The 71,326-nt window shown below is 42.8% G+C and overlaps 2 protein-coding genes, 1 long non-coding RNA gene and 1 pseudogene across 10 annotated transcripts in view; 1 reads left to right on the top strand and 3 right to left on the bottom strand.

Moving 5' to 3' along the window:
* Nucleotides 1–14,150: 14,150 nt before the first annotated feature.
* On the bottom strand, nt 14,151–23,178 carry LOC112811802 (uncharacterized). The gene is made up of 3 exons (XR_003205140.2): nt 23,040–23,178; nt 14,862–15,011; nt 14,151–14,600 (listed from the first exon to the last, which is right to left on the bottom strand). It is a non-coding gene; the product is annotated as an uncharacterized lncRNA (long non-coding RNA).
* Nucleotides 23,179–25,394: 2,216 nt separating this feature from the next.
* On the bottom strand, nt 25,395–26,140 carry LOC112812311 (non-histone chromosomal protein HMG-14 pseudogene; annotated as a pseudogene).
* A 4,814-nt stretch (nt 26,141–30,954) lies between these two features.
* On the bottom strand, nt 30,955–45,624 carry TNFRSF9 (TNF receptor superfamily member 9). 3 transcript variants are annotated; one of them, XM_025856586.2, is made up of 8 exons: nt 45,522–45,624; nt 44,614–44,797; nt 43,765–43,872; nt 43,219–43,356; nt 42,712–42,778; nt 40,653–40,783; nt 40,008–40,142; nt 30,955–32,875 (listed from the first exon to the last, which is right to left on the bottom strand). In XM_025856586.2, exons 2-8 carry the CDS (start codon nt 44,735–44,737, stop codon nt 32,787–32,789), a joined length of 792 nt encoding a protein of 263 aa, XP_025712371.1. In that variant the 5' UTR covers nt 44,738–44,797; nt 45,522–45,624; the 3' UTR covers nt 30,955–32,786. The 3 variants fall into 3 exon arrangements, with proteins under 3 accessions (XP_025712371.1, XP_025712373.1, XP_025712372.1); XM_025856588.2 differs by having other exon boundaries at nt 40,695–40,783; XM_025856587.2 differs by having other exon boundaries at nt 45,559–45,617.
* A 15,101-nt stretch (nt 45,625–60,725) lies between these two features.
* Nucleotides 60,726–71,326, top strand: part of PARK7 (Parkinsonism associated deglycase) — a 16,621-nt gene continuing 6,020 nt past the window's right edge. Inside the window, exons 1-6 of one of the 6 annotated variants that reach the window (XM_025856446.2) lie at nt 60,726–60,859; nt 61,792–61,908; nt 63,634–63,735; nt 65,666–65,725; nt 66,555–66,624; nt 70,031–70,117. In XM_025856446.2, the coding sequence (XP_025712231.1) occupies nt 61,819–61,908; nt 63,634–63,735; nt 65,666–65,725; nt 66,555–66,624; nt 70,031–70,117 (409 nt within the window). In that variant the 5' untranslated portion in view covers nt 60,726–60,859; nt 61,792–61,818. Of the gene's footprint in view, nt 60,873–61,791; nt 61,909–63,633; nt 63,736–65,665; nt 65,726–66,554; nt 66,625–70,030; nt 70,118–71,326 lie in introns of all 6 variants that reach the window. The other 5 variants (XM_025856442.2, XM_025856445.2, XM_025856444.2 and 2 more) reach the window with 5 other exon arrangements.

The following is a 71,326-nucleotide window of genomic DNA, read 5'->3' as shown; positions in this document are numbered from 1 at the left end:
CACCATCTCACTCACCTGGCTCCACCCGTGCTGTCCTGGGAGGCCTCCCCCAGTCTTGCCCACAGCCCACCTAGCTCCGCCCCACCTGTCAGGAAACAGAGGTGATGCTATGCTTGGATAACTCAATCATCCCTATCCAGAAAGTAGGACAAATCTTGTGAGGCTAAAGCTTTGATGGAAGAGAAGCCGCCATCTCTCATGTCAGCCAGGATAGGGGGTGTTGGATCATTTTTGTGGTTCGCATGAGCTCTTGTTTTTGTCTGAGCAGACCTGCTTGCCAGCGCTGTTGTTTTGTCTTGGTCCATCATGGACACAGGTGACCTTGTCTGATGGTGTTCCATGAAATCAGTGTCCAGCAGGACCAGCTGTGAGAGCCAGGCCAGCCCCACTGCCAGAAGTGCTTCCTTCTTACCATCCGTCCATGTGCTTAGTTCTCAAATACATAATACAGTACGCTTTCTCCATGACGGACGCTCAGTGATTTACAAGCACAAATTCATTTGCCTTAGGATCCTCCCTCACCTCCTGTGCTCCCTGCCTGCTCTGGCTTTTCTCCACAGCCTCTGGCATGCTGTGGGTTTATGTGGTGTCTGTACGCTCCATGAGGGCAGGGCCTTCTGCTATATTCTCATTGCCTGCAACATAGGTGCTCCAAAAATATTTGCTGATGCTTTTATTTTTTGATTTTTTATTTTTAAAGATTTTATTTATTTTTTTGATGGAGAGAGAGCACACGTAGGCAAGAGGCAGGCAGAGGGAGAGAAAGAGAGAAGCAGACTCACTGCTGAGCAGGGAGCCCGATCCCAGGACCCTGGGATCATGACCTGAACTGAAGGCAGACGCTTAACTGACTGAGCCGCCCAGGTGCCCCTGATGCTGACTTTTAATGAAAGAATGTGTTGTCTATATGATACATACATGCCTGGCCAAATCACACCTAGTCTTTTCTAGTAGAATTTCCCAGTGTACTGACTCCCAGGGCCACTGTTCTAAAAGACAATTAGCAGTGGTCTCATCCACCCATCCTCTGTCCACCATCCTCTGTCCACCCATCCAGTCACCCATCCATCCATCTGCCTACCCACCATCCATCCATCCATCCACTTACAGTTTTTATTGGTTTGTACATAAGTCTCATTCAGAAAGTGAACATACTTGGAAAGTTTCTAAAAGATAAGTTTTCTTGTTTTTCCTTGTCTGTGGGTCTATAGGGCTGCTTTGTCAGGTGCTTCGCTAACACCTGGGTGAGGCCCAAGGGTCTGGGAGGCAACACTTGCGGCCTGAGCACGAGGTCCCTCGGCCCTGGAAGTGCAGGAGACAGCCTGGCATAGGGTCACCAGGGGGTGGGGGGTGGGGGGGAGTGCAGGTGGGGAAGAGGACTTGGGATCCTCACAGGGCTCCGCCTCCCGCACCTGCTGTCCGGAGCGGAGGCAGGTCCTGGGCGCGGCTAGGGGCGTGGCGAACCGTGTAGGCGGGGCCTGGAGGGAGTGATGGGGCGGAGCTGGGGCTGGGCAGGGTCGGGCAAAGGGTGACGTGCCTGGCGTGGCGTGGCGTGGCGTGGCGTGGCGTGTCGAGGCGAGGGGGCGTGGCACAGGTGTCGGGGGCGTGGCCAATGTTGGTGAGGGACGGGGCCTTGGTAGGCGAGGTGGAGCGGAGCTGGGCAGCCTGTGGTCAAGACTGGACGAGGCCTCCCAGGACAGGGGGGGTGGAGCCAGGTGAGTGAGATGGTGAAGTCCAGAGGGATGTGGCCAGGAGGGGCAAGGAGGGGCTTAAGGCGCTGAGCCCCCCGGAGGTGGGAGGGATTTGGAGTCCCGGGCTGAGGGCTGAGGGGGAGCCCCTGGGAGATGGTTGTTGGGACTTGGATTGTTGTGCTTGAAACACACACTGTTTCTTGCTGCATCCCTAAAATCAAGCGATCTGGGCTCGCGGGCCCATCGGGAGTCACCTGCACCGCACCTGTTCCGAGTTATAAGGCATCCCAGGTGTCCAGGTGTAAGTCTTCGTTGGGACCTGCGCGCTACCAGTGCTCCTGGACAACGACGCGGGGAAGGTCTGACACAAAGTCTTTCCTGCCCTGGCCGAGTCTGGGGAATCTCAGAGGCTTTCAGGCGTCTGGCCCTTTCCTGCCGTCCGGACGGCTTGCTCCAAACCCATCTCGGCCTAGGCTGCAGGAACAAATGACATTTTGCCCCAAGCGACGCAAATGATGAATATCTACTGACACAAAGAAACAATTTTACCATTTCCAGATAGCCCTATTCAGCTCAGACAGGGATGCTTAAGATAGTATTCAAGCTAGTGTTAATTTTAAATAAACATAAAAGAAATTATTTTTAATGTTAATCCATAGGACACAAACCCATGCTAGATCAGTCAAGACAGATACAGATTTCAGGCTGTGAACTGTCCTGTCACTAACTAGAATACTCCAAACAAAAGGAATTGGTTCTAATAGGGTTTCCCTATATCATATTTTAAACAATTCCACACCTTTGTCATAAACTTTTTTAAAGAAATTAAATCGGTATTATTTAGAAAGCTAATTCTGAGGCCCATTTCTCGATTTTATAATGGAAGTTAAGCATTGTCATAATTGTACTCTATGACTCTTACTAATTGAAAGTAAATGAAAATGTATGAATTTCACAGTCAGAGTTACAGGGGGATATATTTTTGCCTTATTAAGGAATTTTTATACTTGATATTTAGTTGGATGTTTGCACATTATTAAAATTTTTGAGTCATCACCTGGGAATAAAAAATTATTTTGAGAAATTGCTAAAGAAAACGGTATGGTTTTGCTTTTTGGTAAAGGGCACTGTTATCTTGTACTGTAAAAACACATAGTACTTACAGAACATTCCCTTCTACAAAATGCTGAAAAAATATTTGTTCTTAATGTTTTGTACCATTCGATGGACTTATGTCTTCACACACAATTGGCCCTTGCAGCAAGCCAATTCATGGTCGCCCCTGCTGGGAAGACTTACATACACAGTACTTCCCAGAACAAATGCACATTGGTCTAATCTACAGCTTCTGAAACAAATGACTAACAATAGTGTGGCGATCAAAGAACAAAACTAAAATATACTTTGATGTGATTGCCATTGCCTGCTGAAGATGGAGTTGCCTAACAGTATGGAAGCCATTACTGACCTTGACCTACATTTTACTCTGTATTTTTATTTCAAGCACAGGGAAGGAATGTAGCAATTTCAGTAGCTCTCTTGGAATAAAAGAAAAACGAGGAGAAAAACCCAAAGATGGGAACATTCTGGAGGAAGAAAGTGATTATGCATGTAATACGAGGAAGCGTGATATTGCCTTATTGAGCTCGTCAATATTTTTCTTCTGAAGGGAAATATCCTCTGACTTAAAAGGAAAAATCCATTGACAATTGTTGGCCATATTATTATTTTTATAACATGATACAGCACATTTATTTCCCTTCTTTATTCTATTTTATCGGACCAAAACAACAACAAAAATGGGTTTCCTCTAGTGTCCTTGATTTAGAGCCCTGGTTTGCAATCCCACTATGTTTTGAACTGCACTGGTAGCTCAGATTGGACTCAGATGAGGAGTGTGGATTCCATTGTCTTTTTTTTTTAATTTTTAATTTAAGTTATCATGCAGTAAAATGTACACTTTTTGCCAGTTCTGTGAATTTTGACAAGTTGATAATTATGTAACCGCCAGCACAATCTAGAGACAGAATAGTTCCATTCAACCCCCAAATTTCCCTCATGCTGACCCTTTGCGGCCTGTAGCTTCCTCCTACCCACATCCCTGACAATGCCTCCTTCATCCCTAAAGCTTTGTCTTTGAGGGAATATAATATAAATGGAATCATCATACAGTTCCTAGCCTTTTGAGACTCGCTTCCTTCACTTAGCATAATGCATTTGAAATTCATCTGAATCAACATTTCAGTTCTTTTTATTACTTTATAGTCCATGTAATGGTGTGCCGTGATTTATCCATCCACCAGTTGAAGGGCAGTCTCTGGAAATTATGAGTAATGCTACTATACACACCGGCATACAGATTCTGTATCACTCTAAATTTTTTTCACTTGGGAGTAGCATTGTGAATTTTCGTGCTATTAGAAATGGTCCTGTCTGTGTAATCCCTATTTTTAATTGTTCACTGCTGGTATATAAAAATACACTTGATTTTTGTATACTACTTCATATCCTGTGACCTGGCTAAATTTACTTGTTAGTTCTAGAAACTATCTTGTAGAATCCTTCTAAGCATTGTTTTAGCTGGAATCCACAAGCTTTGATATCTTAAATCTTTTCATTCAGTTAAAAAAATTTTCTGATTTTTCTTGTGACTTCTGTGGCTCATAGATTATTTAGAAGTATGCTTTTTAATTTCAAAATGTTTTGGTGTTTCCTAGATATCTTACTGTAATTGATCAGTTTAATTTCATTATGACCAGAAAATGTACTTTGCAAAATTTTTTTTATTTCAAGTTTGTTAATGTTTGTTTTATGACTCAAAATATGGCCTATTTTGATGAATGTCCCATGTGCATTTGAAAAGAATGTGTATTCTATTGTTTTGGATGGAATGTTTTCTTTCTTTTTTTTTTTAGGGTTTTATTTATGTATGTATGTATGTATGTATGTATGTATGTATGTATGTATGTATGTATTTGAGAGAGAGAGTTAGAGAGCAGCAGAGGGAGAGGGAGAAGCAGGCTCCCTGATTTGGGGCTCAATCCCAGCACCCTGAGATCATGACCTGAGCCAAAGGCAGACGCTTAACTGATGGAGCCACTCAGGCACTCCAGATGGAATGTTTTCTAAATCTCAATTAGATCAAGTTGATTTACAGTGTTCAAGTCGTATATTTTGCTGATTTTCTGCATTAGAAATTATTGATTATTGAGAGAAGACTGTCGAAATCTCCGGGAATAATTATGAACTTTCTTTTTCATTCAGTCATGATTTGCTCCATGGATTTTGAAGCTCTTTTGTTGTACATGCATATTTAGGAATGGTGTGTCTTCTTGGTGAATTGGTCCTTTTACTATTATTAAAGTTCTTTTTGATCCTTTTTCATCATTTCTTTTTCTGAAATCTACTTTGTCTATATTAATATAGCTGCTCCATTTTTTGACTAGTATTTTCATAGTATATCTTCTTTTATCCTTCTGCTTTTAATCTAAGTCATTATATTTCTTTAAATACAGCATATATTTGGGTCTTGTGTTTTCAATCCTATCTGAAAATCTCTCTTTTAGTTGGCGTAATGTAGACCATTTACATTTAGTGTACTTATTGATATGGTTGGCTCATGACCTGAGCTGAAACCAAGTTGGACGCTTAACCAACTGAACCACCCACGTGACCCCAACCTCTCTCTTATATTATAGTTGTCCCTGTGTATTTCACCTATATTCACTGAAAATTCTACCAGACAATGCTATAATTTTTTTCTTTCAGCAGTATCCATATTTTAGAGAAATTAAGAAAATAGTCTAGTATATTTAGTCAGATATATACCCCTTCTATTGTTCTTCCTTCATTCCTAAAGGAATTCCCGCAGTACCAAGTTGCCCTGTGATATCACTTCCCTTCAGCCTGCAGAACCTCCTTTAGTATTTGTTTTTGAGCAAGTGCGCTGGCAACAAATTCTCTGTCTTCCTTCATCTGAGAATGTCTTTGTTTTGCTGTCATTCCTAAAGAATATCTGCACTGAGTACAGAATGTTGTTCTGCTGTCTTTTGTCTTCTGTAGGTTCAGGTGAGGAATCCACAGTCATTCCAATCATTCCCTGTACGAGGTGTCACTTTTCTCTGGCTGCTTTCAAGATCTTTCCTTTATCTTTGGTTTTCACCAGTTTATTATGCTGTATCTCAGCCTGTGTTCTTTGAGTTTATTCTGTTTGATGGGTCACAGAACTTCTTGGACCTGTAGATTTATATCTTTCATCAAATTTGTGCCGTTTTCAGTCATTATTTCTTCCAGTATTTTTCCATACCAGTCTCTTTCTCTTCCCTTTCTGGACCTCCAGTAACACAAATATTAGATGTTTTGATGTTGTTCCAGAGGTCCCTGAAGCTCTGTTCAGTTGTTTGTAATTAATCTTTCTCTCTGTTTTTCAAATTATTTCCTTTGATTTATCTTCGAGTTTACTGACTCCTTCCTCTGTCATCTCCATTCTGTTTTCTTCCAGACATTGTATTTTTCAGTTCTAAAGTTTACATTTATTTTTTTAAAGATTTTATTTATTTATTTGAGAGAGAGTGGGAGAGAGCAGGAGAGCAGGGGTGAGGGGGCAGAGGCAGAGGGAGAAGCAGGCCCCCTGCTGAGCCAGGAGCCTGATGGAGGGCTCAATCCCAGGTCTCTGGGATCATGACCTGAGCCAAAGGCAGACAGTAACGAACTGATCCATCCAGGCACCCCTAAAGTTTATATTTCTTTATATGGTTTTTATTTTTCTGCTGAGACCTTCTATCTTTCCATTCATTTGAAGTGTATTTACCTTTACCGCATGGAGCATAGTTATAATACCCACATTAAAGCCTCTGTTAATTCCAATACTGGGGTCAACTCAGAGTTGGTGTCTGTTGATTTTCTTTTCTCTTGAGAATTGGTTACATATTCCTGGCTCTTCGTATGCCAAATAGGGTTGGACATTTTGATGATGGTGTTATGAGACTCTGTGTCCTGCTAAAATCCTCTGGAGAACACTGACTTGTTGTTTAGCAGGCAGTTACCTGGCTAGGTTACTACCACAAATTCTATTTTGCCTTCTGTGAATGAATGGTGGTTCCAATATCACTTAAGTTTTTAAAATCTTTGCTGTGTTCCTTGGTGTCTGTTTCATGCATGTAGCACTTAGAGGTTAGCCGGGGTGCAAGCAGCTGTTTATGTTTGTAGTTCAGTTCTCAAAGTCTTTGCTGTGTTGCTCTGGGTCTCTCCTGCACATGCACAGCCCTAGGGCAAGCTGAGGATTCGTGCCCATTTGTACATGGAATTAAGAGATCCCCTTCACCAGCCCTCTCCACTCTGTAATTCCCTAAAGACTCTTTGGCTCCCAGGGGCCCCTTTCTCAGTCCTGTGGCCAGAAATCCAGACTTTCTCTTTGAGTTTTCACTATGCTCTCTGCTACTTTGTAGATCTGAAATGGGGTTGCTCTCAGTCCTTTTTCCTTATTCTCTGGAAAAACAAACAAACAAACAAACAACAACAACAAAAACCAGAGCTGCACAGGTTTTTTTAAAGATTTTATTTATTTATTTGACAGAGAGAGAGACAGCCATAGAGGGAACACCACCAGGGGGAGTGGGAGAGGGAGAAGCAGACTTCCTGCTGAGCAGGGAGCCCAAATGCGGGGCTCCACCCCAGGACCCTGAGATCATGACCTGAGCTGAAGGCAGATGCTTAACGACTGAGCTACCCAGGTGCCCCTGAGCCTGTAGATTTCTAAGTGTGAGTAGGTCTTACAGTTCAATCAAAGAATGCCTCCCCTTTACCTATGTCTGCATTTTTGTGCACAACATTTTATTTAAGATGTGCAAAATTTGTTTATGAAAATGACTCGGTTGTGCTTTACTCTCTTTCATCCTCTTTTTTACCGCTTAATAGTATGGCACATTATATATAATTATATATAATCTAAGAGACATTACTTATTCAAATGTTATTTCTTTCTAAGAATCCTAACTGTTGGAACTGGTTTTGTTTGGATTGAGAATATAGAATTCAATATAGAATTGGGGCAGAAGGGCAGACTCTGGGGTCTGATGACTCTTGTGGATGAGTGGGTGGGTGGTCCCACTCACCAGCTGGGTACCAGACAATTTCTCAATCTCTCCGTGCAACAGTTTCCTCATTTGCCAAAGGGGAATTGCAGTCAATCTTCTCATTTCGAGGATTAAAAGAGATGGTGTGAAAACATGCTTAGCATGTTGTATGGTGGTGTCAGTTCTCGCTGTTGGTCCTCTAGGTGTGGCGATCACACCATCATCACTGTTTACTGACAGGCAGTGCTCCCAGTGTGCTGGATGCTGGCACTAATGTGGGGAATAAGACACAGTCCCTGCCGCACATCCCGACGGGAAAGACAGACACACAAACAGATCTTCATAATACAGGGTAGTGAATACAGTAAGAGAGATGCGCACCTGGGAGTTCCAGGCAGCAGTGGGCTCCTAGGGAGCCTTTTTTTTTTTTTTTTTTTTTTTGTTGAGTATATTTTTGGATATGGTGGATTCCTGACCTCGGATATAAAGGATGAAGAGGAGTTAGTTTCCTACTAAGGGAAATTGAAGAGGAAAGTAGGGACCAGCCTGAGAGCAGCATGATTAAAGGTGAGATCAAGCATAATATGTTCACAGAAGCTACTTGAGAGAAACTCCAGAAAAAGGAATTCATATTTTTAATGAAGTCAAAGGTGGAAGGCCAGTTTCATCAAGAACTCTCTTTTCTTTGACCGAGTAGGGACCCAGGATTTCTAGCACATGTTACTGTTTTGACATTAAGAAGAACAAATAACAAAAGCAGGTTTTGTGGTGAAGCTTCCACAGAACCCTTAAATTTTTTTTGTGGGTGGGTGGGGAACAAAATAATTCTTTATTGTTCCCTTGTGAATTAGGACAGTTTTAAAACATGTCCACAAATTCTTTTGTACTTTTCCCATTGATAAGTGGAGTGTATGTCACCTTCCCTCGAATGTGCCCTGGCCCTGTATATTAATCTTCTATGGCAGAGTAGCAAGTTATCCTAACGCTTAGCAGCTTAACACTGCAGATATTTATTATCTAAGTCTCTGAGCACAGAAATCTGGGAATGGCTTAAGTGGGTAGTTCTGGTTCAGGGTCTCAGGTTACAGTCGAGATATCAGCTGAAGGCTTGATCCGGGCTACAGGCTAAATGTCCATGTTCCCCCAAAACTCGTGTTGAAAGCTAATCTCCAAAGTGATGGTATTTGGAGGTGCAACCTGGAGGTGATTAGGTCGTGAGGGTAGAGCCCCTATGAACGGGATTAGTGCCTTTATAAAAGAGATCCCAGAGACCTCTCTCACCCTTCTGCCAGATGGGGACACAGCAAGAAGACAGCCATCTATGAAGAAACCAGTTAATGTTCACCAGGCACCATATCTGTCAACACCTTGATCTTGGACTTCCCAGCCTCCAGAACTGTGGGAAATCAGTGTTTGTTGTTTAAGCCCCCCAGTGCATGGTATTTTTGTTATAGCAGCCCAAACAAACTAAGACAATCCACATCCAAGATATCCAGCTCACATGACTCTTGGCAGGACCTCCCCCTTGGGTGGTTTGAGGGCGGTCATGACTTGGCAGCTGGCTTCAAGAACAGGGTGGGGGTGGGCGTGGAAGGAAGGAGCTGCAGTGCCTTTTATTACCTAGTCTTGGAGGTCATATACCATCACTGCCACATTGTATTCATGATATATGAGTCACTAAGTATAGAGTAGGAGAATTAGGTGCACCCTTGAAAGGGAGAATCAAAGAATTTGTGGACATTTTTTAAAACTCCCACACCGTGTGGGAAGTGGTACTGTGTGATTTCTGAGGTTAGGTCATAAAAGGTGATGCAGCTTCTTCACTGCTCACTGTTCACTGAGACACTCACCTTTGGAGCTGTGAGTCACTGTGCGGGAAGTTGACCACCCTGAAGTCACAGTGTCATGAGGAATCCCAGGGCACATGGGAGGCCATGTGTAGGTGTTCTGGCTGACAGCCCAGCTGGGCTCCCACTGACAACGAGCATCAACTGCCGGACCTGTGAGTGAAGAAGACTCTGGATGAGCTCAGCTTCCAAATAACCTGTCACTTCCAGCCATGGAATCTCCTAGCTAAAGGCCCAAGCTTGGTGGAGCAGAGATAAATCTTCCCAGTCTGAATTTCTGACCCACACAATCCATGATCATATTAAAATGACTGTCTTATGCTATTGTATTTTGGGGCTGTTTGTTACACAACATTAGAACTAGAACATGGGTGAATTTTCAGTTCATACAGACTCAGCCTCTGATGAGTGCCTAGGGGTTCCTTTTCCTATAGATGCTCTCCAGCTCTTTATCTGCTCCTTTGGCACAATTTTTTTGTCCTTTTGGATATATCTAGTTATCTGTGATAACTTCTACAATCCCTATAAAGGGAATCTCAGAAAACCTAAGTTGATATTCCGCAGGCTCAGAATGAATATTGCTGTCAGACTCAAGTTTTATTAGATTTGGAAGTAGTTAAAAACTATTTAAGCACACTCATCATCAGGGAACTGCAAATCAAAACCACAATGAGATATCACCTCACACCTGTCAGAAGGGCTAAAATCAAAAACACAAGAAACAACAGGTGTTGGTGAGGATGTGGAGAAAGGGGAACCTTCATGAACTATTGGTGGGAATGCAAACTGGTGCAGCCACTGTGGAAAACAGTGTGGAGGTTCCTCAAAAGGTTAAAAAAAGAACTACCATATGGTCCAGTAATTGCACTGCTGGATAATTCACCCAAAGAGTATGAGAACACTAATTCAAAAGGATACATGCACCCTTATGTTTACTGCATCATTATTTATAATAACCAAATTATGGAAGTAATCTAAGTGTCCATCAATAGATGAATGGGTAAAGAAGATATCTATATAGATATCTATATCAATCTATCTATCTATCTCTCATCTATCTATCTAACCAACGGAATATTACTCAGCCATTAAAAGAATGAAATCTTGCCATTTGCAACAACATGGGTGGAGCTAGAGAGTATTATGCTAAGTGAAATAAGTCAGTCAGAGAAAGACAAATACCATATGATTTCACTCGTGTGGAATTTAGGAAACAAAACAAAGAAGAAAAAAAGAGACAAACAAAGAAACAGACTCTTAACTACAGAGAACACACTGATGATCACCAGAGGGGAGGTGGGTGGGGGTGGTGGTGAGACAGGGGATGGGGACGAAGGAGGGCACTTATCGTGAGGAGCACCGGGTAATGCAGGGAAGGGTTGAATCACTACATTGTACGCCTGAAGCTAATATAACACTGTGTGTTAACTACACCGGAATTTAAAATAACAAAATAAATAAATAAAAACAAAACTACTTAAAATAGTTTTCCTTTCTTTCCATTAACAAACCCACACACCATCTCCAGGAGTCTCCCAGCCCACATGTAACGATTGGTTTAAGGAAACCAGTCTGTAGCCCCAGTGGACTGGTCCCACCATGAACACAGCACTAAAGCACCTTCCAAGAGAGAGAAGCAGTAGTCTCTGCTTTCCTAAAGATACAGAGAAATCAATAGTCCTTGTAGAGTTAAATGTCTCATTGAAAGGCAGGGCTTCGGGATGAGCTGAGCGCGGGGGCGGGTCCTACCAGGGGGAAGAGAGACCTACAGCTCACAAAGGAGCTATTAGCAGATGGGAAACTCACTGCGGTCTTGGCATTAACCCTAGAGCAGAACTTCTCTCACCCTCCAGCCCTGCTCTCCCTGAGCTTCCATCCTTAAGCCCTGTGTAGCCAGCACCATTATACACGGACTCTCCTAGGACTTTTTTTTTTAATTGTCAGGGGGAAAAAATGGCAAAAATGAGTTCAAATTTGACCGTTCTTGTGGGCTGTCAGGCTGTATTTCTTTCTCTCTCTGTTGTCCCGGTCCTTTACTGCCAAGTAGCATGTGGGAGGATTTTGTCAGCGTGACACAAATCATCAGAACTTTGCCCAGTTCTTAAGAGGTTCCATTATGGCACGCAGTGGCTGGACTAGCCTTTTCCATTAGGGCCTCTCCCTGCAGACTGCACCCCTGAGCGGGCCTCTCTCCCGCATCGCAGGGTGTCTGGATCCAGAGGAGCTCCTATGGTACCCGTGGCCTCGGGCACATTTGTGTGATCCGGAGGCAAAGGCAGAGATCAAGGAAGCAGAAGGATGAATTAATTCCTTCTTTCCTTCTTTCCTTCTTTCCTTCTTCCTTCCTTTCTTCCTTCCTTCCTTCCTTCCTTAAGTTACTAGTTTTTTCTTAAACATTTTTATTCATTTATTTGAGAGAGAGAAAGCATGAGCAGGGGAAGGGGCAGAGGGAGAGGAAGAAGCAGACTCCCCGCTGAGCAGGGAGCCCAACGTGGGGCTTGACCCCAGGACCCCGGGACCATGACCTGAGCCGAAGGCAGACGCTTAACGACTGAGCCACCCAGGAGCCCCTAAAAATAAAATTAAAAAAAAATAAAAATAGAGCCTCTCTCCCAGGCTTTCCCCACTACTGCACTTGATTAACAGTGCAAGAAAAATGCCAACAAAACAAACCGCAAGACAATCTTTTTTAGAAAGTTCTCTGAAAATCTCTCCCACATCCTTTTTGATCTCAGCTTCTTTGCATACCGCCTTTCACTCTCTGGCCTTGACTGACTCCGGCCAACTAGAATCAGGTTTTCCTCTCCCTCAAAGCCTTTTCAAGTAGACATCTGAATGTCCACCCTCCTCCCAACGGCCATGCAGGCAGAGGGTTCTTCTGTCCTCAAGACCAAATTTGGGACTATGGCTCACAAATCTTTAAGAAGTAGATCCTGTTTGATGTGGTAATACCACTTCAAAGAATTCATCCCAAGGAGATTATCAGAAAATTTGCAAATATGTACTTGCCAAGATGTTTCTAGCAGCATGCAAATGATGAGGTCTATTGGCTATTGACCTAGAAAGATGCTCACAACATAGTGTCAAAAAAAAAAAAAATCACATTATGGGGGCACCTAGATAGCTCAGTCAGTTAAGCGTCCAATTCTTGGTTTCGGTTCAGGTCATGATCTCAGAGTCGTAGATTGAGCCCGGTGTCAGGCTTGTGCTCAGTGGGGAGTCTGCTTGAGATTCTCTCTCTCTCTCTCTCTCTCTCTCTCTCTCTCGTTCCCCCTGCCCCTCCCCCTGCACTCTCTCACACTGAAATAAATTAATAAATCTTTTTTTAAATCATATTACGTATACCTTAAAAAGTTACACATAGGGGCACCTGGGTGGCTTAGTTGGTTAAGCATCTGCCTTCAGCTCAGGTCATAATCTCGGGGTCCTGGGATCGAGCCCCATGTTGGGCTCCCTGCACAATGGGGAGCCTGCTTCTCCCTCTCCCTCTGCCCCTCCCCACTGCTCGTGCTCTCTTTCTTTCTCTGCTCTCTCTCAAATAAATAAATAAAATCTTTTTTAAAAAATTACACATATACCTACCTCAGTGCAAAGCTTGTGGAATTAGCCTGCTGGCCTTCCTGCCAGGTGCCAAAGGATGAGCTGCAGTTGGGAGGCACACGTTGATCTGAAACTATTAACAAAGGAAAGACCAGAGCGTGCAGGGACTCCTCAGGACCATAGGAACACTCCCCGAGAATGGATTTGAATTGTAGAGTTCACGTCCCTTTAGTCTTACCCTTTGAGAATGTTAAAATTATGTGTTTGGTGAATGAACATTGAACCTAGCTCTCACAGTGCCCTGAACCCCGTACAAACATGAACTCATTCATCCTCCTGACAGCCCCCGAGCCCTCCAGGATGAGGTCACAGCCAGAGCGAGGTGAAGGACGGGGCTCATTCTCCCAGCAAGGATGGAGCACAGTTGGGCCTCAGAAACTTTTTCTTGACCCGCCGCTCTGCTGGCCCCTGAAACGCCAGGTCTAGGAATGATGACGGCCAGGCTGATGGGAAACAGCTCATTTAGAGAACAACACAGAGAATGTGGGAAATTGGATGTTTGGTGCCATTTTGCTGAATCTTCTGTGTGAGTCCAGAAATGGGTGTCTAGGGACCATGTGTCTGATTTTGCTCCCGTGAGATGTCCAGTGACCAGTGCCTCCAATTTTTCCTTCTGGGCGACCCATGGTACTGGCAAAGCCCTACTTACCTGTGAGGCAAGAAAGCACGTGGGAGAACCTCACGTCTGGGAACTGGTCTCAGGAGCAGGAAGCTGACCCCACGGGAGAAGTGGCCATTTAAGAGTAAAATCAGCTATGATACAGGTGAAATCCTATTTCAGTGGACACCAGCAGCTTGCCTAAGGTCTTCTGTTCTTAAAAACTATTGATTTTGGGGTGCCTGGGTGGCTCAGTTGGTGAAGCGTCTGCCTTCAGCTCAGGTCATGATCTCAGGGTCCTGGGATTGAACCCCGCATCGGGCTCCCTGTTCAGCGGGGAGTCTGCTTCTCTCTCTCCCTCTGCCACTCCCTCTGCTTGTGCTCTCTCCCCTGCCCTCTCTGTCAAATAAATAAGTAAAATATTTAAAAAACTATTGATTTTATCAGATAGTGGGGCTATGGTTGAGATTTATGAATCTTGACTTTCTATTTAAACTTCTTCATGATAATGTGTTACAACAAGATTTGACCTGCAGCAAATTAATAAAAGAATACTTAGCTAACATTTGCATTTTTAAAAAATTCTGTGAGCATTGCAGAGCAAATAGGTCTGCAAGCAAGAAGCGAAGATGTGGCTTACAGATTAACAATTACCTTTGTTCTTTTTTTCTCCCTCTCCCTCCTTACTTCAACAATTATCTTTGTTCTGACAACCTTTCCAAAACCAGTTCTCTAAAACCTTTCAATAATTCTGAAATTCGTTTAGGAAGATGTTCAAATAGCCAGAAAGCTGAAAGACACAAAAATGCGGGAAAGTAATGTTTCCAAGTTCCACCTTCAACAACCAATGTATGAAAAAACCTTAATTCCTCTCTCCAAACCTTCGTCACATCTACAAAAGTATATCCTAACTTTTATTTCTTCCTCATTCCAAAAAAGGAGGTGTATGTTTGGATGCAAATCTTCTTCTTTCAGTAAGTGGTATCCCACTCTGCTGCCTTCCTTAGGATAAGGTGAGTAATGAAACTCCCTGGCCCTTCTATAGGTGTACCTTGCTGGAACATCCTCTCCTTCTCTATAGGCGACTTGTACGCGGGGCACCTGCTCTGTGCCAGGTGCTGCTTGGGCGACGGGCTCCCTCCACCATGAGCTGCTCAGAGGGCTCAAAGGTGCAGATGGAATCCAGCCAGTCTGGATCCTTCTGTGAAAAGAAAAGCAAGAGAAGGGAAGGAAGGCATGGATTATGTGTGTTTGATCAATAACTGACACAGGTAAGGATGAAATGAAAGAAAAACATTCTCTTTAAAATGAATCACGCAGCCCAATGCTCCAAAGAGCTAAGCTGGTGGTGTGCATCGTAGCTGGAGGCCACCCTGTGAGGGGCAGCCTCCCTTCCTGGTCCTCAGACACACCTGGGAGAGCGCAGACAGTGCTCCCGCACCTGCTCCTGGAGTCTCAGTGGTCAGACCTCCCAGGCCAACCTTCTGTGCTCGGCAGCACTGGCAGCCCGGGGCAGGAAAGAGGACCCTCCCCTCGGCTTCCCTATCATGATTTGCTCCTCGCCCTGTGCCTCTCAGCCCCAGGAAGTTGTCTGAGGCAATGACCTCATAGCCCTCGAATCCATGCCACATGCAGGTTGCGATCCGGTGGTGAAATTTACCGTTAATGGATCCAGATGCTTCTATGGGGTCTGTGCCACATTCACTGGGGGAAAACAATCACAAAAAGCAGAAACAAAGTCAACAGAATATGTGGGAAGGTTACAGGAAGAAGGGGTTTTCAGATCACTGAGAAATAGAGGGAAAGAAAATATGCCACTCTTCAGACGAGGAAATTGTTTTAAATCTTTTACTGACTTTTTTGGCCTCCTGGGTTTGTAAATATCAATATAAATGTCCAGATGTGTAACTTCTGTCCTCTTCATCACCTTTGTGAAGAAAGAAAATGCACCATCCAGTGCATCAGTTCAAATTGGCCCTACCTAGAAGGTCTGACCGGACTATGGTCCTCTTATTGCCATCCCCTTTGCTCTTAGGGAAGACAGTGGCTACAAGATGGGTGATCAGCACAAGAAATTCACAGCATAGATGCTCGTGGCAAAGGGGAGGTGAGGAACAACACAGAGCTGTTTTAGAATCAATAATTTGTCAGTTATTCATTTAAAGATAACTAACATTTGAAAAACAGTCTTTCATACTCAGAGCCAAACAAAGGTCAAATTGCTCAGTCCTCATTTCTTAATCAAGAATTGTTAAAGTTTGTTAAAGAATTTCATACTCTAACTGGGATGAAAGATCTGAATGTACATCATGGGATGCTCTCTCCATTTTTCAGTTAAATGCTAAAATTCAGAAGCAACCTTGTCTGTCTGTTTGTTTAAAGCAGAACTTAAGATAAATAACTCTCTGTTTCTGTCATCCAGACAAGCTAATGGGTGTGGGGGAGTGGCTGCTTTTTCCCCATTTTAGCTCATTCTGAAAACATTTTCCGAGGGAAAGGTCTCAAGTGCAGAGTTAAATTTTTTTCCTAGGCTTTACTTGAACCTTAGTATGTGAATGAAGCCCCAAAACTGTGATTTCACTTCATCTGTAATTGGATACTCGAGTTTTCGAGAGTGACATTGCAGATTAAGGGGGGACAGGTTGGTTATACAAGTAGAAGAAATGGAATGGAATCCCTACCTCACACCACACATAAACATCAGTTCTAGATGGGATCAATTAAAACCGAGGTAAAAATGTCATCAAATTAAGCCCTAAACCCAGATGACTTCACTGTTCACAGTAGTCTCTTATTACATGACTGAGCTCCATCCTACTTAGATTACTTTACCTGCCGTGTGGAACCTGGGTGGGAGGCAGGCTGCGGGGAGTCAGCAGCAGTGGTCCAGGCAAAAAGTACTGACGGCAGGAATTAGGATAGTGGCAGTTGGGATCGAAAGGTAGGACTGGATTCTGGAAACGTACACTGAGATTTGTTGATTAGTTAAATGCAGATGGTGAAAGAGACAGTGGAGGGATGCTAATCTCTTCTTGGCCTTGGGAGAGGAAGTGAGAAGGGCTGGTTTATGGAGGAAAACGATACCTTTTACTGAAGAAGCTGCCACGCTTTGAGGTGATCAGGTACCGTGCCACACGATATACACAATCTAATTGAATGTGTAATGTCACTGAAACCTCGGGAAAAATTTGTAATGCAGATGTTCTTATCTTAATTTTTTAAACAAGGAAACGAACCTAGCGAGAGGCTAAGTAACTATTCACCATCACAGTGAGGAGGGTCAGTCCAGTGCTGTGGAACCCCGAGCAAGTACCCTAAACCATTTTGGAATATCTCAAGTTTGAGATATCTGTGGGAATCCATGCAGACTTGCCCAGCAAATAATTCAGTGCATGAGTCTGAGCCCCGGGGTTTAGGTCGAGGGAAAGCATTCCAGGCAGAAGGAAGAGCAAGTTGAAACGCCTAAGGCAGGAAAGAGTTTCTCATTTCCTGTCCATGAGCATCTACTTTTTTTCTTCTGGTGAGTTGTACATAAACGTCAGACAGCTGAGTTATTGGGGAACAGCATCCCTAACTAGGCACCTCCTGTTTCATTCTCTGGCACTTGGGGGCATGTTAATATTTGAGGATAACAGACTCTGGCGACTAGCTCCACCATCTCAGACAAGTCCCGGAACTTCAGTCCTCCGTCTTCCCATCCATAGAAGAGGCCCCTTTCTCCCTTTGATCCGGGGCCAACCCTCTGCCGGGTGGTGTTTACTGCCCTCTTGTGGCAGAGGGCTCTTGTTCTTTCCAGTTGATTGACTTAAAAGCTTCTACTGGAATTTAAAAGAATCAAATGTTGCAAGAGTAAAGGCCTGCAGACATGTGTTACTACGTTTATATTTGAGTGTCATGCTTGCTGATAGCAAGAGAAAGGAGGGGGAGGAAGGAGAGGAAAGGAAAGAGGAAGTGAGGGAGGGAGGGAGAGAAAAGCAAAGAAAATTAAGAAGCCACCACCTTTTAGATTCCGAGCAAGAACCAAAGGGGCTCCAAACAAATGGTTACCTTTTTTCTCCTTGACTAGTACTCTCTGAATTTGGATTTGGAAAATGGACTTCATGTGTTTCGTTACCCATGTGTACCTTTCACAACAAAGATTAGGTGAAAGAATTTTTTGGCCCACAACTGCCGAAGTTAGAATTTTAAGGAGTTCTTAAAATTGAGATCTTAGGGTAATTTTTTCCCTAAATTCTATTAGAATCTATTTATTATCCATTTCAGTATATTTTAATTTTTATGGTTCTAATAGAAATTTGTTTTTTACAGTGGGTTTTTAAGGAATATGTCAAGTAAATATATATGTTGGCCAGTGTTAGCTTTTTTGGATGAAGCTGAAACAATGAATGAAAGTCCGTGAAATCAAGCAAAGCCCTGACTGTTCTGGGTTGTCGAGAAAGCAGGTTGCCCGGAAGAAAAGTTCGTGTAGGACTCAGCAAAGAAGACCGAGCCTGAGGTCAGCCCGGAACAGCATCCCAGGCGGAATCTGGAGCCAGTTCGGCCCTGTCTACATGGCGGCCTCATTCAAGTCAGACCTTGGGCAGGGAAGCAATCCTCTGAAATCAGCTTCTACAAATTATGCTGGAAATGTTGTGATTGAGATATTTGTAAAATCTGGAAGGGTTTTTCTATTTTAATTTTTTAAGTGTTCATTTTAATTTCAGTATAGTTATGTTAGTTATAGTTATGTATTCCAGCATTATATTAGGTTCAAGTGTACCACATTGTGAGTCAACAAGTCTATACCTTAGTGCTCATCACGACGAGTGCGCTCTTTAATCCCCATCCCCTATCTCACCTCCTCCCCTCTGGTGACCATCACTGTGTTCTCTATAGTTGAGTCTGTTTTCTTGGTTTGTCTCTCTCTCTCTTTTTCCCTTTGCTCATTTGTTTGGTTTCTTAAATCCCACATACAGTGAGATGATACGGCATTTGTCTTTCTCTGACTGATTTATTTCACTTAGCATCATACTCTCTAGCTCCATCCATGTTGCAGCAAATGGCAAGATTGCATTCTTTTTTATGGCTAATATTCCATTGTGTGTGTGTGTGTGTGTGTGTGTGTGTGTGTGTGTGTGTCACATCTTCTTTATTCATTCATGTAGATGGACACTTGGGCTGCTTCCATAGTCTGGCTATTGTAAATAAAGCTGCTATAAACATAGGGCTGCCTGTATCCCTTCGAATGAGTGTTTTTTGTATTCTTTAGCTGAATACCCAGTAGCACAATTACTCAATTGTAGGGTAGTTCTATTTTTAACTTTTTGAGGAACCTCCATACTGTTTAAATCTGGAAGGTTTTTAAACTTCCTAACTGTGTACCAACTCTAACTAATCCATACATGGATTATATGGCACAAATTGAAAAACCCAGGTCGATGAGCCTTGCCCCTTCCTCCCTTTCCTCCATGAGGATATCCATGGAGAATGTAATATGATAAAAGAGTATAAATGCAAAAGTAAATCTATTTAAAACACCTTCCTAGGTCAGTTACAGTTCAAATATGAATTACTTGATTCTCATACCACTGCTTCTTTCTTCAGTGCAGGTAGTCAAGAATTTACTAACTCCATAGGCAAAAACTGCCGGTATTGTCTAGAATCACCAAAAGTTTAATCAGACAGATAAACCTCTTTTTTCCTTGTAGTGTTCCTTAAGGTGAAATGTAAGGTTTCCCCCCCACACACTTCTGTTTTATTTTATTTTTTTAAGATTTTATTTATTTACTTAGAGAAAAAGAATGAGCAGGGGAGGGGCGGAGGGAGAGTGAGAATCTCAAGCAGACTCCATGCTAAGCTCCAAGAACCCTATGCAGGGCTTGACCCCATGACCCTGAAATCGTGACCTGAGCCGAAATCAAGAGTCCGAGATGCTTAACTGGCTGAGCCCCCCCAAGTGCCCCTCCCCCACAGTTTTAAAGGAGATGTTCAATATATTTAGGAAGCACTTATTAAGCACATACTGTATACTACATAGGACTTGAGGATTCAGAGATGAGTAAGCCACAGTTCCTGCCCTCAAGAGGTTTACAGCCAGGTAAGAGGAAGATGGATGGACGGACGCAGGGCGGTATGCAGACCGTGGGAGGCACAGGGATGAGGTGACATAGGAGGTCCAGGAACGAACCCTCCGGAGGGAGAGAGGGCTGTGTGGAGGGAGGTCAGACTCACGGAAGGGGGCTGCTTTGGCGGATGTTGAAGGAAGAGCAGGATTTTGTCAGGCAGGTAAGAGCATTTCATGCAGAGGGAAAAGCCTGTGGTCAAACCCAGTCATAGAACAGCATGGTATGCGCAGAGAACTGGCGATTCGATGGAAGACTGGCCTGGTGCTGGCTGGGATGGTGACCTGGGATTTTGAACTTCACCCTGGGGATGCTGGGAAGCCCTTGATCAAGGGTAGGCAGTACAGTGATGGGCCACATCTGTGCAGTTGGAGACATGCCTGAGGGTGTAAACTGGTTTGATGGTGAGGGTGAGGGTGAGGGACAGGGCCCTGGCGACCCCCAGGTTCCTTGCCTGGGAGTGTTTGGTGGCAGGACTCCTGGAACAAGAGAGAGAGAATGCTGGAGGAGGGGCCGTTTCGAGGGGATTACATAGTGAATTCAGCTTTGAAATCTAGCTTTCGTGTGGATTAGAGGTTTCATCTACTCCGTTAGTCCAGCCAGCCCTCTTCTGTGTGTCCATTTGTATCTACATACGTACATATGTTTCCATCTGTCTGTCTGTCTAGTTTTCAGTCTCCAGTTTTATCTGATGGTTTTGATGATCTTTGTCTGAATTAATTATTTCATTATGGGCTGTAAAATGATGGTGTTGCTGTTGTTTTCTGATATCACAATTTCCCTCCCTCCTGGTATTTGGTTGCTCTGAAATATGATATATATGGGACAGGCCTGGTAAGTGTTTGATTCCCTTCCTTTGATTGGGACCAGAAAATTTTAATTCAACACTTAGATTATCCTAGAAAAAACTTAGAAAAGATGAAAAGGTATTTTTTTCTTCTCCCATTAACACTGACGGGAAGATGCCCTGATCCACATCCCAGTGAAATATATGGATCATCTTCAATAGACGCTTCCTCTATTACAAAAGCCAAGTGAGCAGATGGTGGCTTTATTATTTTTTAAATGTATAAGGATTTCCTAATTGTCAACAAAAGTTATTTGTCTAATAAAAAAAGTTATAAAAATAAAGCTATGGCCTTAAGATGTGGCATATCTAAGCACAATTACACGCCACTTATGATCCTGGGGATTTGTTTGGATGCCAATCCCTAGAAATGTGGTCCCAAAGCCTGGATGGGCAGAGGGCTGAGCTGGAACTTCCAAGGGAGCAGGTGCAGAAAGAAAGGGAAATGTCTGGTGGGGAGGGAGGTCAGCGAGAGAAGGTGGCCCCGGAAGTGAGAGCAGACAAACTCTTAGCTGGCATGTGTTTTTCTTGAGTTTCTATTCTGTGCAATATGTCACGAAAAAAAGGTGTATTCTGCCAAGCTGGATAATTTTTAGAAACCTCTCCTGAGCACATAAGGAGGAGAGAAAGAAACCTAAGAACACAAGAGTATGAGTGCTTATGTGGCCAGTTCACTTGCTTTACCCTCTGGCCATCTCTGACTCTCGTCTGAATGCAGTCATTTGCTCATTCACGCGTTCACTGTACTTTTACTGAAGGCCTACTACATGCCGGGCACTGGGCGGGATGCGGGGGACAGAGTAGTCGACAGAACAGCCTCTCTCTGCCCTCATCGTGGTTTTTAAAGAATTATCTATTTTTTTCAAATTGAGGTAAAATATACATAACATAAAATTTACCATTGTAACCATTTTTTTTAAAGCTTTTATTTATTTATTTGACAGAGAGAGGGAGAGCACAAGCAGGGGGAATGGCAGGCAGAGGGAGAGGGAGAAGCAGTCTCCCCACTGAGCAGGGAGCACAATGCAAGGCTCGATCCGAGGACCCTGGGATCATGACCTGAGCCACCCAGGTGCCACATTGTAGCCATTTTTAAGTGCACAGGTTATAGGCACGAAGCACATTCACCCTGTGCAGCCCCCACCACCATCAGCCCCCGTCAGTTTTCTCATCTAGCAAAACTGAAACTCTGGGGGTGCCTGGGTGGCTCAGTTGGTTAAGCTACTGCCTTCGGCTTGGGTCATGATCCCAGGGTCCTGGGATGGAGCCCCGCATCGGGCTCCCTGCTCCGCCGGAAGCCTGCTTCTCCCTCTGCCACTCCTCCTGCTTGTGTTCCCTCTCTCGCTGTGTCTCTCTCTGTCAAATAAATAAATAAAATCTTAAAAACGAAACAAAATAAAACTGAAACTGGGTCCCCGTGAAACACTAAGACCCCCTTTCCCGGAGGAGGCTGCTGTGTAAGGCACTGCTTCTACCATCACCCTGTGGGTTTAAGCATATTCATTAACCTGTCTTCAGAAAGATTGAATAAGGGCGCCTGGGTGGCTCAGTTGGTTAAGCGACTGCCTTCGGCTCAGGTCATAATCCTGGAGTCCCTGGATCGAGTCCTGCATCGGGCTCCCTGCTCGGCGGAGAGTCTGCTTCTCCCTCTGACCCTCCCCCCTCTCATGCTCTCTCTCTATCTCATTCTCTCTCTCAAATAAATAAATAAAAATCTTTAAAAAAAAAAAAAAAGAAAGATTGAATACGGGATTAAAATGGCCCTTATAACAAGTACACAATTACTGTGTAAAATCTGAATGTGGAGTCCTTTTGCTACTTGGCCAGTATCTTCAACCTCCTTGTCCCTCTGACTTTTTGTGGCTCCCTCCTGGAAAACCTCAGCCTGGGAGCAGTTTGCCCCACCTCTCCTGAGCCATGGCAGGAACCTCCATCTGCCTGTACTGTATCTGCCCACAACCCTGCAGGGAGAGGGTTCTCCTGGGTCTTGGAGGCAATCCAAGCCTCCAATAAAACAGGTCCCACTCTCCCACCCTCCAGCCTCCCCTGCGCCCCCCCATACCTGCAGAGGATCCCAGAGAACCTTCTAGCAAGTACCCCTTCTGTTCTCCTCCATCAAGATCAGGAGACTACAAGCCTTTGCATTCATCTGGCCCCATCCTCCTATGAAACCGGTATCTTCCATCCTCCCTGTTCCCTATGCTCTGGCCCGTCCTCTGGGTCACCAGACACCAGCTTCTGGGACCCCCATTATAGACTCTCTCAAACACCTGCATCTCACCTTGTTTGAGTCTCTCCAATTAAAAGAGAACACAAGAGGGCGCCTGGGTGGCTCAGTCGGTTAAGCATCAGACTCTTGATCGGAGGTCAGGTCTTGATTTTAGGGTTGTGAGTTCAAGCCCTGCATTGGATTCCATGCTGGGCGTGGAGCCTACTTAGAGAAAGAGAGAAAGAGAATACAAATTAGAAGGAAGGGGGAAGATGTCAGCAGAGTAGGAAGACCCTAAGCTTGTCTCATCCCACAGACACAACTAGATAACTATCAAATCTTCCTAAGTACCCCAGAAATCAGCCTGAAGACTAGCAGAATGAACTCCACAACTAAAGGGAGAGAAGAGGCCACATCGCAGAAGGCAGGAAGTGCAGAGATGTGGTCTGGGGGCGAAACAGATCGTGGCTGCTGTGAAGAAGACAGAGCCCTTGTCATGGAAAAGGGTGTGAGAAAGTAACACACAGGGGAATGCACAAGGTACCATTTCCTTCCCCCCACCCCTCAGCTTAAACACAAAGTCACCTTCAGGAAGCAAGCAGCACGGACCCAGGCTGCCCAACTTGCTTACACCAGGTGCCACCCCATCCCCACTCTGGTGGGATTGTGCTTTTCAGTCACACTTGCCTCAGTCCTAGCAAGGAAGGCCCCTTCTTCAAAAGACCAGCACAAACTCCTGCCCGCACCACATCTCCTGGGCCAGAGAGTTCTACAGGGCCTCAGTTTTGGTGGAGGTGGTGTCAGGTCTCACTTCACAAGGAGACCAGAGCACACCTAGTTAAAACTCACCACACTCAGGCCAGGGACCAAATATTGCCCACAGCAGGCAAGGGCTCAGAGCCTCTGCAGATGACTCGCTTGAAGGATAGAGCAGTCAGAACACAACAGCAGAGCACACGCAGCACCCACCAGAGACACTCCCTGGACAGTACATGACCTCTTCTTCAAAAAACCATTACTCTCAGAAGCAGGACACATAAATGGCTTTTCTAACATAGGGAAGAAGGCAGAGACTTGGACAAAATGCCAAGATGGAGGAATTCATCCCAGATGAAAGAGCAAGATAAGACCACCGCCAGAGATCTGAGTGAAACAGATATAAGTAACATACCTGATGGAGAATTTAAAGCAACAATCATAAGGATGCTCTCTGGGCTTAAGAAAAGAAAAGAAGACATCAGGGAGACCCTTCTGCACAGATAAAACAGTTAAAAAAAAAAGAATCAGAGATGAAGAGCCCAGTAAACAAGATTGGAAACAGGCTTGATGTAATGAACAGCAGGCTGGAAGAAGGAGAGGAGTGAATTTGTGACACAGAAGATAAAGTAATGGAAAATAATGAAGTTCAACAACAGAGAGAGAAGAATTATGGATCATGAGAATAGACTTAGGGAACTCAGTGACTCCATCAAATGTAATAACATTCATGTCATAGGAGTCCCAGAAGAAGAAAAGAGGAAAAGGGGGCAGAGAACTTATTTGAAGGAATTATAGATGAAAACTTCCCTAACTGGGAAAAAGAAACAGACATCCAGATCCAGGAGGCACAGAGAAGACCCATCAAAATCAACAGAAGCCGACTGGCACCAAGACATATTGTAAGTAAGCTGGCAACATATAGTGATAAAGAGAACACCGGTTAGAACTGTGTGGGTCCACTTATATACGGATTTTTTTCCCATAAATACAGTACTATAAATGTATTTTCTGTTCCTTGTAATTTTCTTGACTTTTTATTTTCTCTGGCTTACTTTATTGTAGGAATGCAGCATATAATACACATAACATTTACTATATGTGTTAATTGACTGTGTTGTTATCCTTAAGGCTTCTGGACAATAGTAGATTGTTAGTAGTTAAGTTTTGGGGGAGTCCAAAATTATAGGCAGGTTTTTTTTTTTAAATTCTTAATTTTTTATTGGTTGAGGATCAGTACAGACGTTTCAATTTGTACACAATTCTTAACATACGTACCGAAAATCTAAAAAAAACATGTAGTTGTGATTCTTTTCTAAAAGTTATTCCAGTGACCTTCCAGCTTAAAATTTGGAGGCAAATTTTCCTTAACAGTATATCAAGTACCAAGATCTTCAAATGCTGATACACTGTTACATTAAGTCCCATTAATTCACAATTTAATATCATATATACTACATACTCAGATCCTCAATCTTGCACAGCACATTAACAGTTACTAGGAAAACCGGACTACAACGACCAAGATGTTACAGAGTGCACAAGAATTCGGACCGGGAGAGCCAAGATCTAGGAGTGGTTTTCTTTAGGAAACAATTCTACCAAAAACAACATGGGAATAGAAGTAATTTAAAATATTCAAGACATAGTAAATGCACGACCGACTCCAAATTGCCATTTAGTATGCTTGGTATTATAGGATATAAAAACTACCCCAGCTATGGAATGTTGAGCTGACACCCAAGACAATCAAAGCCTCCCACATTCAATATCCCACTATTTCCTGGTTGTACCAAAAAATAAACAACCAGCAAATGATTTCACCTCTTAAAAAAAAGCATTTACACTTAAAAAATGGGATGAGGTGGGATTCCCTCCTTCTTAAAAATGTTTCTAGAGCTACTAAAAAACTTGCATTTACAAAATAGTTGATAAAAATATTCCTCTGGATTGTACAAGAAGGGCGACAGGGACCGCTGATAAGACATGGTTTATGGTATTAATCAGACTTGGCTTCTTTCTCTCCTGCTTCATCGGAGGCTGGACTCTCCTCATTTTTAGTTTCTCCGTTTTCTGCAGGTAAGTCTTCTTTCGTTTCTTGGTTAGCCACTTCAGCCTGTTTTCCCTTTGCTCCCCTTTTCCCCTTTGTTTGCACTCTTTTGTCTGAAGATTTATCCTTTCCTGCCGCCTTTTTTGGCTTCGTTTCCACTTTTGCAGGAGCAGGTTTAGCTGACAACCTCGCCGACCTCCTCTTGGGCTCCTCCTTCGACGCCCCCTCGGCGGAGCTGACCTTCCTCTTGGGCATCGTGGCGGCGGGGCGGGCGCGTGCCGGGTGCCTGCGGGCCGCGGCGCGCCGAGACCCTTCGCGAAGCTGGGCTGCCTGGCCGCTACCGCTCCTCCCGCCGCCCGAGCTGCTGCGACCCCTATAGGCAGGTTTTTAACTGGGGGCACAGAGGGTTGGGTGCCCCTAAACTCCTACATTTTTCAAGAATCAACTGTACTCCCCCATCACTAGGTTTGCCAAAATCAGCAAATAAATATACAGAACTCCCAGGTAAATTTGAATTTCAGATAAACAACAGATAATTTTTAGTAAAAGCATGTTCCAAATGCTGCCTGGGGCATATTTATACTGAGAAATTATTGTTTCTCTGAAGATTGGATTTCATTGGGCATCCCCTGTTTTATGTGATTCTCTACCCAAGATCACGGGCAGCCCCTAGGTCTCACACCATCTCCTTTCTTTTGTCTGAATCTTGAAAAGTGTGAGTGCATTTGCTGTCACTCTCCATGACTTTCTCCGTCCCAGGGCTTGGCTTTCACAGTTAACACTCCCTCGCAAGGCCTTCCAGTAAGGTGACTGTCTTGTTGCTAAACCTAAAGTATGTTTTATTGTCACTTCCTGGCCTCTTGTTGACCTTGGCCATCCTGACTCTTCTTTCACCTACTGGATTCAGGAGACCCTACCCCGGCCTCTGCAAGACCACTTTCCCTGTCCCTCTCTCCCACCACCAACTTGGCCCTATGCCGGGCACCCCTAGGGTCCATGCTGACACTGAACCAGCTCCTTCCTGCCCCAGCATCTCCTGCAGGGCCTTGGCTCTGCCTACACACCATTCCCCCCAGCTGCCCAGGTCAGAAACCAGGAGCTGCACCCCAAAAGGCTCACCCTGACTCCTGCAGGAACCCCTTCATCTGGCTTGGAGTCCAGTCTTGCCTCTCATTAATCCATTTTCCTGACTATAACCAGGGAGCTCTTTCCCAAGTACAAATCTAATCAAATCCCTTCCCTGGTTCCGAAGTCAGTGTCCACAGTTTAAAATCCAAGCTTCCCAACATAGCCTATAAAATCTGGGTATGTGTTCCCTGCTGGCCCTGCAGCTTCCTTCATCTGCTCTCAGTCCCCAACCCTCACCTTCCCTCCCCTTTGCCTGGGCCCTTTGCTCCTTCTGGGAAACACACACTGGGAGTAGATAACTCCTCCTCACCCCCCCAAAGCCTTCCCTCCTCCCTCCACCCCTTCTTGAGCTGGCCTCCCACCACACAGAGCCCCACCTCCACCCCATCACAACAACTGTCTCCCTACCAGGCTGGGAGACCCCTTCCAACTACTTTCACAATGGTATTCCTGGCACACAGTAAGTCTTGGTGACACTATGTCTCTTCTCAGGTTGTACCGGTCAGTCTCCTGGACTCAAAGCCCTCAGGTGGGCAGTGGGTCCTTAATCTCTGTGCCCTCACATGGTGCCTGGTGCAGAGCACTGGAGGGATGCTAGTTCAGTGGAGGGGTGATCTGTATTTCAGAGTCAGCATCAGCCTCTTCAATGAATTTGTAAGAGACATATTTGAAAGGTTTCAATGACAATTCATTTGAGATACAGCTATCAGAATCTATATTGATAAAAAAAAAAGTAACGTTCATTTTTATGTAACTAAAATGTTGGGAGCAAGAAATCCCAAACTCTAAATCTTTCACATACCCTGGCACTAAAGTCTGCTTCCATGGTTTACAAAGAATGGCATGGTATTTCATGATTAGCATTTACGATTTGATGCTACCATAGTAATATGAAGGGTTTTAAAAAAAAAAAAAAAAAAGCTCTTTTCTTAGATATTCTTTTTTCTGTGAAAATGATAGCTTTGTGTTTTTATTATAGAGCCCTTTTTTAAAAAACATTGGTAATGACCAGTCTCCCCACCCCATCACACACAGACCACATATAATGCACCCAAACTGAGGTCCATGGGTACTTCTCACCCACAAATGGAAAGGTCTGCTCTGCACAGAAGTAAGACACCCACTTTAGCAGCCATATGCCCCTCATATCAAAAGTTTCCATCAGAATGATGCCTTCCTCCAGAAAAGAAAAGAAAAATTTGTTTCAGAAGTAACCTAAGCTTGCTTTTAAGCATTTAGAAAACTGTTTCCAATGTGTACACCCCTAAATATGCTCATTTATTTTTGTAAAAATACACACTCATTTCTATCAAACTTAACTATCAGATTCCTAAATTAATCCCCAAGGGGGATCGTATTAGTCTGTCTTGGTTTTCTTTCTTTGTTAACTGTCATTTAGGGGGAAAGTGACTCTTACCCCAAATTCCTTTGTTTTTCATTTATAAGTTTTATACGTTATAACAAAATATACCATGATAAAAGTATCATACAGTCTGAGTAATAAACACAGAATAAACTGGACTTCCTGTGTTTCTAATCTGGGACAAATGAGTTTAGTTGAGTTAGCGAGGGTGACCCAAGATGGTAGAGCATGACCAATCCTTTTGTGTATGTGGGTAATGGACCACAGAGAATTACACACCAGGTGCCCAAAGCTGAGAGGGAAAGCCACATTAGAATTTCTACCCCAGCCTTGATCTTGAAGTGGCACTGGAAATCCACAAGATTCAAAGAAAAATGAAGGTACTGGATCTTTTTAAATTAAAACAACAAATTTTTTCTGAGCACATATAATTAAATCATACACCAAAGTGTTAAAAAAAATGCATCCTTTAAAGAAGGGAGAAAAACAGAAATACCTATTATTACATTATATTTCTTTCAGGCAGTAATTTTCTTGGACTGTGGCTGAAGTTCAGATCCAAGTCAAAGATGATAGAATCACTGACTGACTCATCAGCAAATTATTCTTTTCTCCCCCAGAAAAATCATTTGGTAAAATTCAATACGCATTCATAATTTAAAAATAAAAACTAACCCTCTTCACAAGCCAGGAGCAGAAGGGAACTTAACCTGATGAAGTATATTTAAAAAAAAATTTCCTGAAAATATCCCCTATAAATAAGATGGAAAAGACTATTACATTGCCCTGCAAGACCCAGCACTAAGTCAAGCAGAAAAGACATAAAAAACAAAGGATTAGAAAAGGAAGAAACTATTATTATAACAAATAACATGATTGAACAGAAAACCCAAAAGAATCTACATACATTCTATCAGAAATAATAAAAAAGTTTAACAAGGAGACTGGCTATGAACTAATATAAGCAAATCAACTACATCTTTATACTCTGACAACAAACAAAACCACCTAAAAAGCAAACATGGGGTGCCTGGTTGGCTCAGTCAGTAGAGCGTGCAACTCTTGATCTCAGGATTGTGAGTTCAAGCCCCACATTGGGCATGGGGTCCACTTTTAAAAAATAAATAATAAATAAAAATTATAAAATAAGAAGCAAACACAAAGCAAGGTACCTAGAAATAAATCTAATAAATGATGCGCAAACTTCTGGAGAAACTATAAAATTTTATGGGACATTAAATTAAATATTTGTCCTACCAGGTATCAAGAGCTTTTATAAAGCTGCTGTAACAAAGACAGTGTGGTATTTGCATGGGCACAGACTCCTTGACCAATGGAACAGAACAGAGAGCCTAGGAATGGATGCAAGGACATGTGGAAACTCAGTGAAGGACAGAGGTGGTGGTGTAGATCCGCAGGGAAAAGGACCATGGAATAAATGGCACTGGGTCTAGTGGTTACCTGCACACAGAACTCACAGTTGGACCACGACCTCACAACACATGCAATAGCCAGTTCTTGATAGTTTAGACTTAAATAGACACTTAAAACTTTCAGAATAAAAGGTGAGAAAGTATCTTTATGATACTGGGGCAGGGAGGGGCTTCTTTAATCAGGAAAGAAAAAAAGTGTTAACTATATAAGAAATGAGCTGTACATTTAACCAAATTAAGGTAAGAAATTTTTTGCTTATTACTAGAAAGACTGAAAAAGCCACAATGTAAAAGAGAAAAAGATTACAAACAAAGCAGATATTTATAACATATACAAGTGACCAAAGATTATTATCTAGAATATATGAAGAACTATGAACCAATAAGAAAAAGACAACCAAGTTTTTAAAAATGAGTGGAAAATGGGGCGCCTGGGTGGCACAGTAGGTTAAGCCTCTGACTCTTGATTTCAGCTCAGGTCATGATCTCAAGGTCATGGGATGAGCGGGCTCTGTGCTCAGGAGAGAGCCTGCTTGAGGATTCTCTCTCCTCTTCCTCCCCTTCTGCCCCTCCATGGATGCTCTCTTTCTCTCAAATAAATCTTTTTAAAAAATGTGCAAAAAACATGAGCAAGCGTTTCACAAAAAGAAACACAAATGATATAAGAACATGCGACAAGATGCTCATTAGTAATTTGGGAAATGCAAAATTAGACCACAGTGAGATGCCCTCTTAAACCCACTAGATGGGCAAAGTTAAGAGTCTGACGATCTTGGAGGGTAGCAAGGATGGGATTCAGTGAGGCTGACAGGTGCATGACTTAGAACCACTGTTCTGAAAAGCAGTTCAGCACCACAGCGGACTTCTTATTGTTCAGGCATATTTTCTGGTCCTCCCTGGGTGAAGATTAGGCCTTCCACCCCGTTGATGCACAGCTTCACTGTGTGACTTGCTCTAAAGGTTAGAATCTAGCCAACCAGCTGTGAGCAAAGTGGCCGGTACCCCTTTGCCATGAGACGCCCAGCATTCCAAGTGGAAGCTGCTCCTTCCACCTAAACCCAAGTGACATAATGTGGGACAGAGGCACGGCCAGCATGTGATGACAGCAAGAAATGCATCTCTGCATCTCTGTTGTTTTGCTGTAGTCCATTAAGATTGGAGGTGGGGGTGGGTAAGGAGGGTCATTTTTTATTTCTGCATAACTTAGCTCATAAGGTTGAACATTCATGTGCCCTAAGACCCAGAAATTTCACTCTAAGGAAGTTTCCCTAGAGACATTTCCACAAGACACACACAAAAGAACATTCATATCAACATTGTCTATAATTGCAAAAAAACCTGGAAACAACTCAAACGTCCTTTGGTTCAGAATGGATCGATAAATTATGGTATATTTGTAAAATGATACAATCATCAGAAAGAATGTATTCTAGTTATACACAATAACATGAATGAGTCTTTATAAATAGAATTTTGAGTGATTAAAGCAAGTCACAAAAAAAATAAAGCAAGTCACATACAGCATAATACCATTTTCATAAAGCTCAAAAATAAGCAAAATTAAATAACATAGTTTCATGAAGCTCAAAAACAAGCAAAATTAAATAACATTGCTCATAAATATATGAGCAATGATTCTTTTTTTAAGCAAGGGAATGGATCAAATTGACCTTCCTGAGAGAGCGTGCCTGGGGGCAAGGTGGGGAGGTAGGCAGATGAGGGAGGGAAGCAACACACAGATGGTGGTTGACCTTGACTCTGACCCTATGAAGGGTCAGATGTTCAATATTGCAGGCTTTGTGGGCCTTACAGTGTTTTGTCTCTACTCAAATCTGCTGTTGTAACCCAAAAGCCACCTGAGTATGGTTGTTTGTTCCAATAAAACTTTATTTATGGACTCTGAAATTTGAATTTTACATACTTTTTCATGTCATTAGATATTAGTCTTCTTTTGATTTGTTTTTAACTATTTAAACATGTAAAAATCATTTTTAGCTCATAAGCCATCCAGAGACACATGACCCCTAATATCTGGCCTGTGGAAGTTTGACAACTCCGCTCTAGTCCTCTGGTTGGGCTATGGGTTCATGGGACTTCATTCTATGATTGTTCATTCCCACTTCTTCCATTTATTTAGTGTATGTGCCAGATATTATTTTTAATGTTCCTAAGAATCGAAAACACATAAGCCAATTTTTTAAAATGGGCAAAACAGATGAAGGGGATTAAGAGACACAAACTTCTAATTCTAAAATAAACAAGTCACAGAGATGAAAAGTACAGCATCGGGAATACGGTCAATAATACTGTAATAACGCCATATGGGGACAGATGGGGACAATACTCATCACGGTGAGCACTGAGTAATGTACAGAATTGTGGAGCCTCTATGTTGTACACCTGAAACTAATATAACATTGTCGATTATACTTCAATAATAAATAAAAAAAATCTAAACAACAAAGAAGCAAAACGTAAGCCCTGGTTCAGAGAGGAGCAATACAAAGCAGAAGATACAAAGATGGGGGGGACCACAAAATGTGCAAAGACATTGGAACTCTTTCCAAAACTCTCCCTCAAGGTCTGAGATATTTTTCCCTTGACCTCAAATCTGGGCACTGTCATAATTTCTCCCCTCATATCAGTAGAGCTCATTGTCTTGAATATCCGAACCAATGGAAAGTTTGGTTGGGGGTATTTCCTGCATCTTATGGCTTTTTGTCATATGTTATATTAGCACACACACACACAAAATGGAATTGATTTTTAGCTATCATTTTAGCTGGGCCATTATCCTATGTGATGTAATTTTAAGTATAATTCTCTTTGGATTTCAAAAACAAACTAGCTGAAGCCTATTAAGCATTATCTAGAAAATGCCCCTTTCCCACAAGCTCTGTCCCATACATGTGCTAAAAGGGGTACATTTTTTAAAGGCTAACCTGTCGGTATTTGAAAAAATTTGGGGGTAATCCTGAGTCTTATCTAGGACGAGTGTCTTCAATTTAAAAAGATATGATGGTGGGATCCTTCATGTTTCTCCTGTAATCCTTCTCAAGACAGTCCCAGTGGAGTTTTGGATTTCTGCTTTACAGCTCACATTCTCCTTCTTCTTCTTCTGGAAATCGGCAACTACAGGCATCTTCCTCTTGAGCAGTTTGTACTGGCCTCACAAATGCTGAAAAGTAATTTAAAAACAACTTGTCTTTTGCGGTTTGTTTTAGCCATTTAACATCCAGTTTCTGTAAATCACAGTCACAGGACATCTCTAGTCACAACCACGCTCAACTCTAATTTGAACAAGTTTATCAATAAGAGAGACGATAGCAAGTAGGAGTTTTTTCTCAGGATTATTTACAATTTCTTCTTACCAATTACTCTTATTGGTCCTGAAAAATGATTTTCTTTATTTTGTATGATGGCTAAAAACTTGAGCATGAATCACTATAGCACAAAATTGGTCATATCCCGAACGTAACCATAGTTTCAATTCAGCAGTATGGATTCTAGTCTTGAGGGTTACTCAGATTACACACTAGACAGTTTCTTTTGAATGAAATGCTTATGACACCAAGATATTAAAATACTGCCACTACTTCCATCTATCGGCAATTAAATAATTGATTTGTACATTAATTTCCTAGTTTCCTTTTACATGTTAGGGTGAAGTATTTGTGTTACTGCTGAGCAAATTTTCATCCTTTTTTCCCCAATATTTTATTTATTTATTTGAGAGAGAGAGTGTGTGTGTGTGTGTGTGTACGCGCAAGCGGGGTTTGGGGGGTGAGGAGCAGAGGGAGAGGGTCAAGAAGACTCTGTGCTGAGTATGGAGCCCAATGTGGCTCAATCTCAGGACCCTGAGATCATGACCTGAGCCAAAATCAAGAGTTGGACCCTCAACTGACTGAGTCACCCAGCCCTGAGCAACTTTTCATCTTAAACAGATTTTTTTTTATAGCCCAACAAAGCAAAAGTGCCTAATATTAAGATATTACATGCTTCTTGCTGTAAAAAAAATAATCAAGGGGAGTGACATCACAAGAGGGCAACATAGTTTGTTCCCAACTTTGGTCTCCTTTATAAGAACAACTAAGAACTATTCAAGAACAAGACACCACTGACAGAATCTTAGAACATGGGGATGAGGCTGGAGCACCCCCACCTCTGCATCACAGAGACCAAGACAGACTGTTTTAGGAGGGTAAGAGAAGCAGTTACCATTGACCACATTGCCCCTCCTGCAGGCAAGGACAGCACCACACAGACAGATCTTCCCAAGCCTCTGGCTCCTCCAGTGGGAAAAGAGGACCCAAAGGGAACTTCCAGCTTCTCCCAGCATTGGGGTCCCTTTACGGGAGCTCCTAGTCTGATCTTGCACTACAGGAAAGGCAGGGGAATCTGCAGCGTCCAACCACTGGCAATCTGACTGTGATGGAGAAGGGAGAGGAGCTTGCAGCAACCAGCACACAGATCTTGGCAGACTGAGTACATATTTGCAGAGTCCAAGTAGCAATCCCAACCAGTAGCTTTGTTTATCTGCAGAGCCAAGTTGAGGGTTCACCCTGACTAAGGTAGTTGATGGAGTGTAAATCTGCCTGATTCAGATCTGCCCACTATATAGCCTGGTTTGCCCATGCCCAGGCAAGGAGCTGAATCACAGCTCCAGCTGCTGTGGAGAATGTCTTCCAGCCCGGTCTAACCAGAAAGGCTGGTGACAACTCCTGGAAGCCCAAATTCAATACCTGGTGAAAATATCTTTCAGGAATGAAGGGGCGATCAAGACATTCACAGATGAAAAATTGAGAGAATTTGTCACCAGAAGGCCTACCCTAAAAAAATGGCTAAAAGGAAATTGTCTAAATAGAAGAGAAATGATAAAAGAAGGAATCTTGGAACATCAGGAAGGAATAAAGAAAAAAAGAATGAACAAATATATGGGTAGATACAATAAACTTTCCTTCCCTTGAGTTTTCCAAATTTTGTTTGACAGTTGAAGCAAAAATTATAACAGTGTCTAATATGGTTCTCAAAGTATGTAGTGGTAATATTTAAGATAAGTATATTATAAATTGGAGGAGTTTAAAAAGATGCAAAGGGAGGTAATATTTTTATATTTCATTCAAAGTGTTATAATGTTGATACTAGCAGATGGATAAATTATGATAATAAATAGAGCAGCCATGACAAGAGTTATACAAAGAGATACACTAAAAAAAAACCATAGGCAAATCGAAGTGGATTTCTAAAAAATGTTCAGGTAATCCCAGGAATGTAGAGAAATGAAAACCAGAGAAAGCAAACAGAAAAGAAAAAATAAAATAGTATCTTAAGCTCTACCATATAAATAATTACATTAAATATATATGGTTTAAATATACCAACTAAAAGACAGAGATTAGTAGAGTGACCATTATATGTTGTCTACAAGAAATTCACTTCAAGTATAAAATGGGGGCGCCTGGGTGACTCAGTTGGTTAAGCATCTGACTCTTGGTGTCAGCTCAAGTCATGATCTCAGGGTCGTGAGATCAAGCCCTGTGTCTGACTCTGCACTCAGTGTGGAGTCCTCTTAAGATTCTCTCTTTCACTCCTAATCTCAGGAAACAAACTGAGGCTTGCTGGAGTGGTGGGGGTGGGAGGGATGGGGTGGCTGGGTGATGGACATTGGGGAGGGTATGTGTTGTGGTGAGTGCTGTGTATTGTGTAAGACTGATGAATCACAGACCTGTACCCCTGAAACAAATAATACGTTATATGTTAATAATAAAAAAAAATTTTTTTAAAGATTCTCTCTCTTCCTCTCCCTCTGCCCCTCCCCCACTCGTGTTCATGCACACTCTCTCTCTTTCCCTCTCTCAAATAAATAAATAAAATCTTTATAAAAATATAAAATATAGTTGGGTTGAAAGTAAAAGAATGCAAAAAGGTATACCATGTATATATTAATTTTTTAAAGCAGGGCTATATTAATATCAGATAAAGTAGATTTCAGAGCAAAAAAAATTATCAGCACAGAGAGGGAACTTTCATAATTTTAATTTTAAAAAAGTCAATTTACCCAGAAGACCAGTATTTACCCAGTATTTAGCAATTCTAAATGTGTGTACATCAATCAAGCTGCAAAACAGGTGAAGCTGGGGGCGCCTGGGTGGCTCAGTCATTGAGCGTCTGCCTTCGGCTCAGGTCATGATCCCAGGGTCCTGGGATCAAGCCCCACATCGGGCTTTCTGCTGAGCGGGAAGCTTGCTTCTCCCTCTCCCACTCCCCCTGCTTATATTCCCTCTCTTGCTGTGTCTCTGTCAAATCAATCAATCAATCAATCAATCTTTAAAAAAAAAAAAGTGAAGCTGAACCTGACAAAACTGAAAAGGGAAATACACAAGCTCACAAATATATTTGGAGAATTAAGTAGATAATAAGGGAATACTATGAATAACTTAAACACATACATTTCACAATTTCAAGGAAATGGACAAATTCCTCAAAAAACATGATCACAACTTGCTCACTATGAAGTAGTTATTAGATATTAATAATATCCTAATATTATTAAGGAAATTGATTTTGTAATTAAAAATCTCCAAAAAGAAAATCTTCAGGTCCAGATAGTTTCACTAGAGAATTCTACCAACTATCTAAAGAAGAATTAACATCACTCTACACACTCTCTTCCAGCAAATAAAGAAGGAACACGTCCCAACTTATTTGAGGAAGCCAGTATTAGTCTGATACCAAAACCAGACAAAGACAATTCTAGGAAAAAAAAAAAAACATAGACCACTATCCCTCATGTTAATGTAGCTACAAAAATTCTTAACAAAATATTAACAAATAGAATTAAGCAGTATATAAAAAGAATTATATACCATGACCAAGTGAAATTTAGTCTAGGGATGCAAGGCTGGTTCAATATTCAAACATGAATCTATGTAATCCACCATCTTAGGCTGATGAAGAAAAGTCACATGATCATATCAATTGATGCAGAAAAAGCACTTGACAAAATTAAACACCAGAGGAGGGACTTCCTCAACTTGATAAAGAAGATCTACTAAAAACCTATTGCTTACATCATACTGGTGAAAGACTGAATGATTTTTACCTAAGATTAGAAGTGAGGCAAGGATATTCACTCTGACCACACTTTATTTGACATAGTGCTGGAAGTTCTAGCCAACATAAAGTCAAGAAAAAGAAAAAAAAGAAATGCAGATTGGAAAAGAAAAAATGAAACTGTCTCTATTTGCAGATGACATTATAGTCCATGTAAAATCCCAAGGAATTTACAACATGCTCCTAGAACTAATAAGCAAGTTCAGCAAGATCACAGAATACAAGATCAATCTATGAAAATCAACTATACTCTTATAGAATAACAACTCTCTCTCTCTCTCTCTCTCTCTCAACGAACAGCTGGAAGCCAAAATTTAATATAAAATACCATTTGCAGTTCTTAAAAAAATGTACATGCTAAGGCCTAAATTTAACAAAATATGTACAGGATTGGTATGCTGAAAACCACAAAATGCTGATGAAAGAAATAAAAGAAAAAGAAATAAAAGAAATGTCTTTACTATGTTAAGACATAAATACTTAACATAGTAAAGACATCAATTCTCACCAAATTAATATACAGGTTTACCACAGTTGCTTTCAGAATCCCAGCTGACTTCTTGTAGATACAGATAAGATTGTCCTAAAAATTTATATGGAAATGCAAAGGAAGTAAAATAGCTAAAACAATGTTGAAAAAGAAGAATAAAGCAGGAAAAATCCATCTACCCCCTACCTACTTTCAAGACCAGTTTTATAGCCACAGTAATCACGACAGTGTGGTACTGGCAGAGAATAAACACACAGAACAGTGGAACAAAAGGGAAAAACCAGAAATAGCCCCCACACAAGTATAATTAACTGATTTTCGAGAAAGCCACAAAAACAATTCAGTAGAGGAAGAATAATGTTTTCAACAAGTGACGCTGGAGCAATTGGACATTGAAAGCAAAAAAAAAAAAAAAAAAAAATCCTTGACCTAAACCTCTCACACCTTACACAACACTTAACTAAAAATAAACCATGATTTAAATGTAAAACATTGAGAAAGGAGAAAATAAAAATCTTTGCGATCCAGGACTTGAAGAGTTCTCAGACACGACTCCATGTATGAAAAAAACTGGCGAATTGTACTTTATCAAAATTAAAACTTTTTTCTCTGCAGAAGACTCCATGAAGAGGAGGGAAAGGCAAGGTACAGAGTGGGCAGAAACACAAACCCCACACCTGCTGAAGGACCTAGAAGGTATCAAGGACTCTCCAATGTCAACAGTAAAACAGACAAAAATCCCATTAGAAAATAGACCAAAGACATGAAGGAACCTTTCACTGAGGAAAATACACAGGTGTAAAATAAGTACGTGAGGGGCACCTGGGTGGCTCAGTCGGTTAAGCACCTGCCTTTGGCTCAGGTCATCATCCCAGGGTTGGACTCCTTGCTAGATGGGGAGCCTGCTTCTCCCTCTTTCTCTCCCGCTGCCCCTGTTTTGTGCTCTCTCGCTCTCTCTCTCTCTCTCAAATAAATAAAACCTTAAAAAAAAAAAAAGAAGTATGTGAAAAGCTGTTTGACCCTTAGGGGAAGGCAAATGACCACAGTGGGCTATCACTGTATTCCTCTTAGAACAGCTGGGTAAGAAACTGTGGCAGTACAAAATGCTGGCAAGAGTGAGGAGAAATGATCACTCATATGCCACTGGTGGAACGTTAAATGGTACAACTCCTCCAGAAAGTAGTTCGGCAGTTTCTTAAAACAACAAACCACATGGCCCAGAAATTGCACTCCTGGCTTTTATGTTAGCAATGTGAAAACTTACATCCACACATAACCTGTACACGATTATTCACAAAGGCTTTATATGCAATAGTCAAAAACTGGAAACAATCAAAATGTCCCTCAGTTGGTGAATGGTCAAACAAACTGAGGTTCAACCATGCCATGGAACACTGGTCAGCGGTTAAAAAAAAAAAGAGCCCACCGTTGAAGCACATCATGCCTTGGGTGGACCTTAGTGGCATGAAGCTGAGTGAAAAAAGCTAATCTGAAAAGGTCACATGCTTATAATCCACTTATATATTATGTGCTTCTATTTATATAACATTCTCTAAGTGACAAAAGTGTAGAGATGGGGGCCACCTGGGTGGCTCACTCAATTAATCATCTGCCTTCTGCTCAAGTCATGGTCCTGGGATCAAGTCCTGCATTGGGCTCCTTGCTCAGCCAGGAGTCTGCTTCTCCCTCTGCCTGCCGCTCCCCCTGCTTGTACTTGCTCTCTCTCTGTCTCTGACAAATAAATAAATAAAATCTTTGAAAAAAAAAAAGTGTAGAGACGGAAAACAGACTTGTGCTGCCAGTGGGGAGTGGGGAGGGAGTGTATGTGACCACAAAGGACCAGCAGAAGGGGATCCTGGTGGTGAGAGAATACTTCTGTATTGGTTGTGCAGGAGGTTACCCCAATCTACACATGTGACCAAACGACATACAGCTAGACACACACAATGTGCCAAAGTCAACTGCCTGGTTTTCATATTGTGCTCTAGTTACAGAAGATGTAACCCCATGAACAACACGAGACTTTTCTGTACTGTCTTTACAACTTCCAGTAAACCTATAATTATTTCAAAATAGAAAGTTTTTTTTTAATGGTCTAAAAATTTAAAAAATGGATTACAGTTTCATTGCAACTCACTAATTACTCATCACTACTCTTGGCAAAGCATTTGTATTGTAGGTGGGGGTGAAGGCGGGAAGGATAATTCTTTAAATCAGAGATTTTGGTGAGAACTTGGGGGGTGGGTAACTGTTTTCCTGTGCATTGTAGAATTTCAGCAACATCTCTGACTCCTTTCACTAGACGCTCTCCACACCCCCAAGGCTGTGATCATCAAAACTGTCTCCAGACATTACCAAATGTCCGCTTGGGGGCAAAATTGCCCCTGCTTGATAACATAACCTCTGTGCTATACTAACCAAAAAAAGAATCTTTTCCTGGGACGCCTGGGTGGCTCAGTTGGTTGAGCGACTGCCTTCCGTTCAGGTCATGATCCTGGAGTTCCAGGATCGAGTCCAACATTGGGCTCCCTGCTCAGCGGGGAGTCTGCTTCTCCTTCTGACCCTCCCCCCTCTCATGTGCTCTCTCTCTCTCATTTTCTCTCTCAAATGAATGAATAAAATCTTTTAAAAAAGAAACTTTTCCTTTCTACTATAAAAAGCCTTGTCTCAGACGAGCTCATATTGAATATGTTTATATTGGTCTTACGTTGTTTGAATAAATACAGGAGTTTCTTTCTGCCATGTTTAAGAACAGAGAAACGGAGCACCAGAAAGAACACCAGGAACAGCATGGCAGCCGACGTCAGTGCAAGAAAGAAGATGATGATCTGGGGGGTGTGACCTTTAAAAAAGAGCAAAAGGAGAAATGCATGCAGATATACAGTTTTGCAAATATACCTATTTTTATAGTTACATTGGTAAACCCCTAATCACAAGGAGAAGTGGGGTCTTGGACATCTCTAACCTAATAAACTTGCTTGCGTATAAGAAAACTTTTTTTAAATAAACCTAAATAATTTTTCCAGAGACCCACAAAAATTAAATAGCTTGGCCTCTCTAGAATATAGAAAATATGGGACTCCATAATCCCCTTAATTTGACATTATCAAAGGTGTAGTATTTGTCTGGGTAGTTTCACCTTGTTCTGCTTACTAATGTGTGTCTCAGATTGTATGACAAACACTTAAAAAAAGCTGATGGGTTTCTTGACACCAGGATAAAAGAAGGAAGGCATGCAGGAGGTGCCCATTGTAGGCAGAGATGTGAGACATCACAGTATTGGGGTGATTTAGATTCCAATCAGAACAGCCATACTACATTCACTCTGATGCAATAGCAACGAACCAGCTACCTGGATCTCTTGCAGGGGCAGACGAGGAGGCAGAGGTTGTACCTGGAGAGAAGTCAGCCGAAGCTGGTCCACATACTGCATCACTTTCCTTTGTCCCATTCACAAGTACAGATTTGCCACCCAAAGAACAGCTTAGACCATTCAATGAAAAGAGTTCAAATAATTAATTTAGGTACAGGTCATTCTAATTAAAAATATTGACATTTTCCATCCAATAAAGCAACCTAGTGACAAAAGGGTGTGGGTCTGGGTTCATAAAGATACTACAGAAAACATACACTTGACTGACTGGCTTCCTCTAACTTTCACAGTTCTCCATAATTCACCCTATCCTACCCACCTAACTGGATTCTTCTTTCTTCCCAGGCTGGGGAGCCCTGTCCCACAACTGTCCCCAGACTGTTTTGCCTGGTTAGTCTCTCACCCTCAATTTCTTAAGCATATTTGACCATCTCTGGCATATATGAAGGACAGACAACCTAGTACAACGGTTAGGAGTTCCTAACCTTATGATGTGTTGGCATCAGACAGACAAGGGTTTGAGCCCAGGGTCTGTCTCTGTGCAGAATGACCATGGGCAAGTTAAGAAAATCTCTCTAAGCTTGTTTTCTCATCTGTAAAATAAGGAATACATGCACCAAGGACTGTTGTGAAGAGCAAATGAATGACCCCAGGGACACACTTGTAGGGCTGGACATTATGAACCCAGACCCACACATCCCAGTAAATGGTAGCTATCATCACCATCATCATCATCCCCATCAACATACCATCATCACCATCACCATCATCATCATCCCCATCAACATACCATCATCACCATCACCATTGTCCTATGTCTTTTCCCTCATCCCTTTACCTAATGCAAACCCACTCTTCTTCCAAAACCAGTTCAATCCCACTTTCCATGCAGACTCATTGACTTCTCTGAACTACTTGTGTTGAAAGACCTTAAAAAAAACTTTCCCAATCTGTACAAACCAATATTTTTGTAACACCTAAGAATGTAAATGGAAAATATTAATCAAAATGATTTTCTAGTAAGAAAATCAAATGGAAAAAAAGAACAAAAGCATACAAAATACAAGACCTCAATTTTTATTAGAGTTGATGGACACATATAACTCCGCCAATTGCCTTTCACACTTCTAAACGCTCACTCTTAGAATGTGTAGTGTTCCTGCCACAGACACCACAAACTGTCCGTGGACCAGCACCTGTCCACAGACCACACTCTGAGTAGCTCTGATCCTGATCACACCGGTCAACAGGCATATTCCCATGTATGCTGTTGGCTGTTTTACTTCTGTGATGGTCTTGTTTGCCCAAGTAGGTGTTGTGTTTTTGAGGGTAGGAAACATAATTTATACCATTCTTGTGTCATCCTCAATGCTGGCCTTGAACCCTTGAAGATGGGCTGAGTGATCAGTGAGGAAAGGTAAGAGACAGCAAAGAGATTGGAAGGAAAGAGAACAGAATGACTGTTCTCAGCTGGGGCAGACAGTAACAAAGTTCTAGTAAATCTGAGCTAAATGCTCTGGGCATCATTTCTGGAGAAAATGCCCACTTTGTATCAAATCACTCCTACCTCATACTGTTCACACACTGCCCATTCATATGCTCTTCTATGCTTATATTTGATAGGCCCACGTGGGGCTTCACTCATGACCCTGAGATCAAGAGTCACATGCTCCACCGACTGAGGCAGCCAGGCGTCCCAGAGAGATTTTTTTAAAACTTCATTGATAACATTCTTTGTCTTTAAAAATGTTAACCCAGGGACACCTGGGTGGCTCAGTCGGTTAAGCGTCTGCCTTCAGCTCAGGTCAGGATCCCAGGGTCCTGGGATCGAGTCCCACATCGGGCTCCTTGCTCAGTGGGGAGACTGCTTCTTCCTCTCCCTGCCATCCCCCCTGCTTGTGCTCTCTCTCTCTCTCTCTAACAAATAAATAAAGAAAATCTTTAAAAAAAAAAAACTTTATAAAAAATAAATAAATAAATAAACCAAAAATGTTAATCCAGATTCTCTATTTTGAAAGCAAGAGGAAATTATACGTACTTTGTCCACGGTTGACAAGAGCCATGTTTCTGATCATTAAATGTCCCAAAGCGACAGTCTTTACAACCTGCATAAAAATTAAAGCAACAATAAAAAAGGGAATTTTTTATGATTTCATAACTTTTCCTGTGATGAACATAATTACATAATAATAAAGTCATTAACTTAATACAATCTACACAGACTGTTCAACAATGCTTCTTGAAACGAAACCCCAAGATGACTAAAGTTTTTATTCTAATTGTACATAGAATATTGTATATATATGTATAGAATGTATGCAAATGCATAATCCTGGTGAGTAACAAATGTTGTGATTTCAAATTATTTCCATTGATTGAAAAATAATTTTGTAAATATCGTATACTTGGCTCAGTGGTTCATTGCATGTTACTTTAAGGTTCTATTAATCTATGTTTTACTTTATATTCAAAGGACCAAGACCTAAATTAATGACATATGTCTAGATAAACAGACTTGCACTAGATTGAAGAAGAGCAAACCTACCCTCTCTGGTTAATTCTTGACCTTGTTTACAATCCGGTTCACACATGGTGCATCCTGCCCCCAAGCAGTGGAATCCTGAGATGCACTCACACTCTGCATTGCTGATGGGGGAACACACCTTCTTGGTCCTGAAAACACCTACAAAGTTTCCCAAGTTACATGACAGCTGACCTCTGAATCCAGGAAGCAAATTTATGTTCTGCAATAAAAATCATCCTGAACAAACCCACAAAAACCATGCTCACTCTTATAATGTTCCTAATGACCTTAGAGCATAAAGTTCATTTTTTAAATCTCAGTAGAAGACATTTTTACATTTTCCTAATTAAACACTTCTCTCTGGTCAAATGAGTGTTTCTTCTAATATTTAAAACCTCAATCTACAAATTATTGCTTTTACAACAAATTATTTTACTGCACCTGCCTTTTGACAGAGGAACCAGCATAGTTAACACTTAACACTTTCCACCGAGATCAACACACTAGGGAATAAAAACCCGTCGTCCCAACACATGCCCGGATCAACATACATCTTTTAAATCATACCTTCACACTGCCTGCATATGTCACAGGCCTTTTGTCCACTGGTGCTGGAGAAACTATTTGGAGGACAAGGAAGGCAGATCTGACCCTTGTTTTTCCCACAGAAAGTACCTAAGAAGATAGATAATAGGTGTACTGTTGGACAATGCATAGTAATTGCCCAAAGCATTATGAAGTTCACAAGAAAACTGGAGTAAGAAACAATGATTAGTTTCTAGATGGCACAGTGACTTTATTTTGAGTGACTTTTTAATTATACATTTGCAAGATTGCCTTTAGCATAGCAGCAGAATTACAAATAACAAAGTATAGATATTGCATCAGACAAACCAACAGAAAGAAAACAGTTTCCTTTATCTATTGAACAAAAAAGAATGACTTCTCTTGATTGATCCAGGAGATCAATATGACTGGATTCAGGAGATCGGCATCCTTCATCAGTATACTAACAATGTAATGTGTCTGCTTTTTCCCCACTCTGTGAAGCCCCCTGCCACTTCTTATTCCTTGCTGTGCCCCCAGGTCTGAGCACAGGTCCTCACAGATAAGGCTGACATTTACTGAGGTCTTGCCATGTGCCACGCACTGTTCAGAACCTATCATAGGATCCTCCCAGCAGAGCAATGAGATAGGTTCTTTCATCATCCCCAGTTGCCAAAGCTGGGGCACAAGGGATTAAGCGACATGGCTACCTTCTTCACACAGCTAAGATGTAGCACCCAAGAAATATTTGTAAATGAATGAATTTAAAAAAACATAATTGAAACAGAACTCATTAACCCTGACTACTAGACTCACTGAACCATGAGTTCAACAGAACAGATCAAACACGCATGTTAATTTGGTTCTTACCAGCTAGGCATTTACTACAGGAATCCTGCATTGATCCTGTCCTCTCAAAATTCGTGACCAACAACACGGTAGCCACTATGTTGTAATAGCCACTGCCCATGGTGAAATCTTGCAGAGACAGCATATGAGCAAAGCAGATTCCAAAAGGGTTTTAATCAAAGTAGCTGGTTTCACAAATACCGCTCTGCAAAAGGTAAAAATTTCCAAGAATGAGGTGGTTTCTCCTTTTAGGATTATCTACATTTCAACCATTACCTATGCCATCCACAAGACCATAACTTGGGTCTTCTCAGAAACAATGATGGAATATTAGGGAAAAGGTGCAAATACATAGACACTTCTATGATAAGACACTTCTATGATAAGACACTTCTATGATAAGACAAACATGACTACACACATAGCTTTGTGCAGGTTTGCCAAAGTCTAAGCGTGCACTCTCCAACATGTTTTGCCAAAATGCAGAAATAACAATAACAAGAATTTTTAGGGACTTTCATAGACACTTGGCATTAGCATCCAGATTTCAACAATGGCAGCTCTTTGCTGGCTCTGAGATAGAGTTCTTAAAGTGACAACCTGTCAGTCTTACCTAACAGCTCAGCTCAGTGGGGAGATATCTCATTACTCTTTCCCCTTTGTCAGAACAATATGTGAACAGTTCAACACCCAGTTGCTAAAATGTTGAAGCACTGCTCTGTTCAACTCATGATCACATTTTCTTGATAGATATATATTTGCCCATTTTGAGATTTGAAGCTCATGTAGTAACAAAACTAAGAAGTAAGAAATCTCTTTGGGGCCAGGTGCTTGATCTTTATTTAATAGGCTATGGAATAAAAGTTACTAGAAATTAGAAGGGCAAAAAGTCTAGCCATGGAGAAAAGGAATAAAGCTGCTATCCTTACCCCAACTCCGTTACCCCGACTGTCCCAGACGACAAACCTTGAGATTCTCAGTGCTGGTGAAGAACTTTCCACTCCTTGATCTTCAGAGCACTGAGGTTCTGCCTCTCCCTCGCTGCAAGTCAAACACAGGGGTTTGGTGACTCAGCCGGGGGCGGGGCCTCATGGGAAATCCCCACCACCCTCTGTGAGATCGCCCATTTGATGTTTGTTGACCCCAAAATCCCCTAGAGCCCCCATCCTCCCTCAATAATGGCACTTCAAGCCATTTCTTGGAAGCAGCTATGTACTGTTAGGACATCTCTCAGATGACTTTGGGAAAGGCTGTTGTCACTTAAAGTAGCCCTCCTTGTCAAAACCTTTAATGAGTCCTACACATATTTGAGATTTGAGGGACGAAATCCACTTCTAAAGAAATATCAGCGCTTTTGCCATACCCTACCCCCTACCGGTATAATAATAGCGATGCTCTAAGCATAATTCACTGAGGGTGCCGATGTACCAGGCATCACTCTAATAAGCGCTTTAATGAATACTATCCTCAAAAGAACCCCCGGAGTTGACATTATCATTATTATTAGAGTGGCATTATGCAAATGAGAACATTGAGCCTATGAGTCTAGCCAGAAAATCAGCAGGATGGGGAGCCAGGATTGGAACCCAGGGCAATCTGATTCCTTTCTACTGAGCTCCTTGCTATGTGGGTGAGATGGGGGAAGAAGGAGGGAGAAATGAAGTGGAGACAAGGAAGGCATAGAACTTATATGGTGGATAACTCTGGGTAAAGTTGAGATCTATGAGGGTGTTTTAGAAAACCATTATTTTAATTTTTAAAAAAAGGGGGGGGGAAGGACAAGGGGGCTCCTGGCTGGCTCAGTCAGAAGAGCATGCAACTCTTGATCTCAGGGTCCTGAGTTCAAGCCCCATGCTGGGTGTAGAGATTACTTAAATAAATAAATAAAAACTTAAAAAATTGAAAAGGAAGAAGAGGAAGAGGAGTACAGGGGAAAGAGAGGAGAAAGCGCTGGTGAGGAGGAGGGAGGAAGCGAGGAAGGTATTCTAGGGGCACTGAGATGAACCTGCCCAACACTGAGAGGCTAGGGACCCTCCGGAAGATGACCAGGGGAACTATAGCAAGAGTGGTTTCAACTAAAACAGATGGCTTTCTGTTAGGGTCCAAACAGAAAAGAACTATTTTCCCCCAGGAGTCATGGGGGCTTAGTGTCGAATTGGGGGAGGAAGAGAGAAGGGAGCTAATATGTATTAAACACTTGCTATGTACTATGCACTTTACATGTTTCCATGACTCCTGTCATGCCACCATCCTCATTAGAAAGTTTCCGTGGCTCCCTGTTGACCACCAAAGGAAACCTGGATCCTATAGCCCACTATTCAAGGACTTCTGGGACCTGACCTGAAGATGTCTTTAAAAAAATTAAGATATACCTCGGGCGCCTGGGTGGCTCAGTCGTTAAGCGGCTGCCTTCGGCTCAGGTCATGATCCCAGGGTCCTGGGATCGAGTCCCACATCGGGCTCCCTGCTCGGTGGAGAGTCTGCTTCTCCCTCCCCCACTCCCCCTGCTTGTGTTCCCTCTCTCGCTGTGTCTCTCTCTGTCAAATAAATAAATAAAAATCTTAAAAAAAATTAAGATATACCTCATATAACATAAATGTCACTATTTTAAAGTTTATTTCCCAGAATTCACTGATATTCCCTATGTTGTGCAACTATCATCCGTATAACATTCCAGAACATTTTCGTCACACCCAAAATATCCCTAAGAGCAGTCACTCCCCAGGCACCCCGACCTTGACCCTGGTAACCACTGGTCTGCTTTCTGTCTCTATGAATTTGCCTGCTCTGGACATTCCATATCCATAGACTCATACAGCGTCTTGGCTTCTTTCACTTAGCAGAATGATATTCCACCGGATGGATGTCCACATGTTGTCTCTCCATTCATCAGGTGATGTACATTTGAATTATTCCCCTTCTTGATTACTATGAATAATGCTGCTCTGAATATGTGTGTGTACGCTTTTGAATGGAAATTTTTTTTTTCAGTTCTCTTGGGTGTATACCTAGGAGTAGAATTGCTGCATTGTATGGTAATTCTGTTTCACTTTTTGAGGAATTGCCAGACTGTTTCCGGGGGCAGCTGCACCATTGTACATCCCCACCAGGAATGGATAAGGATTCCAATGTCTCCACATCCTTGCTGGGACGGGTTATGTTTCCATTTTGTTTTTCATTAAATTTTTTTACTATAGTCATCCTGGTAGGTGGTACTTCCTTCTGGTTTTCATTTGCTACCTTAGCCCAATTTCATTATGCCCCCCCCCGCCCCCCCACACACATAATGGGAGCGGTAGAGTGTAGCACATGACCAAGAGCCCAAGCTTTGCTGTCAGATGGACTTGGATTGAATCCAGGCTCTGCTATATGACCTTGGACAAATTTCTTAACCTCCCTGAGTCAATTTTTCCAACCACTTCTTACAGAAACAGTAACACTGTGCTTCATCCTCATTTAGTGAGGACTAAATGAAACAATGAATATGAACTACTTAGCTCCATGCCTGGCAGGTAGGTCTCAAGAAAACAGTAACTGTTATTACAGGACTTACTGCTTTAAAATTTGCCTTCCCTAGCTTCCCATGCTGGTCATCAGTGAAGTAACCAGGGCAAGTAGCAAAAGAGAAGGAAAATGCATGGGGTGTCCATAGAACTTATTCCCAAATTCTGAGTGTCCTCTGAGAGTCACTTTACCTGTAATGATTATGGGATTCCCTCCACGGGCTTCAGCAGAGTTGGCCCCATGTAGGAGTTTCATACCATATAAAAATGACATTGCTGATCACCTAACACTTTCAAAGTCACGATCTAACCAAGTTGCCTCCTCATTTACATGTGGTCCTCTGTTTAACATTGCTGCATGACATTTAACTGGACTCTATTTTCATTTAACTAAATGTTACTAATCTACGTTTTGGATAGTCTGTGGGCAGAGATATTACCTCCTCTGAAAGTGATGTCTGTCATTTCCCAGCACAATAATTAGCTCACTTTTTCAGGCTGGGCTAGTGACATAAAAGTCTCTACTGAGAGGAAGGATTCTCAAGATTAGCTTCATCAGCCTGTGTTACCCAAAATCAACCACTTCACAATTAGTCTACTGAAGGCTATGCACGGCTTGATTCGAGTGTTTAAGGAGTTGTATACTGTTCATTTAACACATTCTTGTTTGATAAAACCATCACAGGAAGCTAAGGCAAATGCTATAGTTGACCTGATGCACGTACTATCCAGTCTAACCAAAGGAAAACACTTCCCCACAGCTCTTGGTCTATGACCTGGAAATACATGATGACAGCCTCTCTGCACTGAGCTACAGCTTCAGAGTGGCAGGCACAGTGTGAGCCCCAGAGTACTGCGGCTGGGAAAGGCAAATTCATTAGCCAAATCCTTGGAATGTAATAGATTCTTGTATAGTCTATTATTTTGCAATACCTGAGATGTAACAGATTCTCATATAATCTATTATTTTGCAAGAATATTATGGCAAGTATAGTTTCCAAAAGTCCCAAGTGTCCATCTTCTTGATCCTATTACTGTTCCTGTTTGTGGTTCTGGGAGTCCTTGTGAATTAGCATGGAATTCATAAGAGTTGCAAATGAAGTCTGAGGAACTCTTTGCAATATTAATTTATATTACTTTTAAATATGTATATGCATAGTAAGTAACATAAAAACTGCAAGGTTGGGAGCATCTGGCTCGCTCAGTCTGTAGAGCATGTGACTCTTGATCTTGGGGTCGTGAGTTCAAGCCCCACGTTGGGTGCAGAGATGACTTAAATAAATAAACAAACAGGGGCACCTAGGTTGCTCAGGCAGTTGAGCTTCTGACTCTTGATTTCGGCTCAGGTCATAATCTCAGGGTCATGAGAATGAGCCCCGCATTGGGATCCACGCTGAGTGTGGTGCCTGCTTGAGATTCTCTCTCCCTCTCCCTCTGCTCCTACCCACCTCCACCCCACTTGCACGTTTTCTCTCAAAAAAAAAAAAAGAAATGTAATTACATTTCAAAAATAAAAAGTCTCAGATATATTGAAATAATTTTAGATATTTGATATTTATCAATTATCAATTTTTATTTTAATAGATAACTTTAAAGCTTTTGGTAGAGTAACTAAAAACAAACACGAAAAATAATTTTAATTGAAAAAATTCTATTTACATTTACATTTTACATTACATGCATATAAATTCTGTATGCTTTGAGTACAATTATGTATGGTTTTTTTACTCCTTTGTCAGCACTGTCAACACAACACAATTTATGTGAAGTTCTCAGTTATGACAAATGAAATAAAGGCAAGGAAAAAGAAATTTTATGGAGCAAATACATAATAATTTATGAATTGTGTGTCTTTACCACCCATTTAAACATTCCCAGACCATCCAAATACATTCAGATACCTGCAATAATTAAATTCGGTTATCATTGATATTTTCCCAACTTTGTGACATAAAAACAATTACTAGTGTTATTTTGAAGACATCTCTGTTGGAGTAGAAAAAACAGAACACATTTAACAAATCGTTAGCTTGATTTGCCACTTTTAAATATTCAGGCATATGGTACGTGGGTTCCATTTCTACACCTGCTCCAGACCCCACAAGTGTTAGTGAAAGTGTTGAGAGGCATGTAGCAGGCATCCAAGAAACCTTTATTGAATGAATGAATGAATGAGTAAATGAATGGATGAGTTTGCTAACTCCAGTCTCACAGCCTGCCTGCCTCCTCATGCCCTAACCTTTTCTTTCTCTCTCTCCCTTGGGAAATCATTCTGGTGTGTGTACCCCCGCCTACGGTGTACCCTTCCCTTCCTTGGGTCTCACGTAAGATGCTTTTCTGCTGATGGCTAACATTTACTGAGGGCTTACTCCCTGCAAGGCACTATTCTACGTGTTTACATAGTTTCCCCAAGTATACCTTCCAACAGCCTTTGTCCTTACTTTACAGAAGAGAAAACTGGGCCGCAGAGAACCTGGGTAGCCTGTCCAGTGTCATGGTAAGGAGCAGAGAAAGGGTTCCCCTGGCTGGCTGGCTGGCTCCAGACCCTATGCTCTTGACAAGGACTCCTAACCTTTCTATGCACAGGGCCCTTCCATCCTGTGATCTCTATGCTTACCCCTCATGGAATAATATTCTTAAATTTGTAAAATAAAATACAAAGGATTACAGAGGAAACTAATTGTTTTGAAATATACTCACCAAATATTTAAAAGGCCAACTTGCAATGTGGTACTATATGGACTTCGTCATACCTGTCATAATTTCAAATTAACCATGAGTCATAATTTCAAATTAATCATGAGTGTAAATGGTATTTTGGGTTATCTGCGATAACTGTAACATGATATGAAAATAACTGATTTCCGGGACGCCTGGGTGGCTCAGTGAGTTCAGCGTCTGCCTTCAGCTCAAGTTGTGATCCCAGGGTCCTGAGATCAAGTCCCTAGTCGGGCTCCTTGCTCGGCGGGGAACCTGCTTCTCTCTCTGCCTGCTGCTCCCCCTGCTTGTGCTCTCTCACTCTCTCTCTGACAAATAAATAAATAAATCTTTAAAAAAAAGAAGAAAAAATAAATAAAAAATTTAAAAAAAAGAAAGAAAAGAACTGATTTCCACTGGTGTGATATCATATGTACTGTGCCTCTGGTTATTCTCTGTTGATTTTTAAATTCAAGATCAAAGGAAATACTAGATTTCTGCCAGAGGTTAGCGAAAATAAAAGATGTAATTCTCCCCATCCAAGTTCACAGACTCCAGAATTTTATCCGTGCCCCTTGGTCTTCTGCCGACCCCAGGATCACAAGCCCTGTACCTAGCCTCCTTGCTGCCTTTCATGTCTTGTGTTGAGACAGATATACTCAATATTTAGTTTTAGCTCCGGGAACTTGCTTAGTCTTTGATTCGTTCTTCTTTTGAATTTTTATGTGGATGCTGTCACTGCACCTTAAGACAAAAGCTCTATCTATGCAATTTGTATCTGTCACCATCCTCATCAAGATGGCATGTTTTTATGGTCTATCACTTTCTATGTTCCTCTCCTATGGGCTCTTCACTAATGAACTTAAACAGATTGCAACTATTGATAAATATTTCCTAATACTTAATAATAGCTAACACTTACTGGTTGCTTCCTGCATTGCAGATGTTGTACTCAGCATACTATTTGGCCTCTTAGCAATTCTACAAGGCAAGAACTATTGATACTCTTCTAGTGTTTAAGAAACAGAAGCTGAAAGAATTCAAGTGACCAAGCCAAGTGTTAATGACAGTTTTAGAGTGTCTTCTACAGGCCACTGTTCTAGCTTCATCTCTGTTAACTCCTTTAATCCTCAGAATAACCCTGCGAAGTTATCCCTGTTGTATAGACGGGGACCAAGGCATGAGGGTCAGCTAATTTGGTCAGGATCATCCAGCTCTCACGGGGCAGAGGTGGGCTTAAACACTGACAGGCTGGAATCAGGACAGTGTATTTTCTCAGCACACCGGACAGCCGCAGTGTTAGGGAAAGAAGCCAGGGCCGGAGCCCCGCTGTTCTCACTCCAGGGCTACCTTAACATTGGGCCAAGAGTTATGACTAACTCAGGAGCTACTCATTCCTGTGAATGAATAAAAAGATCTGTTGACTCAGCAGCGGAGCCTGAGACTGCCGATGCAGTGGTTTGAGAGCTGAATCGGAAACCACATTTGAGCTCATCTATGTGAATGATTGCCAATAAACTGACAGCCGATTTCAACCTTGAGAAATGTGATGAAGAGTGCAATCAATAGTAGCCACTTTTTGAAGGAAGCTAGATTGACTTTTAAGAATTTAAGAGCACGTAACCAAAAATTATTAAGTAAACAAGTGTTCTATATTCTAAAATTCCACTGAAGATAGTTGCCACAGGTCACTTAAGGGGAAATGTTCTTTGGACTGCAAGTGACAACGGTGATCAAAGAAGGATCACCCCAACAAGCAAAGTTGTCCTGAAGCTTATGACTTTCTGCTGAAAGCCACCTTCTGCCTGTGGCCCCTCTCCCTAGCATTCACCTTAGCCGTGGGGAAGGAAAGTCCTTTTATAATGAACAAATACACAAATATATCCAATTATTTCACAAACTCAACTTTTGTCAACTAACATACAAGGTTTTTTTCCCTCCAAATCAAAAGCAAGACAACATCAGAAGATAGATTTTGTTTCCTTCCGAACTTTTTAAAAAGATTTTATTTATTTATTTATTTGACAGAAAGAGAGCACAAAGAGGGGGAGTGGCAGGCAGACGGAGACAGGGATCCAGACTCCAGGACTCTGGGATCATGACCTGAGCCAAAGGCAGACACTCAGCCTAGTGGCGTCCCCTCCTTCTGAACTTTTTAATGGTGATCTGTATTATCTACCAAATAACTCCAGTCACATGTCAGTCCATTTCATCCTATACAGAATCTGTGTCCTTTTCTTCCAGATTTCCATTTTAATGGAAGACCACTGCATAAACCATCGGTATTCATTGAGATTTTTTTCAGTTAAATGCTGCCGCACTAAATAGTTCCAATGGACACGCATGTAAGTTGCGAACACCTAATATATGCCCACGAGGTCTATCCCACTCTAACAATTTCTAAGTTTCATTATTACTATCATTATTCTCTAATCCCTTATCAATTCAATAAATTTGATTCACGAGCATTTACTGAATGTCTGATGCAAGTGTGCACATGATCTGACCCGCCACTTCTCCCACTTTAAGTCCTTCCACGCCCCTCAAGCCGGCCTGCCCGGCTGTTGTTCAGCGGAGGGAACACACATCCACTTCAGGGCCCTTCTTTGCTGCTTTCTCATCTAAAATCTCGTCCTCTCACTTTCTTTTATTTATTTATTTGAGACAGAATGAGATAGAGAGAGAGCATGAGAAGGGAGAGAGTCAGAGGGAGAAGCAGACTCCCTGGTGAGCAGGGAGTCCGATGCGGGACTCGATCCCGGGACTCCAGGATCATGACCTGAGCCGAAGGCAGTCGCTTAACCAACTGAGCCACCCAGGCACCCTCGTCCTCTCACTTTCTAGATGACTTGTCTCCTCGTCTCCCTGTTGTTTTCCATCTCCTTTCCCCCTCTACTTTCCTCGATTGTACATATTACCACCTGGCACATAGAGCTTTTCGTGCCTTTGTTTACTGTTTGCCTTCTCCCACTCTCACTGACGTGAGCGCCATCGGAGGGGAGCGGTTTTTTTCACTGCTGTATCCCCAGCACCCAGAGCAGCGCTGGGCACATGACAGGCACTCAAAGCTTCTTGAATGAGTTTTGCTGTCTTGTGAGGCGTATCTAGGTAAGACACCATGCCAACAGCCTTCCCACTCTAGAAAGGAAGGAAGAAGTTTACCCAAATAACTATGATAAGGCCACCCAGCCTTACAGATTCTATAATAGAACAAAGTGCTATGGGAATATATGGTCTTCTGGAGCGCTTTGCACTGCAATTGGGTCTTGCAAAATGGAAAATACCTTGAAAGGCTGGTAGGGAAGCAGATGGCATTCCAGTTAGAGGGAACTGCTTTGTACCAAAGCATGGAGGAGGCAAAGTACAGGGTATGTTCAAGGAACATAAAAAATGAGTGAGGGAGAGTAAGAGGTTAAGAATGTGGAAAATAAGGAACCACAGCGTGGAGGGATTTGAACACCGTCGCATACCTTCTTTTGATTGTAATCCCCTGCGTAGGCGTGCACTGCCAAAGCCAGCAGATCCACAGCACTACGCAGGCATGCCAAAGGTTGCAAGAATACTTTGTTTTCACCGTGGGTGCAGCCCCGGTTTAACACCACGTGCAGTAAGTGGGCTTGAGAAAAGAAAGGGACACAGGACACAATCAAAAGGCAGGAGGAGCAAGGACTCAGGAAGTTCTGCTAGATTCCAATGTGTGCTGCTAGGTGGAATACTGATCACTTCGACCACTGGGAGAAATGTGGTGGCTCGTGGATCACCGTGTTCCCAAGATCCCTGGAATCCGGAAACATTGCAACAGAATCAGATTAAAGGACCACCACAGGACAGAGCCAGGTGGGACCCCACATTTCAGTTGCTCTGAGCTCTTGTTTTACGTAGGCTGTCACTAGGTCCTCACCAAAACTATGGGCAGGCATTACTATTCACATTTCACAAGTGAAAGGTATTTTTAACGCTTTTGATAATCCTACATCGAAACCCTAATCAGATCCTGATCCGAGAAGATCGCAGTAACAGCAGAGCAGAACGACGTCTTCCACAGAGAGCCAAGGAGAAATGCGCACGGACGGGGCCAACGGCACGGCGCTGTTCCGACGCAGGGCTCTGCAGGTTCTCCAAGAGGCCACCGCGGGGCGATCAGCAGCCTGCACGTAGCGGCGCGGCCGCGCGCTAGAGGTCCGCCGCCGGAACCAATCTGGGATGCGGAGGTGGGAAGGGTCGACTTCCTGCCTCGCCTCCGCTGGCCGCAACCTCCCCCGGAAGTTCGCGGGGTCGCTGAGGTGTGACGGCGACCCCACCGCGGCCGAGAGGTCGTGCGGCTACTTCCGGCCGGCAACGCGGACGGTCGCCGGCCGCCGCAGGCTCGAGCGCGCCGCACGGGCCGCTGGGAACGCGCGCCGCCCCGCCCCCTGCGGCGCGGCTCGGGCCTGACGTCGCTGCGGGTCGGCGGCCGGCCTCTGGCCCCCGGTCCAGCCGCAGGAGTGGTGCCGGGTGGCCCACGCTCGGGGGGCTTTCACACCGTTGGGAGCAGAGGCGAAGCCACCCCCCCCCAGGGCCCCTCACAGACCTCGGTGTCAGAATTTCCCCCTTGCGCCAGCGCTGCCTCAAATGTCAGGGCTCGCCCACTCTTCTCCTCTCTCGCCGACCTAACCTTTCGGGGGCGCCGAGGGGAAATTCGCCGGTTCTGCCGGACCTCTCTGGAGCTTGCCCCGAACCAGCCTTTAGTGGATGTTGAAAAATACCTTTATGCAATGCCGCAAACGCCTTCCTTATACCCAGTAACTGCAGTGGAGCCCCTCGCCCTTTTTAGTGAACTTAGGAAGGGGTGAAAATGAAGTGACCCTCTCCGCTGCACATAAAATTTCCCATTCGCTGTCTGGCGAAATGAATTTGATGTGGAAAAGATTAAAATAGGAGTAAGAAATTGGTTGGAGCCCCATTGTAAACTCTAGTGTTCTGCAAATATAAACTATTAATCTACAGCCATAGTCAAAGGAGGGAACATCTTTAGGGTGAAACTAAGATAATGCTTAGCAAGTATTTAGTGAGCACCTGCTATGTGCCAGGGACTGTAGTAGGTGGTAGGGATTCAGTAGTGACCAAGACAGGAAGGTCCTACTGAGTTCACAGGATTAGAGGGAAACAGGTAAGTAAACAAAAGACAAGATGTTAAGTACTTATCAAGGAGATAAAGGATACATCCACATTCATAGAAAATGAGTATTTAGTGAGATGAGATGCGAAATGTAAGGGATGCGTGGAAAAATAAGTAACCCAGCAGCAGTTTCTTTAATATTTATTGTGACCAGTTTACTTTGGGGGAGGGTTGTTTTTTGGAACCAGGATCAGAATGGCCACTGGTGGCTGTTGTTAATGTAGGGCAGGCAAAAATTTCACCTCTACCTCTTTAGGGTCTCTGGTGGGCAGGGCCTGAGAATTAAATGGACATAAAAGGTTAACAGAACAAAAGCATACAAGTTTATTTAATGCAAATTTTACGAGACCCAGGAGCCTTCATAAGAAGATGAAGACCCAAAGAGGTGGCAAAGCTAAATGTTTACATACTGGGTTGAACAAAGAGTGGCAACTGTGGAAAAGTAAAGTAGAACAGGGAGACTAAAGGAATATGAGTTACTTTAACAAGGTCTCCATGTGCAAATTCTTCCAGACTCAAGCGCCTCTCTGGTGCTGTTTCTTTCCTCTTGGCACTGGAAGCACAGTTCTCACCTGAGAGTTTCATCTTCTCCTTTCAGGATGAGAAAATGGGAATCTGAGTGCCTTTTTTGCACCTGTTGTTTAAAAAAATGCCTTTAGCTCAAATTAATCAATATGCCAAGGTGGCATGTTTGGAGGTAGCATGTCCCAAACTCCTTCACTCACATTATCAATATCATTTCTCCATTGCTGGATTAGGAGCTCACCAAGGCAGAACAGTATCTTTTAATTAAATGTTGCAAATGCTGCAAGAAAAAGGAGATTTTAGGCTCCCTGAAAACAGCCAGAGACTTTTAGTTTGCACTTCTTACAATGCATAAAGACTTGTCAAATGTTGAATAAAAAAAATATTGAATAGGATGAGGTTTTTCTGCCTGGAAATCAGGGACTGAATTAGGAGGTATCCTCACTGCCAGTAATAGAGCAACATTTTTTGGTGGATGGTTTAATGTTTTGTTTTATTCTGCAAATGTGTGATGAGAAAGAGGTATGAACGAGTGTCATGGGTGCTGTGTACTTATTAAGTAATACTGATAAGAGTTTACGGTGGGGGGCGCCTGGGTGGCTCAGTTGGTTAAGCAACTGCCTTCAGCTCAGGTCATGATCCTGGAGTCCCGGGATCGAGTCCCACATCGGGCTCCCTGCTCGGCAGGGAGTCTGCTTCTCCCTCTGACCCTCCCCCCTCTCATGCTCTCTCTCTCTCTCTCATCCTCTCTCTCAAATAAATAAATAAAATATTTAAAAAAAAAGAGTTTATGGTGGGTAGAGTGTGAACTTTGGTATCAGAATATCTGAATTTGACCAACACTCTGCAGGACCTTTTATAGTCACTTCACCCCCCCAGACTCCAACCTCTGCAGCTGTGAAATGAAAAGTATGTTTTCCAGGAAGTTAATATATAATGTCTAAACCAATAAGGAAAAATAACAGTATTAACATATTGTTTAAAAATACAGTTGACTCTTGAACAACGTAAGGGTTAGGGCTACCAAACACCCCCTGTCCCCCAAGCCTGTGCAGTCAGAAATTTGCATATAACTTTTGACTCCCCCAAAACTTAACTATTAATAGTCCACTGCTGGCTGGACACCATACAATAACATAAACAATAACATAAACAGTCAATTAACACATATTTTGTTCATTATATAAAGTAAGCCAGAAAACAGAAAATGTTAAGAAAATCCTAAGAGGGACACCTGGGTGGCTCAGTTGGTTGGGCGTCTGCCTTTGGCTCAGGTCATGATCCCGGAGTCCCAGGATTGAGCCCCTGGTCGGACTCCCTGCTCAGCGTGGAGTCTGCTTCTCCCTCTGCCCCTCTGCCTACTTGTGCTCGCTCTTTCTCTCAAATAAAAGAAAAATCATAACAGAAAATACATTTAGAGTACTGAACTGTGTTCATCGAAAAATATCTGTGCAGACCCACGTAGTTCAAGCCTATGCTGTTCAAGGGTCAACTGTATTGAGACAATTACAAGAAATAATTTAAAGAGTTGAAAATATTTGCCTCTGAAAAGCAGGGTTGAGGGGCAGAAAGGGCTGAGTCAGAAGACTGCTGTTTTTCATTATGAGCCTTTTAAAGCCTAATCATGAGCTATAGCGGCGTAACAAAATCTGAGTCCTACAGTCTGCCATTTGGCTGTGGTGACTGCCTCGGGCACAGGTACAGGTTCCACATGTGTTCATTCTGAAACCCAGACTGAATGGGCAGCAGCAGCAGCCCTGGAGTAAAGCTCTTCATGCAACAGTGCAAAAGTACAAGAGAGCAAGCCTGGTCCCCAGGTCAGTGCTTTTCATCAAGGCTTTGCTCAGGCCTCATCTGTTAACATTCTATTAGCTAAAACAAGGCCAAACCTGGGAAGCCTGGGTGGCTCAGTTGGTTAAGCGTCTGCCTTCAGTGGAGATCATGATCCTGGAGTCCTGGGATCGAGCTCCACATCAGGCTCCCTGCTTGGCAGAGAGTCTGCTTCTCCCTCTGCCCCCCCCCCCCCCCCGCTCGCTCTCTCTCTCTCTCTCTCAAATAAATAAAGTAAAAATCTTAAAAAAATAAATAAAAACAAGGCCAAAGTCAAGGGGCAGGGAATATCCTCCACTCAGAAGGTAAAAGAGGAAAGAGTGAATATTTCTAAAAGAAATAATACTTGAGTTGTAAACGCTGCATGCAGTGTATTCTTTGATAAAATCGATGCTGACCCAGGTCCATTTCAGATCTTGATGGTGATGCAGATGTCTCAGGAGTGTTAAGTCAGGTTCATTCTCTCTCTCCCTTTCACTGCTAAGCCCATCTGTCTTGCCATTTTTGTTTTGTGCTGGCTATCTCATGCTGCAGCAGGCCACCAGCATGGTTGTCTCCTTATAAGAGTTTACTACCGGCACTGGAACACAACAGCCCATCCGCGCTTGGTTTTCCTTCATCTACCTAAATCCCTCCTTGGTTTTTGAAACACACATCTGACCACTTGCCTATTTCCCACCATACTTCAAAACTGAAAGGGGGTGTCTTTTGCCTGCTTCCTTTGCAAATAACCAAAGATGAAGTTATTCCAGAACTCCCAAAATGTTTTCTTAAAATGCCAAATGATTAAAGACACTTAAAAATTTTGCACAATGCGGTGTTGCAATTTATACATTCACAATTCTTAAAATTATTAAAAACCACTCTAACCATCATTGTAAGGATCTCATGAAAAACATTAAAGTGCTCTGTAAACGAACAAAGGAATGTAAGTTATTTCTTGAAAATAAATGTTTTTAAAGGCTAAACTGAAATTTCAAAAACACCGACATATTTAAAATACTGTTTGACCTCACATTACTGGCAAGAGCGGTAAGTGACTCAACTGGTACGGAGCTGCTCCAATGTATTTACCACTTCTGGGAATTTACCCTCCAGTTTTACCTACACAAGTAGGGCATATGAATAAGGTGATTCAATGCAATGCTGTCTGTACAATAAAATGACTGCAGGGGCGCCTGGGTGGCTGAGCTGGTTAAGCATCTGACTTGTTGATCTCAGTTCAGGTCTTCTTCAACTCAGGGTTGAGAGTTCAAGCTGCAGGTTGGGCTCCATGCTGGGCTGGGAGCCTACTCTAAAAAAACAAAAAACAGCTGGAAATAACCTAAGCGTTATCGGTAGGGCACCGATAAATAAACTATGAGACATGTCACAATGGCATACTATCTGAAAAAAAGGAAGTTCCTTTTGATAAGGAAAGATCTCCAACATATTCACTTAATACGGTGGTGGCAGGGAGAGGACAGAACAATGTATACAGTCTGGTACATTTCTCTAAGACAGAAGTAAAACAATGTATTTGCTTGTGCTTGCATAAGGAAATCCTGGAAAGATGCTCAGGAAACTAATATAACGTTACCCGCAAGCAGCCTGGGAGCAGGGATGGAACTGGATGGGGACAATGGGACTTTGTAATGTTAACTATCAGGTCCATGTGCTCAGCAGTGCTCTAACCCTGTGGGTGCAGAGGCAGCACTGGGATCTTTGGGATACAACACCCTTGAGAAACTAACACACGTGAAATTAACGCACGCACACAAATGCTAAGAGTCGCACAGGCTCGGGGGACCGGTGCGACACAAGATTGGGAACACCTTTAAATCATAATAGGTCGGAGGGGACGTGGGAAGGTGCTCCAGGAAAGGGACACCGAGTGCGCGGAAGAAGCGTGAAGGCACAACTCCACTCCGTGAAAACGCCTCTGCACAGCAAACCGCCACAGCTCTCGGGGGGACTGCGCGCCTCCAGGCTTCGGCCACAAGCGGGTTAACTCCAGCGGGCGCCGGCCGCGGGCCGGACCGCGCCATTCGGGGCGGGGGAGATTTCGTGAGGATGCGTGAACCAGCAGGATTCTCGTGGTGCTGGGGGTTCCAAATGGAAACATCCCTGCACTCACAGTGAGGACTCGGAAAGGCCGACCGTCCCCCGCGGCTGTCCTAGGTGGGCTCAGCCGGATGTGACGTAAAGGAGGGAGCGGCACCAGTCTGCGCAGAGCCGTGCAGGAGGAGGTGGAGCCTGGGCGGCGTGCGTCTGCGCAGTACTTGGGGGACGGGCCGAATGAGAAGCCGGGCGGCGTGCGTCTGCGCAGTGCAGGGCCGGGGGCGAGGGGGAGAACATGGAGGGGTCTGCGCGGCGGGCGTCTGCGTAGTACCGAGGGGGCGGGGCAGAACGAGAAGCCGAGCGGCGTGCGTCTGCGCAGTGCGCTTCTGAGGGCCCGAGCTCGGGCGACGTGTGTGCGTGCGTGCGTGCTCGCGTGCGTCCCCGTTTAGTCCGGTGGTTCGGTCGTCCCCGGCGCGGAATTGCTGCCGAAGGGGCCGAGGTTCCTTGTCTGTGGGTACAGAGTCGAGGTTCGGGTCGGGGTATGGGGAGCGCTGCGGCCGGCGAGGGGGCCACGGGCAGCCCGGCGCGAGCCTCGGAAGGGGGCGCGGGAGGACGGGGTCCCGCTGCGGCTGCGGGGTGTGCGGCCTTCCGGCAGGAACAAACGGAACGGCCTCGTGTTCTCCGGGGTTGTGTGCATGGCATCCCACCAGTTTGCAACTGCTCAGTGCTGTGTTTGCTGAAGTGGTTTCATTAGTGTATGTTTTGCATGGACAGCAAACTCCACAAAAAGAACAGGCTAAAAACTGTCCGGACCCCCTCTTGGCAGCGGTCCTCTACAAGGAGACAGCGAAGTGTAAAGAGCGGGTCCAGTTGGGTTGGGTTTAGTGGGGGAATTCCCATCTTTCTACATCATTAAAAAAAAATGTGAAATATTTAGCACTGTTAACTTTCCAGACTTTTTAGTGCAGTTATTGGAACTTAGAAAATCCCCTCCAAAAATTTCACCGGCTCATTGCTGAAGACTGTGTCTGTAGCTTTTTGCCCATGAAATTAAGTTTAGTCGTTTCTCTGAAATAGTATTTCCAAAATAAGACTCTCTGCCCGCATTTTGTGAAATGCAAGACCCATGTATTTGTGTTTTAGAAAATTTTGGTTGCAATAAGTTATTGTATATTGGGTTTATTTAAAAAACAAACATGGTAAAAGAAAATCCAAACAGTGCTAACACGTGTTAGCAACTTACTGTGTTTGCATCTCAAAATACAGCAGTTGAATGTGTAAACCAGTATTACCCTAAAGTGCTTTTTTCACATTCTGTTTATCAGGACGTTTTCTGTAGGAGGCACTTAGTTACTTTGCTTAAAAATGTTCCTAAACTTGAAGTTTTGGGCTATTTTAAGGTTGCAATGCAAAGTTTTTAGAAATTCTTCTTCTTCTTTTTTTAAGTAAGTCTTTAAAAAATACAACATAAAAATGGCTTCGAAAAGAGCTCTGGTCATCCTGGCCAAAGGAGCAGAGGAGATGGAGACAGTCATCCCCGTAGATGTCATGAGGCGAGCTGGAGTAAGTTCCCCAACGTTTTCTAGCCCTCCCCTTTTTCAGACATTGTTGGGTTTTGAAGTCATTTTTTTTTTTTAAGATTTTATTTATTTATTTGACAGAGAGACAGCGAGAGCGGGAACACAAGCAGGGGGAGTGGGAGAGGGAGAAGCATGCTTCCCGTGGAGCAGGGAGCCCGATGCGGGGCTCGATCCCAGGACCCTGGGATCATGCCCTGAGCCGAAGGCAGATGCTTAACGACTGAACCACCCAGGTGCCATGGGTTTTGAAGTCATTCTCAGTAAAATAATATTCAGTGTACTTTATAAAATATTTCAAACACACAAAAACAGTATATAATAATTACCTGTTTATTCATTGTCCACATTTAATACTTGTTAACATTTTGCCATATTTCTTGTAGACCCACTTCTTGAGGAACAGGTGCCTTAAAGAAATAAAGCATTGCAGAGCGCTCTTTGTAAATTTCCCCTGTACTATTCCCCTTCTGGCCCCAGCTCATTGATGTGTATCCATCCCATGCATGTCTTCAAAATAGCATTAGACTGCAGTTGCATTTTGCATGTGTCTCTCTCTTTCTATATATATCTGTAGTGAACACTTAAATAGCGTTTACTGATGTTAGAGGTGTTATTCTAAGCATTTACACAAACTTGCTTGAATCCTATAACAATCCTATGAGTTATTGCCGTCCTCATTGTACAGTTGAAGAAACTGAGGCACAGAGACACTAGCTAAGGTTGTAGACTTAGTAAGGAAAAGAGCCAGTACTTTAGCCTTGGCAGTCTGACCCCAAAGTCTGTTCACCCTTCATTTCTCTGGTTCTCGTGAATGAAGACACATCTAGATCCGGTTTGTTTGTTTAAAATTGCTGCTTATTAGGGGCGCCTGGGTGGCTCAGTTGGTTAAGCGACCGCCTTCGGCTCAGGTCATGACCCCAGGGTCCTGGGATCGAGCCCCGCATCGGGCTCCCTGCTCGGCGGGAAGCCTGCTTCTCCCTCTCCCACTCCCCCTGCTTGTGTTCCCTCTCTCGCTGTGTCTCTCTCTGTCAATTAAATAAATAAAATCTTTAAAAAAAATTGCTGCTTATTATTATGTGAATATGCTGCAGAATATCCATTCTTCTGTTCCGCTGTTTCAGGACATTATAATACTCTAATATTCTTGTACAGGTTTCCTTATGCAAACGCGTGGAAGTTTTTCCTGATTTTATGCCTGAAAGTGGAATTGCTTGGCCAAAGGACAGCATGACCAGATTTTGGCAAATGGCTCCCCAAAGTACCAGTGTGGTCCCACCAGCAGTATAGGAAAATTCCCATTTTCCCAGTACCAGCTCTTGGTTTTATTAACTTTGTAAATTTTTGCAAGCTAAAGTAGTATTTCATTGTTTTAACTTGTCTTTCTATCTTAAGGAAATGCCATGAGATTTAAATAGTGACAATAACTTTGCAAGATGGATTATTAACAGGATGAGCGCCCAAAGCAGGACATTTGTGGGAAAAGGGACACTAACCAGGCAGGGTACCAGGACAGCATCTATAAATCAGGACTGTCCCAGGCAAACTGGGACAGACCTAGTTATTAATTATATTTAGCTAACTTACTAGCTTAAAGTCAGCATGGTTTCGTTGCGGTATTTCCTGCCAAGTTATTTTAAAACAGCAGCTGTGAAAATGTTACTCTAAATTTATGTTTCAGTGTTAAATGCGATGACATCTTTCTCTTTAGATTAAAGTCACCATTGCGGGTCTGGCTGGGAAAGACCCAGTACAGTGTAGCCGAGACGTCGTCATTTGTCCTGATGCCAGTCTGGAAGACGCAAAAAAAGAGGTTTGTTCTTCAGACCTGGAATTATTCTTTCCTATGACTTCTTTATCAGGTTCTTCAAATGTCCTTTGATTACATCTCGGGCTGTTAGCACAGACTTATTTTAAGAAAGTTACTTTGCTTGGATGTCTTCCCCGCTATAATAAGCCCTGGGAAGTCGAGGACTCTGCCGTTTTCCACTCTGTATCCATGGAAACTGGCAGTTCCCTGCTGCCTGTCCTCGGTGGGTGGGGCACTCTCATCAGTGTTCCTCTGGCCTCGAAGGCCACTTTGCCTCCTGTTACACCTTCATCACCTGATACAAGGAATCAACTGCCACATTTCCTGTTCGTTTCTTATTCTTCATTTGAAAGCTGCTTTTTGCCTTTCCGTTTTCAGTGACACAGACCTAGTTGTGTGATTCATTTTATGTGGAACAGCTCATAATTGATTAATGGTGGGATTAAGGGAGGAGTAAGAATTCTAGTTAAATTGTGCCACTTTTTCTTGACAATCACCTTTGATGGCACCTAACACTTGGGAATCTGTCAAGAGCTGAGGTCCCTTTCCTCAGAAGTAAGCCCACCCAAACAGGCATAGGTGCTTTTGCCTACCCTTCCATGTAGTTCACTGCTTAATGGCCAGTGTGATAGGGCTGTGGGCCATATGCTCTTGGAGCATCAGTGGGGCAGGAAAATGAGCAGAGGCAGCTTGTGGACGGCCATTTGTCCCCTGCCAAGGAGCCCAGAGCGTGATTCCCATGCTTGGCTGTCCTCACACAGAGAACAGTTGATTCCTATCTGATAAGCTCACGCATTTCAGTGCCAGATTGTGGAGTATAAGAGTATTGGTATTTACATAGAGATTGTTGAAATGTTCTAAATAGCATATTCACAGTGGCTGAGTAGAGGTAAATAGTCCCTCTTCTCTGTTCTGTTTCATTTTGTGGTGTCTGGGTATTTTAGAACAGTGGTCGCCTTTTGTGTCTCTTCAGATTCTAAAAGGAGTGAAAGAAATTCTGTACTACACACACTTTCTGTTTAGTCTGTAGTTTTGCTTGGTTTTAAAACAACAGTAGAATGTTCATTGTCTTTAAGAGTAATTCTAAGCAGTATGTGTTGCCCTATGTACTAAGTTGTCACTTTGTGATCTGCTAAGTGACTAAAAAAAAAAAATCTTTTTTCACATCTTAAAGTATTGTTAAACCAATTTCCATTTCATAATTTCAGCAAGTTTGGACTCAGTAGGTTTCTGGGATGTTGGGTGTTTGGGACACTAAAATACTGCCATTGTTTTTCTCCCCTAAGTTCTACTTTTCATAGAGGTAAAAACTTTTTTCTGTGCCTTTCACTTAAAGTTTTTCTTTTAATTATTTTTATGACTGTGTACATTCTTGTTGAAAAAATACCTCCTGTGCAGTGTAGACCAAGGCCAAATGTGGAATGTCCCTTTCTCATCTCCTCGCCACCATCCCATACCACACTCCAGAAGCAGCCGGGCTGCCTCTTGTGTCCGTGAGAACCTGCAGACCATCCATGTGTGTCACGTGTGTTGGGGACATATACACACAACTACATACCTTTTTAAAAAAATTTTTTTAAGTAAGCTCTGCACCCAACATGGGGCCTCAACTCATAGCCCCTGAGATCGAGAGTCACATGCTCCAGTGACTGAGCCAGCCAGACGCCCTCCCCTTTTTTTTTTTTTAAGAATGAGATCATGCTACACCTGTAATTCTGCAACATGGATGTCCTTTCGTGTTACTATATTCACATTTTTTGCTAGTTAAAACAACATTGCATCATAGAGATATACGTTCCTTTATTTAACTGCTCTTCTGTGAACAGTTTTTTTGCTCTGACCCACATTTAAAATAGGAAAGTGTTGTTGGACTATCACTGTAGCGCACATTTCCGATAAAATGTCTTTACCTTTTTTTCCTTCTTAACTACAGGGACCTTATGATGTAGTGGTTCTGCCGGGAGGCAATCTGGGTGCGCAGAATTTATCTGAGGTAAAAACCGTATAGAGGAAGTATTTCAGCATCTGCCTGTGTTCTGTTGGTTTTGTTACTAAAATATTTTAGGAAGGAGGCTGGGAATAAACTAGGACCAGGTGAAATGAACAAAATGGTGTTCTGGCTTAATTAAGAAAAACATCTCTAGTGACATTTACCACGTGAGTAAGTGGCATTGGTGGAACAATTACTTGGGAACAGATTCTGTGTCTGCAGTCTGCAGGAGAAGAATGAATCTAATTTTGCGTTTTTTGAAGGTTTAAGTGTAAAAAGCTAGGAGACCGTGGGGCTGGGGGCCGGGAGCTGCCACTGGGGGTGAAAAATGGCATCAGAAGAGGCCACTGCTTCTTCACTGAAGTCCTCTGTGAGGAGTCAGCCTATAGGAATAGCGGGAGAGGAGGGAGGGGCACGGCAGACAGAAGCTTACAAAGCAGGTCGAATCTGACGTGTGGGACTCTGCTGGACCATGTTCCTTACTCTGCCATCTGAAAACACCCAAAACACCACATACCCTTCCTTCCTCCTCCTTTCTCCCAGAAGCACAAAATGGCAAGGGTCAATTTACCCAAGGGCAGTTGCTTTTCTCATCTCATCTTTAAACATCTTTAAAAAAAGGATGCCTTTCTCTTAAAATAAATGCTTTGGTTAGGTCTAACAATGTAGAAACAGTATGAATTTGAGAATTTTTCTAATTATGATTTAGAAATGTTGTTATAAAACAGAATCTGTTTTCAGTTTAACTGCAAGATCTTTACCCAGAGTTTCCAGCTGATGATTGACCTTGTGCTTTATGATAACTTGATGTGTTTGGGCTTTCTTTGAATAGTCTGCTGCTGTGAAGGAGATCCTGAAAGAACAAGAAAAAAGGAAGGGCCTCATAGCTGCCATCTGTGCAGGTAATGTGCAGACCCATCCTGTGTTAAAATGTGTTCTTGGGTTTTCTTCAAAAATTAGAAGATTTTGTTCCAGATACTTCTTTCCCTTCACAAAGCATGAAGGGCATCCATATTGGCATATTTAGTTTGGGTGGCATGAAGTTGGTGTCATTTCAGAAATGAGTACAGTTGTTCTATTTTCTGCCTCTCTGTGCTTTTGGTCTATGTTCTGTGAAACTTAATGGTTTCCGTGTTTGGTTGACCTCTGAGGAAAATAACGCCCTCTGGAATTCAGTAAACAGCTTGTTAAAGCAAATCTCTGTGCCAGAAAGTGTATCTGCCAGCACCCAGTCAGCAAGAATCGGTCAGACATAAACATAACAGCTCTGTCCTGTGCTTGCCCTACGGATTCAGAGGCCTCGGGGTGCTTTCTGCCTGACCCTCAGTGTTAAAATTGAGCTCTTAGGCACTGTGTTATCTGTCACGTAATTTAGAGGAAGGTCGTTGGTACTTCATAGATGTCCCCACATCTTGGAAACTTGATATTTTGTTTTCTGATACCATTGTAAAATCCTGTCTTCATTCTCCAGTGTCATGATATTCTGCCATCTTGCATTTTTTCCATAGTATGAATTTGGCCAGTGCCTTCTTTGTTATTGGTCTTTATGAAATCTTTGTCAAAAGAACAAATAAATAAATGAGTAGACGGATGGTTAGGTAAAATGACATGATGTTTTGTTCAGTACGATGGATTTGTTAAAGAAGTTATAAGCCAGGGATCCTGGGGACTTTGCATAATTACAGCAGAGATTCTCGAGAGTTCTCTCAAGGGGGTCATAAGGTGAAAGCAGATACTAAGACATTATTTGTCCTTTTCCTTCGCATTCTCACAGGAGTGACACGCCATCGTTTGGGCGTGACACGTATGCTCAAGTATTGTTGTGTTGTAAAAATTTCCCAGTTTTAATTTCTAACACAGCAGTTACTGATTGATGCAACCCACCTAAAAGCTCAGGGGTCCAAAGACCTGGATGTGTGAGGACCTCACAGGTGGCCACCCTGGTGGGCCCTCTCCTCAGGTTCCAGTCAGCACTAGCCTCTTGACCTGCCCTCTGAGCACAGGGCTTTCTCCTTGCTGAAGAATACTGCAGTCACTGCGGCCACAGCCTCATTCTTAGGTTCTCTAACCAAAGGAAGAAAGGAAGGGTTTGGGGTGGATTGTTCCCTTAAGACTCTGCTGAAAGTAAAAACCACGTTGTCAGTTTGTCCTTCTGTGTCACTAAGGTGGCAGAATTATTAGCCACATCTGGTTCACTGTTTCGAGCTCAGGCAGCTTGAATGCCATGCTAAGGAGCTCAGACCTTGTAATCACTTAAATCGGTGTTGGCCATAAACAGCACTCTTGCCTTTGTTTGTATTGTTGAACATCCTGTACTGCTCCTCTGGGTACGGCCAAAAATAGGAAGTCTAATGAAAAATAAGATGCTGCTTAGGTGTTGCAGTTAGGAACTGGGAACTGCGTACTAGACTGAAAGACTGTTTGCTTAGCCCCTGGTATTGAGGGGTAGTATGGAGTCACTGAGACAGAAACTGGAAGGGAGACTATCTTGATAAGAAAATAAAATGACATTCACTCTGGGTGGGAGAGGAAAAGGAGCCTGGAGGCAAAGTGTCCAGGAGTTGTCAGATGCCTGGCTCTGAGTACCAGCTCGGGGACATGCTTGTAGGGCGGGGTGGATGACTGTGATGTTCTCTCTGCACATCACCACACGGTGGCGCTGTTGGCTTCCGTGTCGTGGCGGCCCAAGGGACTCCCGCCTGCGGTGCCCTCTGCTCTCAGCTCGCTGGGTCCCTGCTGCAGACTCAGCAACATTTTCATCTGCCAGAATTTCAAGTAATGGCAGGTAAATATCTCTTCTCGAATTCTCCAAATAGGATTCTTAAACCCCAGAAAGCAGTAATTAGGGGCTTACCATGATGAGTAAGGCATCGTGGAATTCCTACATTCAGCCGAAACAAATTTATTAACGTTACTGTAGGCAGCAATTTTATCAGCTCAAGGGAGCAGCCTAAAAATTCCTAACTGACTGTACGATCACCTCTTGAGGTTTGCTTTCAACTACAAAATCATGTAGGGAATTATTTCTTATCTCTTAAAAATCTTAACAAAGTAAGAATTCAGGGTAATTGATGATTCCATTCAAATAAAAATTGAGTGGTAATTATTCAGACTTTACAGACTTAAAATTTGCCACTATACATGGCTGTCTGGTGTGTAGCATAAAAGTAAAGTGGTGAGAGACATCAAATCTATTTGAGGCTTTTGATTTAGGAGCTATAAATCGGGACTTGGCTTGATGTCAGGCGGAAGGCTTATGTAATTAAGTATTATTTGTTGATCTTCCTGTGAACAGCAGCTGTGATCTAGCTGGTAGGTATAGTCTATAACTCCCTTTTCCTTGGAACTGTTGATAAATGAAAGGTCAGTGAGAGCAGGTGTGTGCGTTGGCTGAAGCTAAAGCGCACAGGCTCTGTCCTCAGCTCTTAGCCATGGCCCCCCAACCCATTCTGAAGGTTACATTGCTGTTCCAAAGCATGTTTTTCTGGGTGTGGTGTGAGACTTGGAGAAAAAAAGTTAGAGTAACTACTTTTTTGAAGTTTTAAGGTAACAACAAAGTTATAAGATATTTTTTGTCTTAGTCCTTAGTTGAGGACCATTACATATGAAATATGCTTGTGATTATCAATGAAATTGACCATTTTCAGTGAATACATTTGGATAAAAGTCTCAAGTTAGCAACTGCATATTTTAGAGGATCAGAAACTGACATTTGTACATGGTCTTAAGTGATTTTTAATAAAGAAATATTAATGTCCTTATATCTCAGATTTCTGGGCATTTCGCAGGGCTGGACAATGTCCTGTTGATTGTACTAATCCTACCACCTGGGATATTTGGGTGGGTAGGTGGTAGAATGTGTGCTCATCTTTCATTTTCAAGTAGAAAAAATTAGTCTGTAAGGTAGTAGTCAAGTCCAGAAGTTGGGAGAGCACCAGCTGCCTTTCATGTGCTAAGAGGAAGGCGTTGGTGGTCTCCCCTCCTTGGACCCCTGGGACCCTTGCTTACCGTTCCTTGAGGCGGGGGGGGGGGGGGTCACTCTATGTTTATCTGGATGCTCCTTGGTGTGATTTGATTAGATGGGTATTGAAGTATTTTGAATTTGTACACTTTTGCCTGATGTGCTCAGCAGATGGTTTATTACAAACATACTTTACCTCTCGTATGAAAAAGTGTTTAATTTCAGAATCATAATTATATTTTAGGTAAGAGCCTCCTGGTTTTGAAGAATACTTCTGCTGTTGGAATTTTTAAACCATTGGTTTTTCTGTATCCATCCTTAAGTCTTTTTATTAATCTTCTTTTTAGGTCCTACGGCTCTTTTGGCTCATGAAATAGGTTTTGGAAGCAAAGTTACAACACACCCACTTGCTAAAGACAAAATGATGAATGGAAGTAAGTATATGCTTCTATTTTAATGTACAGAAAGATCTTCTCAGAAAGCTGCTGTTTAGCATTGTTTCCCACCCAGGATAACCCTATGCAGAGAGACTCTGTGGGTTGAGGTGCAGGCTGTTCCCCGCTTTCTTCTCAAGTGTTCCAGCTAGAGAGAGGGCAGAGATGGGGAGCGAGCAGTGGGGCAGAGGTGGTGCATGCCTGTCTCTGTGTGCGCCCTGATGGGGGCTCAGGGGCTAAGCAAAGGCCAGCCGGGGACCCAGTTGTCCTAGATGGGAGTGATTATGAAATGCCAGGTTAACTAGGATATTTTACTAAACACTTTGCCAGTGGCCTGAGGGTAAACTTTAAACCTCGACAGCAATTTCAGAAAGTGTCCTTTTGCCCGCAGTCCAAAGTAAAGTGAATATTGCTCTCTTCCTGGGTGGCGGGTCTGTTTCCTTGGGTGACATGGTTTTGTTTTGGTTTGGTTTAGATTTATTTATTTGTTTTTAGAGCACGAGGGGAGGGAGGAGGGGCAGAAGAAGGGGAACAAGCAGACTCCCCGCTGGACAGGGAGCCCGATGCCAGGCTCGATCCCAGGACTCTGAGGTCATGACCTGAGCCAAAACCAAGAGTCAGTCACTCAGCCGACTGAGCCACCCACCTACTCCCTTAGGTGGCATGTTTCTTTTATAAATACCAGCTAGACAGCTAACTTTTACTAATTTATTTTTATAAAAACAATTTCTGTTTGTGGTATAGAGTGTAAACAGTACGAAAGGAGGGTGAAGTCAAAACATGGATAGGCCTTTTCGCACTTCCTCACCCCCTTTTTGCTTTTCGGAGGTGACTTCTGTTAGAAAGTTCCCTGAGTTTTCTCTGCACATACTCATTATCCTTTGTATTTAAATGTTTTTACTCAAATGAGATCTGTTAAATATATTGTTCTGCAGCTTGCTTTTTAAACCTAAGATTGTATCCTCTGGGCGGGGTGGGGGTCATCTATCAAGCGTATCTTTAAATAGAAGGCAATGTCTAATTCACAGCAAAGCCGTATAACCAAGCATCTGAATGTGCAGCTACGTACTGACTGATCCTTCCTCCTAAGAGCTACCACTTCTCAGCATGAGATTCAGAACACCAGCCAGGTGGTGTCTTTTGTCAGACAGGTGGCGTCTTCCTCTGCCGTCTGTCCCTGGAGTGCCTGTAACAGAGAGGCAGAGACCC

This window comes from Callorhinus ursinus, unplaced genomic scaffold, assembly GCF_003265705.2.
Source record: "Callorhinus ursinus isolate GAN/ISIS: 27379988/994484 unplaced genomic scaffold, GSC_fseal_2.0 scaffold18, whole genome shotgun sequence".
NCBI lineage: Eukaryota > Metazoa > Chordata > Mammalia > Carnivora > Otariidae > Callorhinus > Callorhinus ursinus.
Note: the sequence above shows the minus strand (reverse complement) of the source record. Positions and strands in the feature narration are given on the sequence as shown.

What these genes read in the sequence shown, in the direction of transcription:
- TNFRSF9 (XM_025856586.2), bottom strand. Translation starts at nt 44,737, where the DNA reads ATGCTGTCTCTGCAAGATTTCACCATGGGCAGTGGCTATTACAACATA. An exon ending in TCAAGAATTAACCAGAGAGG is followed by an intron (nt 42,779 to 43,218) that starts GTAGGTTTGCTC and finishes ATTTTTATGCAG; the next exon opens with GTTGTAAAGACTGTCGCTTT. An exon ending in CCTGTATTTATTCAAACAAC is followed by an intron (nt 32,876 to 40,007) that starts GTAAGACCAATA and finishes ATTACTTTTCAG; the next exon opens with CATTTGTGAGGCCAGTACAA.